The following is a 72,089-nucleotide window of genomic DNA, read 5'->3' as shown; positions in this document are numbered from 1 at the left end:
ATAAATTCTCAGTAACACATCTTTGAGCCATTCCACTTAAGAGCAACATTCAACAAAAAAAAGTCCAGAAACATCCAACTACAGCTACATATTTAATGTTTACTTCCAACAGCAAAATGAGGCTACCTGCCTCCCACATTTCATAATATTTTATAATGAATCTCTGGTACATCCACAGGTACAAAAAGGAAATTATTTTCTGCACTATGGCAGCTCAGAATAGTCTGCCAAGCCCTTCAAATTGTCAGCAACTTCTTATAGAGTGATAAAGACAACGGATAGCCCTACCAAGCTGCTAACATCTGCTCAAAACCTGCAGCTTCTCTTTTCTTCTTCCAGCACTTACCCAAGCTAGCATGCACTTGTATAAGTCTTTAAAGCACTGAACATTTAAGCATGTCACAATCCTATGATGTCTCATTTATATAATTAGTACTAACATATGGCCCACAATCAGTGTGGGAAATCTAAAATATTCTTTGGGAAGCTGTCAAATCTAAAGGGATATATTTTTCACTAAGTGAAAAGAATTAAATATGCAAATCCTGCTTACAATAGGGATAGAAAGGAAATAGAAATCTCGCCCAAAAGGCATGCTTGTTCATTGCATCAAACGTGGGTTATTATGCTCTGTACCTGACAGTGCCAGTTCAAATCAGAATATACAGTGACATGCAGAGAGAAGATCTGCAGCCACTGGGATTTTAGCAGTGCTGTGGAAAACCATACAGAAGATAAAAGCAAAACCCACTGTGAAATGCCAGTTATAGCTAACACACTGTGCTGAATATGGATTCATGGCAGATTGTATTAATCCATATGCTTTTCAGAACTTCAGCTGTCCCCTGGACAGAGACACCTCTGTAATATCTGCAGCAAGTAAAACACCATGGACCACTTTCTAGCATGCTAACCCCAATTGTCCCTTCAGAGACAAAAGCCCAACAACCCTAAAAATGACTGGGTTGAGATTTAATTCTCCTTCCCTTGTTTCCAACTAGGAAGGCTGCATCTGTTTCAAACAAGGCACCACTATGAGCAGTGACTGTAGGCATCCCCCCTCCCACCACAGGGTATGACCAATTCAGATAGGATCAGAGCCAGCATCCATGTATTGGCAGTAGGTTCTCTCACTCCCCTGAGATAAGCCTTCAGGATCAACAGTTGTGTCTGTTACTTATTAATGAATTGTTAATTAATTAGTTGTACAGATCTAGATGAAACACTATTGGAAATGCACAGAAGAGCTCCCAGTGTCAACAGCGAACTGAGCACCAGGAGAGTTTCCACAGCATCCAAGAATTCAATTTCCCTCGGAAGTTTCACTGGCTTTCCCACAGATCAAAGGAAGTGGAATAGACTGGCATGTGTGTAACAGCAAAAATTCTTTCTGAAGTATATTGCCTATATGTGCAACTAATAACTTTGCTCTTCAGTGCAGCATTATTTAGATTGAAAAAGGAAAAATTTGGAATCAATGATACCACATTAAGGAAGGAATACACTTTGAAATAATTTCACTGTCATTTACTTTCAGAATAAACAGTGAATTATGGAGCCAGTTATACATTTCTCAGAACAGTTGTTAGTACAGTCAAATCTCTTCAGGAAAACCCGTTCCTAAAGGCAACTTCAGCAATGTAAAAGCTCAGTAATTTGTCTGAATAAAATCCCGCACCCTGTGGTTAAGAACCTGCCAAGCAAGCCAAATACACTAAACAAGCAGAGCTGGCATTTGACATGTCTCCTAAGAGTGAGCCGTGACAAGTTACTAATGATCTCAGTTAGAAAACAACTATTAGTGTGCTGTAAAAGGTATAAAGACATGCAGAAATCTGGTAATAAGGACCAAATGCTGAGCTGGGTTAAATAGGCAAAACCATTTTCAGTGAATGACACTGCTCAGTTCAGCTCTAAACCTGTCCCTCTAAATGTTCTGCACCTTTTGTTGTTAGGTGGATTCATCCCTAACAGCACTGTAGCCCAAAACATGCTCTAAATGTGTGAACAGCAGCTTGTTGACATAAAATTTGTTTTAAGTCTTAGATTGAGCCCCGAACATGCCACATTTGCCTCCAGTAAGAGCTTAACAAAGCTGGAAACCTGGCAGTTGTGAAAAGGAATTAGAAGTGTTAACAGGAATAGAAGAAAAAACTTAACCATTGCACTTCATGTAATGCCAAAAAAAAAAAAAAAAAAAAGATAGTGGGAAGGGAGATCATGGAGGGAGGAACGACTTAAGACTGAAGTGGTAGCTGCTGAGAGACAAGTTTGAAGTGACATCATCAGTGAGTTTCATAGCAGGCCCTTCCACTATCTGAAGAAAAAGAACCAATCCAAATGAAAAGGAATAAGCCAGCTATAGATGAGAAAAAAGATCCATGCAAATTTATTATTTTAACTATATTCAGGTTACTAATTTTATTCAAATTCTCCTTGCAGCTTGTTGAAAATGCTGTCTGATCATCTCTCACAATTTTCAAAAGTAGAAGGAGTAAAGTACTAAGCTGATATCTTAACTTGGCCAGATAACTCAAATTTTTCTAAAATTACTACCACTGGTAGTTATCTAAGTGTTAAAACAACCAAAGACGGGAACTAGTTTGCCGTGACAAGAAATGAAACAGACCCAAGGTGCTGTGCTCATGTTTGCATTCAGTTACTGAATGAGAGCAATTGCATGGTAAGGTGGTAGAATCTGTAACAGTACTTTCACCGTTGTATTTTCCTGCTATGTGCCTGCCAGAAAGGCTTGGTCTTCCTTCCTCTTCAGTCCCTTCCTTCCCCCAGTCTCAGTTCTTGATTTTTACCTACTAGGTTGTATGGCATTATTTAACATTATTAAAAGGAACTGTATATAAGGAGCCAAACATACAATGTATGATATTTTGGAAACCTGTTTCAACTCTATTGGGCATTCTTCCTACTATCCATGCAGCAGAGATTGCCTCTGCTTGAAGATGAGAGTTAATGGACAATTGGATAGGCATGGTGAACTGAGGTCACAGAATTAAATAATAGTTAAGAGCACAATATGCAGTGACACAAATGACATTTTTGCAGGGAAACAGCACTATTAGCCTCAGAGCACATGAATGACGTGCATCTTTCCCATGGCTAACTATCCTTTAATAGAGACAAAGCACAAAAAAGGATGTAAAGACACAAAATGAGACACAAAAACTCAAAGGAGATCACAACTTAAAACCTTAAGCCAAATCTTTACTTGTATTAATAAGGGTGCTTTCCATCATTGCAGTAAAAGAAAGGGATCCTTAAGATCTTTACACCGTCAAGGTATCAAGGGTAGAACAAAATACCTTTAACATAAAGGAGACAATCAGACCTACAAATATTCAAATCTGGGGGAAATAACATCCATTGTTTACATAATTCTATAGTATGTATTATTATATTACACAATGTTATAGATATTTTATTTACAAGTAGGGCATGCAGGATGTGTATAGTTAATTACTCTCTTGGTTCCTCCTCTAAAATATGAAGAGGAAATACCTTTTTCAGATTTCACTCTGAAATCTGAAGACTAGAACTACCAGTAGCCATGGATTCTGATGCCTTCAGTAACTTAAGATAAACACACAAAAAAAATAAATTCTTATACTATCAAATATAGCTCTAAAAGCTAAGGGAGCTGTTCAGTTGACTTTGCTTCTCCTTCCAATCTTAGCAGCTTTTCAATTCTTTGTATTCATAATTATTTTACAGGTAAAGAGCATTTATATATTTGACAAGTAAATTTCAAGTTGTTTTGGCATGGCCCAGCCTACATGACTAATATTTAATTAGCAGTGTTACTGCTTATTTCAAAATGCACAAGGTAACTCCACCATTCCCATAAATCATTACAAAAATTGCTTCAATTTAGAGAAGCACAAATAATCTCAAAAATCTTTAAAAAATTAACTTAAAAAAATCCCACTAAATATCACAAAAATATGTTTCCATTAATAGTTATACAAACACACTATAGATAACTGTAGTGACATTAAAATAAAGATACCAGTCAGTGTAATAGAAGTGTAGTTTTAATATTAACAACAGCAACAAAAGCAAAAAAGCATTTTTCAATGACAAACATTAATGTTGACATTCTCTGGAAATTGGGAGCATTCTTTGTTACTGAAAATAATTTTTGGATTCTCATTTCCAGAGGTACAATTCACTCCGACCACATTAAAAAGCCCTACAAATTGATCTTATACTGATGACTTCAGGTATCTGGACAAGAACCTAAAGCCAAACAAAAACGTGCCGGAAAATATAGCCAAATAGTTCTGCATCCAAAAATCAAACATCTTCTTTTAAGGTCTCCCATTTTCAGTAATGCAAGTTATTAATAACAAGAAAGAAAGAAAATTCTACGTACATTTTATGCACCACAAAGTTTCCAATGAGTGGAAGCACATCTGCAAAAGTAATGGCAATAAAATAACACATGACAAAAATATTCATGGGCTCCTCAAATGTCAGACATTGCCTGAATGCCTCAAATCACTGTCCACTTTCTCATCACCCACCCTGACAGCACACACAAAAAGCCAGGAGCAGCCCTTCACATTAGCAACACAACACAGGAGGTGCAGTGAGGCAGTGCAGGGAGTTCGGGAATGATCTTTCAGACCACCCTCACATTGTGGTTCATTTCTCAATTAACTTGGTTCTTTCCAGAGCTCACGAACACCACCCAAGAGCACACAGACTAAACTGCACTCTCATCACATGTTTTACCATCGCAAGTGACACCACCCTTCCCAGAGGAATTCAGGCAACACTGAGCCAATAGAACCATAAAGGGAACAAGAACTGCTTGGGGAGCACAAACTGCTTTATTGCCTTCCTGTTTTCCCTCTCTTGGCGTCTGATAACTAACCTACCTAATCTGGGAGCTTGTAAAGCAAACCCAAGCAAGCGTCCACCCTCAGAAGTTCCTCCTACATCTCAACCTGCTAAAAAACTACACTGCATTTTGTCTTAGCTCTCCCAGTTGGAAGCCATGGGCTGGAGAGCATTGCCCTGTGACTGCATGGGGGTGGGTACCACAGTGCAAGGATGGACCGTGACCTTCACCCATCACCAAGTGCTCACCTGGCACAAACAGCATTTTGTGATCACATGGGCACTTTCCTCCTCTTCTTCACATCCACTGCACTCCAGTCAAAGGAGCTGTATTAAGGAGACTGACTTTTTAGGTTTGAAGTACTTTATCACAAAAAATCACTTTAATATGGCCAGAACCAGTAGAGCATTTAAAGTTTTAGCTAAGTCCTCGATTAGTTCTAATCTGGAATGCATGAGCTTAAAATTAATTTCATGTGTAAATGCTCTAGAACTGATTCTACATGGCCATTGCAATATCACTGCCACAATTTCATTTTTTTCCAGTTTATCAGGCAATTCTTGTTTCTGGCATAGTATACCTAATTCCTTCACCAAACACCAGCAGTAGTAACAGCATCTTTTACTATAATTTCCTCAAGAAAACAGGAAAAAGTATCCTCCCATATACCTCCAGTAATTTTGTCTTTGAGAAAAATTTAGGTTGTTGAAGGGGAAGTTGTCAAAACCATATGCCAATAGAACATATTTATTTAAAAATAATTTCTGTCTATTCACAAAGAGCAATATTTTCAGAGAGTATTAAATGCCTGGACTGCTTTTTAACAGTTTTGTTACTGTTACCTTACTCCAATTCAAAGACAAAACAGAATCTTACAGACCTGCTACAGGACTCTCAGTAAATGTGTTTACTTTCAGTAAGCAAAAGAAATTATAATCCTTACATACAATCTACAAGATGAAGTAGGAATTATCACTCTTACCAGGAAGATCTGTCAAATACCCCCCCACACCCCATTATGTTTACACTCCCTCTGAAGCCCAACCCTTGCTACCCTTCCAGTTTGGCAGCTGGAGGGGCATGTCAAAGAAACATACGCTGGAGAACTACCCAGCTAAAGCATCCAAGGCTCCAGCTTGTAAAGAACCAGCCCAGCACATTGCTTTCCCCAGTGTTATTGGCCCATCTAATCAAATACTGCTCAATTTCACAAGTCTCACTGAATGCAACAGTACAAAATATCTCTTTGTAATATAACAACCCAAGAAGTAAGATTACTTATCACTGTGCTTTGCAAAAGGCACAGTTTTTGGAAGCAGCAGGAGGCTTTATAAAAATATGATATTAAAAAAAAATCTTTCTTGATTGGTCTTTGATATTAGCAAAAGCCTCTATTTCATCCTCAGTGTGAGCACATAGCTTCCCTTAATGCTAAAAGAAGTTATAGAAGCACATTGGAGAATTTTCACCATAATATCTTGTGATAGCATCCCTCAGTTTTCACAGGGCTCCACCTATGGTCACATTCTAAAGGGTAAAATTCCTGACCAATTCAAAAGTTAAAAGCACAGACAGAATCTGGAGGATGGAAGTTCACAAAAAGCAAATCAGCACCAGAGTCTGGGTCAGCCAAACCTTCTCTCTAGTAAGGCACATTCTCTATTTACTGATGAACACATGGACAGGAAACAGAAGTTCGCAACTGGAGTCAGACTAGGATTTCATATATGAGTTGAAAACCCAGTCCTTTCACTAAATAGGCAGAAGAATTCAGAATCAGGTAAGTTCTACTGATTTTCAATATGAAAATAGTACATGTGTTTAAGTGAGGCTGCCCACACAGCAATAGTTTCACCTTGTATAAACATTCAGATCCTCCAACATAGAAAAAGCCACAACTGATAAAAAGCTGTGAAGGAATAATGGGGAACATTATGTTCAGGGAGGCCATACACCTCCACTTCTATCCTGCACAAATTTCCAAATCAGTATTAGTGTAATCATGTGTTTGTGACTCCACTGCTTTTCCCTCATGGGGGGGAAAAGAAAACAAATCACATATTTCTGTATGAGGATTGCATTTTTCAGATAAACTGAGTTGTGGCTGAAATGCTGAATACCCAGAAGAAATCCTAACAAAAGCAAGTGTCATAAACTATAACTATACACTACACAATATATGCAGTTTCACTGCAAATGCAGCCCTGGCCACAAGGACAGGAATGTCTTTAGAGTCTCATTACATATAGGAAGAATAAGATATTTATGAATGGGCAGTAGCTGCTTGTGCTCATTGCCCTGGGAGAAGCATATATAACAGCTAGTGGACTTGAATAAGTTCCACGCATTTATTTTGTTTCATAAGAATACACAAGCTACACGACAATCTAGGATTTAAGGCTCATCCAAATCAGTGTCAGTTTTCATGGGAAGGAAAAAAAAAAATCCACAGTCAGTTAATACATAAATACATTCAAGCGCATACTTCATCCTGGAACACACTTTCAACAACTGTTTAATGAATCCTTGATTGAACATACTATTTGGTATGACTCAAAATCTTCTTTTCTTGAGGGTGTTTCCATGAATACACTCTCAATTACATAAATGTTTCACTAGGTATTTATGACAGACTTCCCTCATTCAGAAGTAATTCCTCTTCCGTGAATAAGAACTTCAAAAAAAAAAAATCTTTTTTTTATTGCCATTTCTTCCCTTTTGAATTAATAGAAGCTTGAGACTTCTGTATTCACAAAAGAATTACGTACTTTCTGCTACACTGCAGTTGCATAAAAACACATGAATCCTAAAAAAAAAAAAAAAAAAAAAAAAAAAAAACAAAAAAAAAAAAAAAAAAAAAAAAAAACCAGCCCCAAACCAAACAACAATCAAAATAGAGAGTCAGACTCAGGACTGTGGTCTGTCTAATGTAACCTCTGGCCCTAACAGTGACTAGTACCACAGAGAAGAAAAGTATACTGTAAGGCACAAGTACAGCATAACCTGGCCATAGGACATTTGGATTTTTCCTATAACTATGCCTTAAAACACTGTGGCAGAAGAGGGCATTTATCCTAACTTCTGTTAATGGGTATGTTCTAATTAGCCATGTAAATGTTGGGTTTTCTTTGCGAATGTATGCATTTAGAACAACATATCTAATTTGCCACAAGTTCCCAAAGTTAATTATGTATTATTTAAAAAAAAAAGCAAAAAACAAACACACACAAAAAACCCAACAACCACCCTTTTAAAATCAGTTATCTCCATTTATTGCCTTTCAATGCAGTTTTTTGTTCTTGCTGTAAGTTAAAGTGCATGATTTACTTATATACACACCCCCACTGACTGCTCACCCTCTAACCTAACTAGCCTGGTTTCACTTTTTTCAGTCACTTGACACAAGGAATTCCCTCCAATGCTACAAAGCACTTCTGCCCATCCTGCAGTCCTTCTCTGTTTTTACTGTATTTTCTTAAGAGTGATGCAGAACAAAATGAAGAATTCCTGTTATAAAGCAATATAATACAAACAAGCAGTAAGTACTAACCAGAAAATAATGCTACTGTTTTATAAAATTATTTTTGTTAATTTTGTCCTTTTTTCGTGTGTTTTTTTTTTTTCTAAAGAGACAGACAAAAGCCTAACTTGCCTGCTTTTCTAATGCAGCAAATGTAGTTAATTTAATATTCAGCAACATGCAATTAGGTCAAATTATGTATTCAGAAGATTTTACTTGGATTTGTTGGCTGCAGAATTTCATCTGCCGTCACCGTGTCTATTCCCAAAGGTTTGCTAGATAACCCCTGAAGTTCCTCAGCCTTCCTCCAATTCATTTTCTATCACCCTAAAATTCTACCATCCTTTTATTCATCTTTTGAGTCACTACACAACAACAGCATTAATAACATTCAGCCTACTACTCATTTTACTACACCTTCTTGTTAATCTATTATGATGCACAAGTTGCCAAGTATCCAAGCAGTTCTGAGCACTGCACACACCCTAGGAGACAGTACAACCCTAAGTTATAGTACACTGCATCTCCTGCAGAAGGAACAGTTCCAGTAAATCTCCCTCATGCTTCTCCATTAGATATTCTGAAATGTTTCTTACAGGACAGCACTTTTTGAAAGTCTAGGAAAAAAAATTACACCCAATCCACCCCAAATAATAGTCTGGGTTACCTTTAGTTATATCTGAACCTTCTTCACCAGACCTAGTTGTAGAAACGCTCATAATAAGACACAGTCTATTATAGTCTCTCATCTTGCATACCTTTCTTTACCCTTCTTTCCAGGAGAAATCTACTCTGAACAAGAAGAGGGTCCCAGACATCCTGTGATCCAACAAACCCTTCCAATAGGCAGCAATATAACCAAGAAAAGGAGAGGTTATGCTTTGATGTGAAACATCAAGTTCTTACAATATTTCACTAAGCCTGTCTGGGATGTTGTTACCACCACCAACTGATACAGTTTCTTTCTTCTCAGTCCTTAGCTGGGCAATCCAAAATCAGGCCAACAAGGCAGCTTGAAATACTATACATAGAGTGAAGTTCACTCCCATTGTTGAAAAAGCATGTGTCTCAAGTGACATTCTTCTAACCCCAAAAACCTGCAAACAGCAATTCCTCATATAGCTCACATGCATTCCACACAAAGCCTGTGTCCATTTAAATGTCAGTTCAGAAATGCACCTGAGATATTTTAAGAAGCACTTCCATTTCCGGGATTGCAGAAAGTTCTTTGCTACACTAGGTTGTAGTCAGCCTACAGTCAGAAATTGCTCCAGTGGGTCAGACAAAATTTTAGAGAAACAAGTGCTACATTTAGACTCCATTCTCACCGCTTTTGCCTCTTTTTGAGAGAGGAATTTCTTCCATGTTTTTACAAACAGTTTGTCCTTGCTTATTTCAGCTACTGTATCTCCATCTAATATCATCAGACTCAATGATTCTGAAACACTCCTACAGGAATCTTTTTTCCTTAAAGAATAGTATCAAACTGTCATTTTTATCTTAAGAAGCAGTCTGCTAAGCCAAAAATAGCATTGATCGCCATAGCTATAAGCACAGCATCTGAATACATCCAAGGAGGCAATACATTTCACCTTTCTAGTACTTATTATCAGCAAAAGCTTTAAAGAATCACAACAAGCGTAGGTAACAAACCAGAAACATTACTGCAATCGGGAAACAAAGCCATACAGTAACTTAAGATGCAGACCATGCAATCATAAAATGCTTAAGAGAAACAATTCTGAATTGAATACTATAAGAAGAAGGATGCTACTTTATTTTGTTTGTAGAGTGGATCAATATAATAAACACTGGATGTAAGAGTCAGATTGGCTGCAGGTATGTAGCTTCCTTTCTTCCTTGAGCTACCACCTTGCAGTGATAGATTGGTCCTTCAGATTTCATTTAATGAATTGCCAACTCTGCTAATTTCAGTCCATGGTTTTTGTTGTGCTGCTACACCTTAACACTCACATACTTAAAGATTAAGTTTCTCAGCCCTGTGACTGCAAAGTAAAAATCTTAAAATGCATGATCCTTGTGAACTAATAAAAATCAGAAAACAAATAAGCAAATAAATCCAGCCTTTGAAGTTTAACTTAAAAGTGCTGGAGACTAAAAAAACCTGTAATTTTAATTCTCTGGGGAGTAAAAAAAAGATGAATAACAGATAATTGAGAATTAGGAAATCTTTGCGCATTTAACTCTTGAACATCATTGTTGGAATTTCTGCAGAATAATAATGGTTCCTTTTTCCTGTTATCTGTTAAATATGTGAATTATCTACATACACATGAATCTTCTAAAAGATGGACCTTAACCAAGAGTCTCCCTAAGTCTTCTTAATAACACTAAGTAACAAATCGCTCACCAGGATGTGGATCAGGCTTTCCGGCTGCCCTCCCAGGAGGCCGTCCTATCACAGGTTTGAAGTTGTTCAGGACAGAGATATTGATTCTTTACAGTTTGTTTTCTGAGGACCTACTGTAATACAGGTTTAATCAGATGGAGACAAGCAAACAGTTCACTTTTCTTCATCACTAATACAGGTAAAAAACCTTATCCACAAGTCCTCTGAAGAGTGTATGATGTAGTATTGAACACACCATTTCATTCTTCATTACTCAAAGGCATTTCAGCATGAAACTGTTCCTCAACTAAACCTGGAAAAGCCTCAGCTAAATGTGCATTCAATCCTACTGACATCAGGTGAGGTTTTGGTCTAATCACCAAACACACATTAAATTTTCCCACTGAATATATGCTTTCTGAATGGGGCCTCCGTCAGTTTGTACATCGAGGTGCTGAAAAGAGAAGGGCATCTATGCTACACGAATGATGAGATAATGAAGATGCTGAAACGTTACAAAAATAACATAAGTAAAGTTTATGTCCTGAAGCAGGCAATGGTCAGTGTACTAGAACAGGTTCTCCTACACAATTCTTGGGACTCCTCCACATAAAACCTTATTCTGTAAGATCAAGGTCTCCACTTGGTAGAAGTCTCATTCCTGTGCAAGTGACATCAATGACAGAATAAAGAACTGGCAATAAATCTAATAGATTAAATTGATCAAATTTTCAACCAGGCCACAGTTTCCCAGAGAACAAAAATGGCAACTTATTAGCATGGATTTTCTATCTTACAGTTTAAAAAACCACAAACACTCCCACCACTCCCAATTGTCAGTTTTTAGCTAAACCCTAATGTTATAGGTGAACTCCCTATCACAATGAAATATCCTGGCAACATCATGCAAGCTTCTTGAATGGAAAAAAACAAACAAACAAACAAACAAACAAACAAAAACCAACCAAAAAACCAACAACAGAAAAAGAGGATGTAGTGTTTCCAAGCAAGTTTTCCATCAAACAAAGGAAAAAGCTGATTCCACCTGCGTGGAGTCAGCTACATTAATTCAATCTAAGAAAATTGCTAAAAACTAACAGCCCATAGCCCTACATATGGACTGGTCAAGGCAATACGCTGGTCAAGGCAATTTTCACACCGTAGGACACTGACTTTGGCCTGATCAAAAGGAAATGCTGTTTTCTGGACACAACATTCAGGACTGTTGCTTCTCTCTGAGCTCAACCTTTATTTCATCAACATTTTATCAAATCAGTGCTGGTTGCAATACATCAAATGCTTAGAATTTCAATTAAATTGTCATTACAAAGGCTTTCAGGGTTCTGCAAATTTTCTCTGGTTTATTCTACTTGTGGTTTAGTCTCCATGTCTTTCCATAAGGTTTTGCCAACTCTCCTGGGTAGCTCCCAGAAAGTCTCAGCTCTCTTGGCACCTCTTTGCCTAGAGCAAGACTGGGTTAGCAGGAGTCTGTTACACATTCCCTGCTCTCCTCATTTCCCAGTGGTGAATGCAGCAAGCTCTATGCTTGCAATTTGATCCTGGGTACCATCCAGGTTATCTGGTATTTGTGAGTATCATCCAGGGGGTGGCTTCATATTTTGTAGCAAGTTGAAATGATCAACAGCCAGTTAGCAGCTATGGGTTGATAATAAAAGTATATACATACACACATATATATTTAAACCACCTCTAAAGAGATTCTGTGTTAGCCATGGATTAGTTAACAGTTATACAAACAACCTATGTTTGCATAGGTTGTTTATATAACATCCAAATACATCCAAAATACACTTAAAGACACACAAACACAACATACAATATAATTAACAGTATTCTCTTACTACATGTAATCACACATATGGCCTAAAGAAGCCAACAGATACAAAAGTCACATGCTAGGTATTTGATCCTTTAAAAATTGCATCTTGATGGTGTCTTCAGTGTCTATGCAACCTTATGATATTCTTCTTCTCAAAAAAGCCCTTCTCTTCCTTTAACACAGTATTACAATTTATCCGATTTCAGTACCTGGTAAGAGAACTGACTTTGCAGGAGTACCTTTTCGATAGCTCATCTCTGTACAGAACTCACGTACTGTTCTGCAAAGAAATAGACTCAGACGATGCTGTACAGTTTTTCTGAAGCTACCATTTTAGAAAAACTATGAACAACTAAGAAAAACATGCCTGCATAATTTTTAACAAAACAATATGGAACCTGATCCGATGCATTAACGGTCCATGATGTTATTGAACAAGACTACAAGAGAGACACTTTACTTGCACTTGCTTGTCAGACAATTACTTTCTGCTACTGTAATACTTCACTTGCATACTTCCAAGGAAGACTCATGAACGCACAGGTTCATTAAGGGAATGAGAGAATCGATTGTAAAATGGAAAAGGCCGAGTGAGGTCATATTTCAAAGAGATGAATATGGTACACTCCATTATGTTGTAATCAGCCTCTCTCTTTCATCCTAAGAACTGTAATAGTCTATCCTAATTTTCTAGAAAAAAAATTTTCACTGCCTGTGTTGTACCTTCATCCCAAATACAGTGAGGAATTCAAATGTGCTGCAGGCAGTTTCCATTTACCATGGTCTTTGGAGCAGACGGTATTGATGTTACTGACCATTTTTCTCCTTAATAAGAAAAACATTCAAATGCTACTAATATTGCTGCCTTGGCAAACGACATTTTATAGATGGGACTTGCCCTGTACATGACACATAGAACATCAATCAAGGCTGAATTTTATTTCAATTTATTATGGTTGCTGTCTAAATGAAAAAATGCTTATATCGTTAAAATGTCTTACAATATAAATGTGCAAATGATGTAATCACCCATTTTGTGAGAAAATTCTGATTTTGATTAAAAATATCTACAGCTGAAGCTCTAAACATTTAATAAATGCGATAACAAAAAAACACAAGCACATTAAGAAACCACAGTAATTGCTATCTGGTGTAATATCATGGGTTTGTGCTTGATAGCTTTTATCTTTAGAAGATGAGTTTATAAGGTATTCTTTTAAAATGCTAAGAACTGCCTTTTTGTTCAAATCATCCAGAATAAATTACTTCAATCTTGACTTCATTCAAGACCTCACATGGGTGGTTTTTTCAAGTTATCATTTATCACAGTTCTTTGCTATAGCCAGCTGTCTCCAGAATCAAGCTGGTGGCCTGCAAAAGCTGTACAAGCTTTCCCAGCTAAGCAACTCTGGAACACTGCACAGTTACCAAGGTGTAGAAAGCAGCACCGTATCAGAAAGTAGACAATACTCAATTTTGTAACTGGTAAGAGTGCACAAACCTGTCCCAAGTGTAGAGACAGAATTTCACGCCTGGCAGAGTCCCACTGGCACGTGCTGCATCCTGCGTCCCCAGGAGCCGGCTGTGATGATGGCTCTCCTAACTGCTGCCTCCAGCATGGCACTAAGCAATGCACAGAAGGTAATGGCCGTGCTGTGGTGAGCACTATAGATGATCAGGTCAACCCAATGGTATTGAAAATTCATTAAACTTTTATATTCTCTCTATATCACTAGCTTATGGTTATTATATAAATATAATATTCCCCCCTTATAAACAGCCAGCTTTTTCCTGCTGCATTTATTTGGCAAAGCTCAAAAGTCCAGAGCTTAAAGATACTGCAATGCATCAGTGGATGATAAATGGTTACAGGAGTTCATAAGCATACAGTATACCCAAAACAAAATCCAAACAGTTTCTACTAGAAAATGAGAGTTTATCGTGGATCTGCAGGTAACTGGTTCTCCCCCTTTCCTCCACTTTTGTAAGAACCCACTGTGAATACTGCATCCAGCTCCAGGGCTCCAAAGAGAAGAAGGATGATCAGAGGACTGGAGTACCTCTCCTGTAATGACAGGTTGAGAGAGTTGAGGTTGTTCAGCCAGGAGAAGAGCAGGCTCCAGGGACACCTTAAAGCAGCCTTCCAGTATCTAAAGGGGGCTACAACAGAGTGGTAGAGGGATTTTTTACAAGAACATGCAGTGACAGGACAAGGGGTGACAACTTTAAACTGAAAGAGGGAAGGTTTAGATCAGATATTAGGAAGAAATTCTTTACTGTGACAGTAACAAGGCACTGGACCAGGTTGCCCAGAGAGGTTGTGGATCTCTGGATGTGCTCAAGGTCAGATGTGATAGGGCTTTGATAAACCTGGTGTAGTGGAAGGTGTCCCTGCCCATGAGAGGGGGTTGGGACTAGGTGATCTTTAAGGTCCCTTCCCATCCAAACAGTTGTGGGATTCCGTGTTTTCCTCACTTGAACAAAAGTATTTGAAACAGAGTTTGGATCCAACAAGCAAAAGAATGAACTGCAAAAATGGTCTCAGCATGACAAGATATGATGAAAATATGAGCAGTAGGGTAGTATAGCTACACACTGCACAGCTTAGTGCTGCAGTTTGTCAGGTAAACACTGCTTATGCAAAGTCCCAGCATCTTTCATGAGAGTGAAACCTCTTGAAGGCTTTTGCCTTGCATGGCATTTTATCATATGATAATGATATTATCATATCATTACTGAGGAGTAATTTCAATTTGGCTTTAAAAGAGAAAAAAGATAAATAACTGCAAATGAAGGAAGTGTATGAAAGCTACATGACAGGTAAATGGGACTTTTATAAGGTTGCACATCGTAAAGTTTGCCTGAATGTGTTGAAAGAAGAGTCAGTGTCCTGGTTAAATCACATCCTGCTGTATCTGTCCAACTGTACAGCTAAAATACTCATATTAATTCCATTAAACAATTAGAGAATTAAATTCAAAATATTATTACAAGTATGTTGGCTTAGGATGGTCTTTTTTTCAGATTTAACAACGATACAATACTCTCAGCTTCAAAGGCTGAAGAATTTTTTTTGTGGCTATTCACACCCTGGAGGCTACAGAGCTGTTGTCCTATGGAAATCCTACAAAATCTAAACGGTACATTTCTGACAGACATTTTAGAAGAGAAGGAAGGATATTTTGGTAGTTATGGAGCTGGCCTGACATTTAGAGGATCCTAATTTAATTTCCCTGTCTGCCAGACTTCCCTTCATAATTCCAGGCAAAGTAAATCACTTTCCTTTCCCTAGTTTCTCATCCTTAAAGTAGGGGAGACCATTTAAATACCTGAGTTGTACAAGTTTTAAAAGAGAAGAAAATAACCTTTTCTTCTGTCTTTTTATTTTTTCCTCAGGTGGAAATTCACCTAAAACTACATCTTCCACAGGTCTTGATTGTATTCTGCTTCATTCTTGAAATCAACAAAACATACTATTTATAGGTAACATATCTTATATGTTGAAGGTCTTTATGTCATTGGAGAGCCTTCTATTTTAAAAATCCTTCTCTGTGATAAGACAAGATATAGAAGACTGAACATAGGGGGAGCTAATAAACAAAATTCATTCATGGGTCATTACTTCAAATAACTTTGTTATATAAATAGTCTACTCATCTAATAATGGCCTCAATTAACATTTAATTATCACACAACACATTTATAATGTACTGAAGGCATTAAAAGTTCTGCATGAACATCACTATTGTTGCCTTGCTAGAAGTGCCACAATTTACAAGAGAAGTACAGACATTTTCCACTTGATTAAAAAATTTCTGGTCTTTTCCCACCCTCCTTTTCTATTAGGTTTCCTTGTCCTAGAAGGATTGAAAAAAAAGATACTCTATTATATGTGGAAGCTCCCAACCTGCTGGCTGATGATGACCATCAGCCTTGCTTTTGAAATCCATAAGCACACTAGTGCAACACTAATACAGAGGGGAAAGAGGTCTCTGTGATTTTGCTGAGAAAGCAAGTGATGAGAATTCACTGTTTAAGTGCATATATGTCAATCCTTTTTACAAGGTAGAACAAAAGTTTTCCCAAGATAACCCTGCTCTCATTGGCTGTGATAGTTGGAACTTGGTAGATCAAAATGCCGTGTGAAAGCCCTACCCTCACTCCTCTATCTTACTGTTTTCCAAGCTAATACATTCTTTTCTGGCACAGAAAATTCAGAAGTTAGCTGTGAAAGAGTATCTTTCTGATGTGGTTGCTTTTATCCTACAAGACAGTAACTGAGTATTGATGACACAATAACTCCCTCAACTACTGGAACACCAACAAAACACATTCTAACAAGGACTTCCACATTCATGGTGTCATTGTAGCAACTGACTTGAGTACACACAGGTAATTTTTTGTCCCATGGCTTTGACCTGAATCCTAATGAAATTAACTGCTAGAAGAAAACAAGCCAACACAAACCACCAGTGTTCAGGGCATGCTGCAAAACCTGCTGAAAAAGTCAACAGATGCTTCGTCTAGAAGACAGAAAGGAGGAAGGCCAGAAAGCTCCTGGAAATCTAAACTGGACCTCACTGTGCTTTAATAATGAAGTGATGGAATAAATTAATTAAAAAAAAAAAAAAAAAAAAAAAAAAAAAAAAAAAAAAAAAAAAAAAAAAAAAAAAAAAAAAAAAAAAAAAAAAAAAAAAAAAAAAAAAAAAAAAAAAAAAAAAAAAAAAAAAAAAAAAAAAAAGGAGTTAACATAAGACAGAGATCTAAATATAAAATCCTGCCAACACCCATTATCCTCAAAACATATTTTAGGTCATGATAGGACTTCTGCCTGTGGGTTCATCTAAGGCACGAAAAGAAAATAATTCAAGAAAAATGAAATATACAAAAAATAAAGCTGCTGCTCAGCTATTATTTTCCTCACAAGTATTGCCTTATTTTAAATTTACTGTTAATACACTATGCTAGCAGTTGTCCTTAATAAGCACTGCATACCTCCAAGAAAACTGCATACACTGACAAAGATGCTTCTAGTTTTGCACAACACATGGCTTTTTTACACGGTATGTTCTCACTTGAAAACTACTCCCTCACAAAATGAAAATTCAGCAGAATCTCTAATAGCTTTCATATTTCAGTCTAATAGGTAGCATGGCATTGCACTGCCACCCACCTTTGCTACAATATTGCACAGCACATTTAACAGACATTTGCTTCCTTCACTCAGTCCTTTTGCGCAGCTTCTGCAGGACCTTAGTATTAGCATTTAACAGAGTCTATGAGCATAAAGCACATTTATGAACACCTGCTAGAACATTTTATTTGCCTTAAGAGTTTTATTATAACTGTTAAATTTTCTTGCTATGCTTTATGGGCCAAATCATGGTCCAGTTTTAGCCTCAACTGCCATTGACTTCAACAGGAAGCAGATTTGATTGTATGTGGGTTTCCATATGAAATCAATACAGCTTTAAACAAAATGGGATCACTGGTAAGCACAACACCGGATAGCAAAAGCTGGCACTGAGCAGCTCTAAACATCCACTGAACCCAGTCTTCAAATGCTATTAAAAACAATTAAACAAATAAATCCCACACTCACAAGTCTGTAACTTTCACACTGCAACACAAAACCTGACTGACAGAAGTACAAGGCATGCAAGTACAATACATCTCACCCACAAATGGCTTGGTGGAATGTATTACCATCAACTACTCCCTCTCAGATCACTCACCAATGCTGCCATCACGAAAATTTGGTCCTCTGAATTAAAGCCATCAATGGCCATAATGCAGCCATGTCAGCACTGGTCTCCCATGTCTGCAGCCACAGCCCTCTTCAACAGTACAAGACAGGCTGAAACAAACTGTTCAGAGCCAGAAGTTGTAGCTGGGAAACAACAGTCCAAGCAAAATGTTGCAGAGGAAGCTATGCCCTGAGTCTGACTGTTCTGAACGTATTCTCTACAACTGTTCCTTTTCAAAAGAGTTTCACCATCGTTATTGGAGATGTTAGTAACACCCCTGTGAGACCAAATGAGACTGCATAAAAGCAAAAAACACAGCTCCTCATAGCTTAGGAAAAGAGAATAACAGAGGATGCCAGGATGTCCACATGGAACTCCTTTAAGAAAATTTGATCTCATTTGAAAATACATAGAGTTTACTTTGACCATCGCTATCAATAGACCAAAAATAGTAAGACAGCTAGAAAACAATGAACATTATGGCAATGCCACATCTGTTTCACAAAAGCTTGACAGTAGATGCTCGATTCAATGCATACTATTAAGCGCCCCAAAATTCAAGCAATTATCAAAATGAAATTATAGACATGATGATGAATGGCGACAAATGAAATGTTAACAGATCTAGCACCATACAAAAAAAAAATATTGATTTTCTCTGATTACTACTTAGGTGATAAGAGTGTATGAGGTCCTAGTTGCCTGCTTGCTCTAGATTTTATTAATGCTCCAATATCAGACACCCAATTTGGAAATCAATGCTTACTTCATCATTTTTCTCTGAAGGATCCTATTATTCACAATTGATTTAACAGAAATGAAAGGCTTACCATTAACAAGACCCAGCTGCTGACACTTCTCAGATGAATTATTGAACTTCTGAAAGTGAATTAACTTAACCATCACCAAGACTTACTGTCTGATGTTTCTTATACCAAAGTCACTGTATTCATAATTATAGAACCAAGTAGTAGAAAGTAGCTTCTTTGCCACCTCCTTCAACACCCATCACATACACCAAGCAAAAATTAAGCTCTGTAAAAATACAAGTTATGCACCAAATCCAGTCAGTCTCCAGTTATATCTTTGTCTCTGCCTTTTTACACCCTGAATCTTCATCTTCTTTCTAAAACTCATAGATACTGGTCATTTCAGGCTTCAGAAAAAGGAAATTCAATTTATGGCAAGTTACATCTTCTGTCAATGAGATTACTACCGTCAAGGATCCCTAGGGCTGACCATGCCCTAGCAGAAAGCCTGCAGAAGACTATTATTAATTCCCATTAGGTACAAAATGAAGATCCATCTTATGAAATGAGATAAAAGTAGCAAATATTAGACAATTTTAAGTAGAAGCAGTGCCACAATTCCATCCCAAAAGCAGTGTAAATGTACAAAACAGAAAGCTTATGTTTCAAACTTGCCACCTGAGCGAAGGGGCTATCTGCTCAGAACATATACCCATTATGCCCATTTTCCAGTTTAAGAAGGAATTCACCCAAGGTGAATTCAGTTCCTCAAATAAGAGCTTTTGCTCTGCAGATTACAAACTGATCAGAGGTTCGGTACCAGGAAACAACAAGTTTGGAAGGGCAGTCCATCAGACTGGCCTGTGCTTTGTAATCCTACGAATTATCAACTTCACCCTCAAACACTATGCATTCCCTAGCAGGTACACTGCTAATAATGCTCTTCACAAATCGTCATTGAGAAGTAGCGATAAAAACCTTGAAAGTCAGTATAACACTGCTCGGCTGCACTGATTACAAACAACTTACTGTCAAGTGCACAGAGAGTTGTGCTAAGCAATATACTACCCTTCAGTCAGGGACAGCAGGACCATAGCTGCCTGGTGATGCATTAAGAACAACTGTTCAGTAGTCAAAACAAGTGAACATTTCAGGTTTTACTGGATTTTTTGCTAATCTCTACTATCTGGCCAAATATGCTTTCAAAATGGTAGAATGGCAACTGCTTTCTCATACTTGCAGAGCTCAGCAATTATACTTACCTCTGGCAACTGCTCTGAACACTTAATCTCAAGACCAAGTTCACACTCCAGATCCAATATACTCAGGAACTTTTCTGGATTAATAACACAAATTATTGCCTCATTTTTATTGTGGAATGGTGAGATAACATACCTGTTCTATCTTTTTCACACAAGCTGAAAGTCAACAACTGTCCAAAATCACTAGAGCCTCTTCTCAAAGCCCTCAATGGATTTGAGTGCTTTCACACTGCTAGAGGCAAAACACCTGGGCCTTTTTTTACCAGCGTTAGTATCTGAGGAAGACACTCCTAGAGCAAACCAATCACTTCTTGAATACTGTATTTCTCCTTCCCAACCCCCTCCATCTGTTTTAATCCCTATTTTACTGGAACTAGCTTTAAAATTCTGCTTTGGTCATTGGAGAAACAGCTTAAAAATTAAAGAAAATGGGAAGGAAAGAAGACTGACAGACAGAGCTTCCAAGTCTTACTGGTGAAAAAACAGGCCAAAATAATATAATTATGATTATTTTGAAAATATTTAGGTACCCACATTTTTCGATCTGCCTCTGTTCTACAGAATAGCACTTTTGAAATGGAAGTTGGCTGGCCATAACTTAAGTCTGCTTAAATTTGGTATCTGAATAAAACATATCTCAGCAAGTAGGTTATAACTACTTTTTTTAAAAACGACATGGACATTGGCAGATTTCCTGCCTTTTTTACACTCATTTCTTCCAGTATTTCCCACATTGCGAAATAACTCTTAATGCTATAAAGGCAGGGCAGATTGCAAAATTGGTCTTAGTGGTTCCAATGGGAGTAACGTGGTCAGAATTTGGCATTCAATGAAGTTTCCATTTCTACATAGGTTTCATTTATTTTTCAGTTTAAAAATAAGACCATATTTTGGCATGTAACTAGAGCTGCTCCTACAACTCAAAGGAAATAACACTGCTGGCAAGCCTCAAAGCTGTTCCGAGACAAACTGTGTTGGCAGAACTTTTTCTAAAAGTTCTTCTTGACTAGAGGCAGGATTCAACACCAGCATAAATGGGAGAAACTTCACTGAAAACAGTTATGTTAAACAAAGTTTATATAATGCAAATATATTTAGCTGACATGGAATTTAAATTCTGATGAACGGATTCTGTTTATCTTCGACATGTACATAATAACTTAGCACCAAACTCTATAATCATTCTTCTGTGAATACTGTTCTTCCTCCTACACAAATGGTACTGTGCTATTTACAAAGTACACGGCCATGCTGCACGTTTTTTTAACATAAGTAATCCAATTAGGATGTGATCAAATTGAAGTTGCAAGATCTATATTTCAGCATCAATTATGGGCACAGAAGAAAATAACAAATCTGACATTTCACAACTTTTGAGGGTTTGATTTTGCAACCTACTTTCTAAAATACCTTTTTTGCATGACATACCCAAGGCTTTTTTAGAGCATGAATACGTTAACCAATGTGCAGCAGTGCTTTGTCAACACAGATCACAGCAAGATTTGATTCTCAACTCCACCACAGCATAGACAATGATGAAACCATTCAGGTACCTTAATAAAGGTGCTCATGCCCTTGGATATCCAAGATATAGCTGGATGATGCATGTGACAAAGTACTTACCAAGAAAACTGCACTATTTTAGATCAGCTGTTAAAAGCAACTGAATTGAGTTCCTCTTACCAGAGGGAGAGAGACAGACAAAGCTATGTGACAGTGATATCAGGCTGCTGAGATAAGCTTAGGGGTTTGAGGAAAGGGTCACAGTAACGCCCTCTTTTTTACCTCCTTCCTGGGAAATGCAGATTGTTCTTACTGTGAAAGCAGAGTGGGCAACAGGAACATTAAATCAGCTACTGCAGGCAGGCTTCGGCAGATAAGTGAAAGCATGGTAACTGAAAATCTAGCACTTTGCACAAGATACTGTTCCTTCCCTTCTTCAGTGGTTGTGTGATTCTAGATTTGGGAAGCTCAGAATTTTGTCAAGGTGACCCCTTTTTCCTAATGAACCCGGTTTGGAAAAGATAACCTGATTTTTAGATTTCCATTTCCTTAACATATCCGTATCTTAAGATTAAGAACTTAAATCTTAATTTCATTGATTTAGAAAAGAAAAAGGTATTTTCACTGTTTGAGAATTATCATCTTCTCTAATATTGAGACCTGCTACAAACAAAGGAGGTGAGAGACCAACTCAAAGAAATTCTAAATCCAAGTTCTAAGCACAGCTTGCTTACCCTACATTTGACTTGACCTTAAATGCAGTTGTTTGAGTATTGCATTGAAAATCTTCAGTGTTTTGTTTGCCTTTATTGTCAAACTGTGTTTCTTTTAACCTGTTATACTGTTACTAAAGAAACAAATGACAAAGAAATGTAGACTGGATTTATTTACCTTAAGATCCTTAAGAACTTGTATCCAGTGTACCACAACTCATGAAGTCCTTCAAATAATTCAACAAAGCACACGAACTAGATGACCTTTAAAGGTCCCTTGCTACCAAACTATTCTATTATTCGCAACACTTGACTGTAAAAGTCACTCTGTCTACATATAAAGTATCTTTTCAATAAAATGTAACACTTAATATGTTTATTGACTTAAAACTATTCAACAAAAAGAAAGCAGTGGTGATTTGTATGTTCAGACCACAAATTAATACAATTAATTTGACCATCAGTGTAATTAATACATTTACAGATAAGTAGAGTTAGAGCTTCAAATCAACAAGCTCTCTCACTGAGAATAACTTATACAAAATTTGAAGTGCAGTTTGCCTATAAATTGGTGTCACAAAAATCATCAGATCTTCAGAAATGTATGGTCAATTTGCCACCAAGTATAGGAAGACATTATTTATCTTTTTATTTCCACTGTAGAAATAATGCACTACAGGTATTTCAGAAAGACTTTGATTTTTGGAAACAAGCACTCTCTTTCTTCCATACGTTACCAAGTCTAACAGAAACACATTTTTAATTAGGCTAAATCACGCCTTACAGGACACAGTTAGGAGGAGGAAAGGAGGACATACTACTGGCACTTGAGACATATTGCCAGTGTAAAGCTGCCAAAAGCACACAGCGGGGAGCATGTTTTGGCTATCATGAGCAGAATAAGCATGCACTCCTTAACCACTGCCAGCTGGCATTTATTTCCAAATACAGAATGCTCACTAGGCAGTTTGGAGACTGGACATACTCCTAACTTTAACTATGCTCCCATAAAAACACGTTGCTGAGATACCTCATTAATCATGCCCTGTCTCCTAGCTGACTGCCAAATGAGAAAGACTGAATGACACAGAAAAATCATACATTTCTCCCTATACAAAAAAAAAGTACTTAAAGTATATCCAAATATACTCTAGCGCTTACGGTAAGAGAGATTTTAAGAGTGTTGGAAGATGTTCTGCCAACATCTCAAAACGAAGAAGATACTGTCACTCTCTATTATACATAGACAGAAAAAGTGAAATCCAGAGACACAGATTGCCAAGAAGACACAGTAATGAACAGAAAGAGTGGCTAGCATTGTGATTATAAACTATCATGTTTAATACAACCTCTAGCAATCCTCACAACAGACGCTCCCTGCTTTATGTGCCGGGGCAGATTTGTGGGTAGAAGATTAATGTCTCCCTCCATCTGCTAATGACTGTATAGGTCCCCTGGGCTTTGCACCAAGGGTACTTTGCCCTTAGGATGAAACAAAAAATGGTAATTTGTGTTCGTTGCTACATGAGCTTCCTATTTCCAGCAACACTCACAATTGCTAAATGTGTATTATTTCAACTTTATCTAATGAAAACATATTTTATCACGGTAGTTCAAGTTTGATTCCAAGCAGACTTTCAAAGAGATCAGTTAAAAGGAGAACAAACCAACAGGGGGACACTTTTCACTTTCAAAGTGCTTTCCTGACACACACAGCCTGCATCGGTATTTGTCCTGTAAGTGCTCTATTCATTAACTTTTCACTGTAGTTTCAAAGTGACTTCACTCTTCTGGATTTCCCTTTCTCTATTGCTGATAGCCTGCTGTCATGGACCAAGCAACTTGGAGAGGAAAAATGTGCCAGAGACTGCCACTTAAAGGAGAGGGCACTAATTAAAGTCTTCATTTCCTTCAGAGGATTCCGTAAGTGGATTTTAACTTACCCCTGTTAACTGTACCTTTGCTCCCAAGAACTGGAGGCAAGTCAGAGGGAGCTTGATACCAGCATAGTCTTCACAGACCTAAGCCAGTTTGATATCCTGGAAGAATATAGGGAAAGAACAGTTACAAAGTAAAGTTCTGAAGGAATAAGGCCAACATACTCATCACCAGAACAATGATTCTCAGGGCAAAATCAGAGGATCTTAATGCTATCTCAAATATCCATAAATGAGAAATCAAAACCAGAACATTGCTTCACTTAAGTCTCTAAATGTGGTTTCTCAGGTTCATGATGTGTTTCCTTTCTTCCTTTTCCCACCCCTATCAATTGCAACACTGACCTCCTCCTCACTTCCATCTGGAGGAAGAAATAGTTGTCCGTGCCAGAATTCCCTATGAGCGTCCAAGGGAATTCCAGGGACGGTGCCTACATTATCACCAAGTGCATGCAATTAACTTCCCCCAGTTTACCCAGCTTAACTTTGGAAGAGGCTGCAACACCTTTGCAGCTGAGCCATCAACACAAGAAAATTCTACCCCCTTTTTAAAAAAAGGAAACGTGATTTCAGTAACATGGCTTCTACTAATCATTTTGATTCAACTGGGTACTGTTTCTGTCAACCCATTCCTGCCTAACAAGAAAAGCGGGACAAGACAGAAAGTAGTCAAGAGGGAAAAAGAAAAAAAAAAAATGAAAGGAATTGCTCTTTACTGTCTTTCCTCATCTTCAGCAGAAAACTACCTGGTCTCAGACTCTACCAGAGCGCAGAAACCTTAGCCAAAAAGGACAATTTTTTCTCTCTCCCATCAGCAGCACTACACGAGTGTTAAACTAAAAAAGTGCTCTGTCTGTCCAGCCCTTAGTACTCTTGATATTACTTCAAAAACACTTCTCTACTGGCTTCCCAAATAAGGAAGTATTCTAAATCAAAGATAAACACTTAACATTGTTAAAATTCATTGTACAATGCAACCAAAAACCCAGCCTGATTTTGTATATATTTTATTTCCATATGGCACTTATTGGAATCAACAGAGCTGCTCCCAGATTTCTCATCTGAATCTAGTGATATTTGGCCTTTTTCTTATGCTTCCTCAGCAACTCATTTCAGCTTTCATTTGAGACTTAACGGAATCATCTTTTCCTTTAATCTGTATACAATGTGGGAAAACATATCCTTAGTACAATTTAAATACACAGAGCAATTAAAAGGGATTCCAAGTTGCTAATATCTCCTCGTTACTAATCACTCTCAGGTCCTTTTGGAAGTCTGACTTAGAGCTGAAAAGCTTGAACCGCAATGTTAAAATTTTTAAAAAAGAAAAGAAAAAAAACATACAGTTAAGAATACTAAAGACAAAAGCAGGACTCAAAGAATGTAAGGGGTACAGCAAAAAACTGTAGCTTCCCTCCCCTGCAGGGAGTACAAGATAGCATATCTCCTGCCTGATACTCTTTTGAGCAACAGCTTGCTTTCCTTAATGTGGCTCCTCAATGTCCATCCTGAGGTCTGAAAATGTAGGCAGCCCCTGGAGAGAAAAGCCAGTGAAGTCTGTGCATCCTACAGAGCACTGACAGCAATCATTCAGTCTTTTATACAAGCCCCTTGTACCTCTGCAGAAAGGTCACACTCAGTCTGGTCCCCAGAGAAAATACAGCACCCTAAATTGATAACATCTACTTACACTGCTGATTAGATAGATACTGTCTCTGACAGTCTTTCTGAAAAGCTGAACTAGAGTCTTAACTTTTAGGCCTGAATCACAACTAGTATATCTAACTCAAGTACTGGTAAAAGGCATTTAATATCATTTGTGAAAAAAACCCAGAACCTATCTGTTTGGGGGAGGAGCAGGGGCATTACTCTTGGTACATTCCCTCCTCCTCCCACAAGTAAGTACATCTGCACACATATATATGTCTCACATGTGGATACAGGATAAGAAATACAACCTGTTCCCCACTACTGATTTTTCCAATTTGAACACAGAGGCATCAACATATAAAGTTCACGCTATTTCAGTGAGATACTGTTTGAATGAATAATGCTGGAAGGATAACAATTCATGTAACACACATTATTTGGTCATTGCCAACTCAAGGGAAAAACGAAGTCTTAAGGTCAAATCCGTCAGGATTTCTGTTGGCATCACTAAGACCTCACACAGATGCACAAGACAAGTGGGACTGGTTATTTTGTCGAACTTAGCACAAAGTTAGTTCTGAGAAATATAAAAGGACTCTGATAAAAGTATCTTAAATTCAAGCTGTATGTTACAAAAAACAAGTGGTCAAACATGATGACAGGGTGAGTGAATCCATAAACGAAGAGTACTCTCATCACATCAGGTACAAAGGATGTGTCAACAATTAATCTAGGCTTCAGTAGCCACTCTGTGAAAAAAACAAACAAACAAAAAAAAACCCCACAAACCACTATTATTTTTTTATCATAAGAGTCATTTCAAATTTAGTATGTTACATACCTTCCCAGACTTGCAAAGAGCTCACCTACAACAACCGCAGCCAAGCCCAGCAAAGACTACCACTTAACGTGCATCACACTGACATGTCAGAGCTATTCTCAGCACACAGCAGCAAGACTGTGCCTAGTCAAGGCATCAGCACAGTGCTGAAGCACTTTGCTCAACAGCTTAAACTTGTTCCTTTACACGTGCTCTTTAGAAAATCATATTAGTTCTAAATTATCTTGGCCATGATTACTACACAAAGGGTTCCTCTGATCCCACAAATAAACAGCTCTTTGCCTCTAAGAATATAGTTTGAAAGACTATTTAGCATAACTCTTAAAGTACTTAGTTTCTCTGTGAGAAATCTTCTCCTAGAATCAGAATAATTTAGGCTGAAAAGGACCTCTGGAGGCCACGTCCTCCAATTCCTAGACAAAGCAGTGCTGATTTCAAAGTTAGAACAAGTTCTTCAGAGTCTTATCAAGTTTCTAAATCTCCAAGGGCAAATTGCAACCTCCAAATACCTCAGGTTGCAGTTTAAGTATTTTGACTGTCGGTTTTTTTTTTCCTTATGCCCAGTCAGAATTTCTCCCTGTCTATATGTGACAACTGCACTTCACCCTTTCTCAGTACACCTCAGGGAAGAGCATTGCCCTCTGTTCCAAAACAGCCCATTAGGAAATGCAAGGCATCAATTCACCTTCAGCTTTTAATCTACAGGCTGGGTAAACTCAAATCCCTCAGTATATACTCCAGGCACCTGCTGAAACAAGTTAAAACTCTTTATTTATGAAAATGTAACAAAGCCTTTCACATATTTCACCTTGAGCAAACAGCATTCTTTGCAGGTCCTCTGACATAGAGAAGACCATTGACTGCTTTACTTTCTGATCCCAAAACAAGTTCTCCTGAGGATGACCTCAGAGAAGCAGCATGAAGTATTCAAGAGGATAATGCACTGTTTCATGAGTGGCATCTCAAACCACCTAAACACTCTGAAATAGTGCTTTTAGCAGTGTCCAAATGAAAAAAAAATCAACATTTAAAGAAAATTTAATGTAGTTTAGAATGTAGCTAAACAGCTTCATGCAGTTGACATCAGAAAAATAAAAGATGTGATGTGTAGCTTCCTTTGACTTTCCTTTGAATTATAGATTGAAAGCTTTAAAGAGTAGGATTAGTTTTATTGGTTATGTGTAAGATTTTTGTTAAATTAAATTTCCAAATAGTATCTAATTTTAACATATTTGCACATACCAATTCAATGGGTTAGAAAAACAGTGTCTAAACATTATTTTGAGATAGGGTGCACTGAATTACTTTGATGAAATGAGTGATACATGCCACTCTCTCAACAGTGTTAATTCCAAAGCACTTTCAGAGAATCAAAACAGATACAAGATGAAGGACATGTGAGAAAAGGAAGATCTGTTACTTGCACTGAGCTACTGAGAGCACTGGCAGAACAAAGCATGCCCTCACAGGGAGCGAATCAGGTTTCATTCAGAGACCCAAGGAAGACAGCTTTCTACAGAGCTTCATTCCCCGTATGCAAGAATGGGTTTAATAAAGATTCTATTTATCATTTATTTAAAGTTTGTCTTCTATTAATTTGCTACACATTGCTGCCGCAGGGAGCAGCTTTTTCATATCTGCCTAGATAAGAGCTAGAACCTCCAGAACCATGACTGCCAAATACTCCAATAACAATCAGCAGCCCAGACCTTTAACATTATGCCATGCAAGTTCAAAACCTGTCCCCTTAGCAGATGCAGAAGTTCCACCCAAGAATGAAATATGTATTAATATTGAGAAATAGGCATGGAAATATTTATACACATAAACACACATGTACGTTCATTTGTGTATACTGTAAGCAGACTTGTGCATATTACACACATACCTAAAGTAAATATGCCTTCATCAATTTAAGTACAGTAGCAAACACCAGTGTCTGCAAATATTCTGCGTTCACGAGCGGAAAGTCATGGTAAACGCACCAGAGTTGTCGCATGTTAGTGGCACCTCTTCAGTGATCCTTCTGCAACTCTGGAAACACGTGTGCACCCAGCCCATGCCATCCAACAACTCCCCACTCCAGCCTACTAACCAGGAGACATTGTAGCTCTGCATGAGAAGCAGAAGAGAAACCAGTGCCCTTCCAGAGAGAGGCCCTTTCCTGTACCCAGCCCGAACACACACATTGGCACAGGATTCAGCTCAGGTCCGAAGTTTCACACGTAACCTTGCCATCACCAGTCTAACAAAAAGAACAAAACCCACTCTATGTGCCAAGCTTTTAAACACCTCTAAGACTGGCACTTTTACGTCTCCAGGTTTGCTTCCTGCCTGCCCCCCATCCTATCCTCTCCATTTAGCTTACATAGAGACCACCTCCAGAGTGCCATGCTAATTAGCAACAGCTTGCACTCTATATTAAAACCAAAAATAATAATATAAAAAAAACCCTAGTGAAAAGAAAAACTGAATGAGCTCATATGCATTTCATCATGTCAGTAATACTGGCATATTTTACTTATACTTACATAATTTTAATTCTGATCTGAGCAGCAGACTTGCTATAATTGCTGAAAAATAAAGTTATAAATTAGACGTGTGATATGATAGGGTCTATTGCCCTACAGACTTGCTATAAAGTTCTACAAAAATATATATGTCTGTAACCAAGACTAACAATAATAAGCTCATTGTGTGAGGATAAAAATAGGAGGTGAACAGTAAAGAAAAGCTTGGCTAGTGTAGAAAATAAATCCAAAACCTACAAAGTATTAACTCAACAAACTAAATAAGTATTTAATAAAATGAAGTTCTTTTCTTCTTTCAATATCAGTAGCTCCTAAAAAAGAAAAAAACACATTCCTCATAGGTAAATGTCCATTCTATAAATTCTTTACACTTTCTTGTATTTTGTTTGGCTTTTTCACAATGGGCCTAATTATATTTTCTTATGTCTGTACTTCCTACATGTTCAGCATTTACCAATTTATCTACCTTGAATACAAACTGAACTACAGACTACAGAGAATGAAAAGTTTAGTAACTCTTCAAGTCTTAAAGATTTCTCAGCACAGCAAATGGAATACTGCACACTGCATTGAGGGTGGGAAATACAATTTAACTGACATTTCAACAGTGTCTTGAAACTAAAAGATTGTTTCCTAGAATATTGAGTATTTAATTAGAACACAACCTACAAATAAGAAAAAATTGGAAATAATTTCTCCCCGATATCTTGCCTAAGTTTTAACAATATTTAGCACTTGCAATAGTCATTGTAATGGACTCCATTATTATAATTAAGATCAGTTAAGCTGCATTAAGGAATTTCAATAATTATTGTCTCCCCCTAATAGATAAACAAGGAGAGAGTCAATGACATTGAAAAACAACAGATTTAATGCAGATAACCGAGTTCAGTGCTACAAGATATTACTGAAACAACAGGTTATAAAAAGAGGCAAGAAGATATTAAAATCTTGTGCATAAAGTAAATCCTAGCTAAGAAGGGTTAGAAGAAACTTCCACCCTAACAAAAAGCACACTGCAATTGCTCACAGCAGCTGGAAGACACCGGTTGGACATCATATTGTATCCTACTGAGGAGTGGCAGTTCTTTAAATCGTTGCTTGTATCACCTACTAGGAGAATGCCACCCTGGTTTAAACTCCTTGGAACACTGATCTTACAGGTGTATTATCTACAGAAGTCAATGGGGACTTTGTTTGTGCTACATACCCACCATATCCATATTGACAGAAGTGTGAAAATGGATGATCCCTTTCAGACACACCTGACTCAAACTCCTACTGTACACACCTGTGGGCACTTCATGGTTAGGAATTTGCGAGAATAATTCATTCTATGTGAAATATGTGAAAACTCTGAGCCTTCTACACCTTGCCCACACTAGAGACCCATTACCCCCAAAACGAGCTTTATCAGTTTTACTACAGACCCAGACAAAATTACCTCAGCAGAGAACCAAAAAGCAGTCCCTGGTGGTGCCACTCTTTCTACCTGGAGAGAACCTAGATTTCATATGTAACAGAGACACTTTACCATACTTAGGTATTTTAGCATGAATTAGCCTGAAAATTCAAGAACATTTCAAGACCCCTCAGCTCTGCAAGAAGGTGCAGAAGAGATACGAGGTACCCCAAAGTGCGACCATCTGCTGTGGAGCCACTTTGCATTCTTCACCAGCACGCTTAGCCACAAAATAATGACAACCCAGGTTGAGGCACCCTCATTTACTAACACTGTGACACTACAAATACAAGGACAAATCCTGCAACCCTTCATCTAGCAAAGCACATTTTTCTGGAAGCTGACCCACATAAAAAACCGAGGATCAACCTTCTCTGATCATTAAAACGGACACAGACAGATGCTGACACATCAAGCTCTTACCCAGAGCTTGGTTCATAAAGGAATGATTTAATTAATATTTTAAATCAAAACCAACTTTCTTGATTGAAAAACAAAGCACACACCAACTCCCGACGCTCTTATTATAAGAGCAACGGTTTTTATTCAGTTTTGCTTCCAACTCTTCCCAAATGACATAACCAGAACTGCAAACAAGTGATGTCCACATAGCAACTTCTACCACAATGACACAACCAGTCTAAATTTACATTGACACCACTTTACCTTAAATCAGCTTCTCCCACATGCACAGGCTTTTGCACTAGGTATCCAATTCCTTCAGTCAGCCATAACATCATATATAATTAACCTATGCTTGCTAAACTTCCTCATGAGAAGTCATCCAAGAGAAAGAGGCAAAGAGCATTGTCAGTGAATTTCCTCTCCTTGGGCTGTTGCTGGACTGTCCTGGTGGTCACCTTTGGATCCAGCACACTCTTCGGACAGTAATATTTTGTGTTGCTCCATTAACTACTTTGTTTTCAGAATCCACACTACAGATCGCTTCAAAGCCTGTCTCTCTTCAAAACATAGTTAAACATTTATTGCCAATAATTTAGCCCTTTCTATTTTGTTACACGTGGCTTGCTGAAATGCTGTTAGTCTCGGCAGAAGGCAAAATATCAACACTATCCAAACCAACAAAATTCTGCCACAGATTCAGCTGACCAAACTGTCACTCTGCATACAGCAATAACATGCCACTAGAAAACAACAGAAATGCACGAACAGCCGCTCCTACTACCTCCTTGTATCAGCGCCTGCGACACGCACACACACTGCCGAATCTTCACACTGTATTTACTAACCATGGATCCCTCCCTGGCAGGCAGCAGAAGGGATCCCGCAGACCTCCACACCGCCAGCCTCATTGGCCCAGAAGTAATCCCTGCTCCAGCCGCACAGCTCCCTTGCTACCACATCCCAACAATATCCTTCGGCGAGGAGAGGAGCCGCAAAACTGAACTTCACTTCCAAAAGGCGCAGGAGAGCCGCCCTGCACGCCTTCCCGGCCCTTCCCCGAGTTCCTGGGGCACAGAACTACCGGGAGCTGAAGCGAGCAGTCGGCTGAAGGACGGGCACCGCGGCTCTCCCTGCGCAGGAATCTCACTCACAGGGAGCACATCGCTGAGGTTTTGCTCTCGCACACCGAGCCACTCTGCCCAGCAAGCGCTGCCGAGCCCCACGGGCTTGTTTTAGCCACATCTGTAAACATCAAGTTGTTCGTTTGTTTGTTATTTCATTTTATTTTCCGCCAAGACGGCCGCTCGTTCCGGCCAACACCGCCCGGCAGGAAAGCAGCCGCGGCGGCAAAGGGGGTGCCGGGCTGGCAGGGTCCCGAGCACAGTTCAGCGCCCCATGTTACCAAATCAGTCCCCGGCGCGCCTGGGACGCGCTTTTGTCTGCGGAGAGGAAGGTACGGAGCGCCCGAGCGCTACCGCCACATCACCGCGCTCACTCGCGGGCTGCAGCCCAAAATCGCGACCGCGCCGCCGAGCGCAGCCCGCTCCGTGTCCCGCCGAGCCGCGGGGGGGACGCGACCCGAGCGCCCCGCGCTGACCCGCTCGGAGCTGGCCCGGGGGCAGCGCGGTCCCCGCGCGGGGGGCACGGACACGCGCGGGAGGAGCGTGTTTGTGTGTGTCCCCCCCCCACCACCACCCGAGAGGGCACAGCAGGCAACGCGCCCCGCTCCTCTTCCCGCCTCCCTCGCGCCGGACGCGGCACGACAGGTAAGAAGGCGACCCCGCCGGACCGCCGCCGTCCCCGCCTTACCTCGGCAGGCTCCCGCTCCCGCCGCCGCCCCGCCAGTGCCGCCGACAGCGGCGGCGGCAGCCCCGGACCCCCAGCCCCGCCCCGCCCCGCCCCCTGGCGGGGCCGCCGGGGGCTCGCGCGCCCCCTTGCCGCGCGCGGGGCGTGAGGGAGCGCGGGGTCCTTCCTGCCCGCGCGGGGCTGGGAATTGGCGAGCTGGGCTGGGAATTGGGGAGCGGGGCTGAGAATTGGGGAGCGGGGCTGAGAATTGGGGAGCGGGGCTGGGAATTGGGGAGCGGGGCTGGGAATTGGGGAGCGGGGCTGGGAATTGGCGAGCTGTGCTGGGAATTGGGGAGCGGGGATCTCCCCGCCGCGCTCCTCATTCGGAAACCCCGCGGGGGCTCTGCGGCGGGGGCAGGTGAGGGGCCGGGACAGCGCACGGCGGCCCTACGGGCTCGCCCCCCGATCCCGGTCCGTTGTCAGATCGAGCAGGATCGCGATCCCGCCCGGCCGAGGAGCTGTTCCTCTGGCCCCCATTCCGTCCAGCGCGAGGGGCAGGGGCACGGGACGGACCCTCACCCTGCAAGTGTTCTGTGTTTTAGCCGCTCTGCCCGCTGCCTCTGAACAAAGTTTTTGTCCGGCAAACTCTCAGCCCAACCTGGCACCCGCTTGTCGCACCCTCGGTGCCGGTGTGTCTCCTCTTGTCCTGACGGCTGGAGTGATTCTCCATGCCCTCCGCAGGCTTGTGGGCCGGTACGGGCAGCCCCGGGAGCCTGCAGTGAGAAACGTTAAGAATTCCTCCTAGGAAAGAAATACCAGAAAAGGGAGGAAAGGTGTGATGATGCTCAGGTTCAGGTGGGCAGCTGGCTCTAAGCCTTCCACGCTGGCAGCACAGCAACCAGTTGGGGCCTTCAGCATCCTCTACTGCTGTTTATCTCAGCTTAGGGACTGCAAAGTCTTCAGGAGTTAAACACAGGCAAAACCACCCTCTATTCAGATTTTTGACAGCTGTAATGAGCTCAAGGAAGAATTATGTAAACATTATTAAGTGTTAATAAACACATGTCAGCGTTAGGCAGTCTTGTGTAGAAATGTTGGTAAAAGCCATGGTGAACGCTTTATTCATAATGTCTTTTTAACTTTATGTAGCTGGTGTAATAGGCCCTGTGCATTGCTGTTGCCTCGACAGAAAATCATTACCCAGTAACAGATGAGCCAGTTCGGAAGGAGTGCCACTGGGATACTGCACACTTTCATTCATAGATGCTACGTATTAGAGGAAGTAGCAGGAGGCCTGCCAACTTTCCCAATTTAATTATTAAACTGTCAGTTCCTGACTCCTTGTTTCAACTTCCTGAGGCAACATCTGGCTGTAATAACAAAAATAAATAAATAAAATAAAATTTGATCATTCACTCAGCAGCATTCTATTTGCAATGTCCTTTTTACTGCAACTTTTATGAAAAGCTCAGTATGGGGGATCTGGACCCAGCATCTCTCTGAACTACCCAAAAATAAAGACAAGAACAGTTTCAGCTGTGATCCTCAAGGCAAAGCTGTGCAGAAAGCTATATCATACTTGAGCCTTTTTTCAATGAGTCCAATGGTGTGCATTTTAATCTTCCTAATCCTTCTTTTATTCATAAGAACATCAGCGTTTTTTCCACTGCATGAATCTGCATGATATGACTTTGGAAGATAAAAAAAAAAAATTTGCTAGCCAAGAATTTTTGCATTTTCATCAAACATTGCTTCATGTTGGTTTCAGAAAAAAAAAAAAAAGCCATAAAGGATATCAGATTTAAATGCTACCACATGTAAGTGAAACGCTGAAGAGAAGTTTTAAAATATCTGTGAGTGCGTCTTCAAGCGTTCTCTGGATCTGTTTCATATGATGTGACAGCTTCAGCTCACAATTCAGTATTGCAGTGGATTTTGGAACTGTATGCCTCTTTTTTTCATATCCTCACTCAAACACACACACACGCTTACAAAAATATGTATCTATATATGTACACATGCACACAGAGAGACAAATACAGAGTGACTCAGCTCTACATTCTACTTGCTTATCAGTTTTCAAAGCTCCAGCACTGTTCTCTTGCCTTGTTTAAAATGCCTAAAGCCACCTTTCCCACATTGCTTATTTCAGTGCCAGGCTGCAGAGCCTTTGACAAAGCTGGGCCATCTACATTGCCTTCTGTGGGTTACCCTGTCCTAAATGCCTTTCTTCAGGTCAGGAGGTCAGCCCTTCCATTAATCACATGGCAGCTTAGGGTTCAGTGCTCACTCTGCACACTGTAGTTCTAGGGAATCCTAGGAGACCCTTTTTCCTGGTGGTCACTTGAAGCTAAGGAAGGAAATCTAGATCTGGAGTCAGAGGTCCTGTAAGCCCAAACCACAGTGGGATGGCATCCAGTGGGATGACTACCACCACCCATGAGTGATATTAGGCACTGCACAGTACTTTGGTCTGCCCAAAGTGCGATAGACAAACAGGAGTTGTAGCAACTGTGGTGGTAAGTACGAGTCAGGAAAGTGTGGGAGCAGTTCCTAATCCAGTACCTCCAGTACCACTTTCCCTTAGTGCTCCCAGAGAAAACACTCCTGTTTTTTATATTCCATTAATCCTCCCATTCAGAAGTTAGGTGTAGAGATCAGAAGAGTCTGAAGTCAATGTTGCTGTCTTTTGGGTTTCTGTAGGAGGTTTGACATTAGGTCCTTACTTTTTTTTCCTCAGATGTTTCCTCGTTCTAATTGCTTGGAGGAATTTCTGGAACATTTTATTGATTTCTTAGCTGCTCTCCCCTGGAACTCCTCATAATTCCTTGCTTCCTAAGACTTCCCTGGATACTTTTTCTTTTGTATCCCCCAGTTCAAGTAGCAGAAAGGCTAACCATCCTGCTAAGTAGGGCAGCCTTTCTTAAATCACCGAAAGAACTCTGGATAATCCTTTCATACCTGTCTCCCATCTTCAAGTGAAATGACTATGCCTCTTAAGTTGTCATAGGAGGGGATTGAATACTTTATATAAATTCTATTCAAGATTCTCCTGTTTTCCCTACAGTTCATGACAGATCAGTCAGAGTCTTCCTTTATACTGTAAAGAAGAAAGAAAACAAAGAGAGGGGAGAATATTGAAAGTGGATTTTCTGGTCAAATTCCACTTAATATTTTTTCTATTATTAGCCAATTACCAGGCCCATGGCTCAGAATTATTTTTAGAAAAGTCACCTGGGATTTAAGAAAAAAAAATAAACAAAAAAATCCTCAAAGCAAAACATTTCAAAATACTCTGGACCAAAGCAACGCTTCTGAGACGTCAACAAAGCTAATGACTTAATAAGGTGATGCATGCTGAGTCCTGTGACCAGATGCAGCTTTGAAAACTTCTGTAGGAAGTGGAGTTTGTACTATAGTAAGGAAAATTTGTACTTGTGTACATTAAGGAGTCTATCATCAATTTCTCTACTTTTTGTTCTGGAGATCCTTTGACAATCTCTATACCATAAATGAATTCATCAGTAAAGAGGAAACTGCAAAAAATGAGCAAATCCTTTAGGAAAAGAAGGTTGAAGAACAGTTTAACACAGAGAATTTCACAGTCTGTTAGAGAAGGTCAGTAACATGATGGATAAGACTACAACAGATGTATTTATGTATTTACAAATGTGAAACCAGAAATTAGAGTCTTATTAAACGTAGCAGCTGTTAATTGCCAACCTCATATATAGACACATGCTTGGAGAGACTGCTAATTAACCAAGTGAAAAACTAGAGGAGTTTCAGCTCTGAGTTACTTGCCATGGATCTAAGAGGTTAGGTGAGAGAATCTGATTCCCAGGTGGATCCCAAGCTCGATGATATTTGTTGGCTATATGGAGGCAGTGATGTCTTATCTGAAGCAGAATTGGCTATGCATAATTGTGCGCTGATCCTCTAGGGCCAGCATCAGCAGCTATTAAAACAAGCTGACATAAAGAACCTCCTAGATATTTGACGGGCTGGAGACATCAGCTCATGTAAAACTGCATGTATTTAGACCAAGAAACTAAAATTACTTTCCTTAATGAAAAGCTTCCTTTACTGTAAGGAAAAAAAAAAACATAAGCTGCAGGATTTGAAACATCAGCTAGCAGATGAGAAATCCAGAATCCCACTAAGCTTGGGGCACACTTATATGAACATTTGTTGCAGCAGTCAGCACTTACCTAAGGACATGATAAAAATCCCAAGGTATTAATAATAATAACAACTCAGTCCCTAGCAATATTGATAGGTTGTTTTTTGGTTGTTTTGTTCTGCAAGATACTGGTAAGAAGGAACACAGAGTCTAGGAACAGAGTTTATTTATTTCGTGTCTGCCATGCTTACTAGGTAACAGAGATGATATTTCACCATTAGAGATGAAAAATAAAGCTGTGGTGCACTCAAATCATCATATAATAATAACTGACGGTGGCAGCTGAGATTGTAGGAGCATCTGTAGCTACAAATACTCAGCTGGGACTCCTTTAGGCTTCTGTGCATCATCTGGTCTTCTGTTATCTCCTTGGGAAGTGAAGCAAGCAACACATGGGTGCCATGACTTCTGAATGCTTGATAAAAGAAGTAAAAAATAAAGCTAATGGAAAATCCAACCACTATAACTGATAGTGTAGAAACTCTTTTACTGAGCCTGCTAATGACTTAAGAAGGTGATGCATAAAATACAAAGAAGGTGTTAGAACAGCTAACCCATTTGTTACCTGAGAGTTGTGTTCAATGGTAATGAGAAGATTGGAAGAGATAATTTGGTGCATTGTGTTTAAAGAACTGCTCCTCGAGGTTGTCCTCAGGATGGATTGGCAGGGAGTGTCAGGTTTCAAGTGTACTGATAAGAAAACACGAAGAACATGGGAGGAGCATTTGGTAAGAGTGAAAAAGATTGTAAACGTCTCTAAGGAGTTAGGGTGTAAAATTTCTGAAAGCAATGCCTATTCGTAAGAAATCGTACTACCTTGGCATACAATCCCTGAAAATGAACTGGAATATTAATTACCAGAAAAAAAGTATAGGGCAGAAAAATTGTTACAAATACGGAGGTAAATAAAAAAGGAAAGCTTGCTAAAGTACTGCCCACTTAGCTAATAAGGGGAAACTCAGTTTGAATGGTGAAAGAACAAAAATGTAAGTTATGGAAAGACAGATGTCTAAATCAAGCTGCTTTTTTATTTCTGGATTTGTCCCATATACTTACAATATCATGGAATTCCTCCAAGATTTCTGCTAGATCTTCTCTTGAAGGAAATTATGCATCTAATAAGCACAGATTGGTGTTATTTGAGGGTCACATATTAACAGTGAAGCCAAGTATTTGAAGTAAAATTGGAGTATTTAAGTCTTGTAGAGGTCCTTAAGGCTGATCACAGTACATAAGTTCACAGAGTGTATGGATTACAGTGCCTGCTACTTTACAAAGCATCCCCAAAAGAATATTACTAGAAATAAGTTTTGCTGATAGTATGCAACTGTAAAGTATGTTTCATGAGAGGATTTGGTAGCTCAGCCACTAAGGGGTGAAAGACTGGGGACAGTTGCACATACGCACAAACTACATGCTCTGGCAGAGGAATCCAAATGGCTGCTATAAGTCAAAGCTTTAGACATCTCCAGACAAGTATGAGCTAGTGTCTGTCCTGCAAGTAATGGAAGGGATGTACTGTGTAAATCATATCGGTGATCCAAGCTTAGAGTTCTGATCAGAGAAGAACAACAAATCTGTGTTACAAAGGTCCCTGTGTCATCTTTTTAAGTAATACCACTCAGCCCTCAACAATCCAATACTCTTCTGATAAAATTATTTTTGGATTCATGCTTCCTGAGAAACTTTCCTATTTATCAAAAACTGGCAAAGACCTGTGCACCTGCACAGGTGCCAGATGCAAAAGACTTTTGTGTCAGGAACATGAGACAATATTTCAAAAATGGACCAATAGACAAATCAGATGCAAGCATGCCAAACAAAGGATTGGGGAAAAAAAAAAAAAAAAAAGAAGAAGAGTAGTTGCAATGCTGCAAATAAATAGTGGCAGACTGAACCTACAGAAGGACTTAAAAAAAAGTTAGGTTTTCAGCATAGTACGTGCCCAACTAACAGGCCTGGGCCATATGTCACATACTTTGTATTGCTCCGTAATTTCAGTCCATTTACACTGGGAATACTTACAACATTCAAAATCTTTGTAGATGTTGTGTTTCCCGGTTTTCGAGGAGTTTTTATGATATTTAAATTTGTGTTGCTGGTTAGAATTCTTGTAAACTAAACAGACAAAAAGCTATAATAGTGCAAGCAGTCATAGGGTTTTTAAAATATACCTACACACACACACACACACATATATATATATTTATAAAATACAGAGAAGTTATTCCTACCAGCACATGTAGAAGTTCTTGACTGCAGTATCTTAACATACTTCTGCCTGGCACTATTTCCTGAATTCAGCCTCCAGGGAAGATGTTCAGTCCTGCAATTACATGTGAAATGACATTCCTATAATCTAACTCCTAAGTCAATGGTATGGAGTACAGTGTGAAAGGGTAGCTTTAGGTGACTTATTCTAACAGTTACTTCTTACAGTCTTTTACAAGTTGACTGCTGCATGGATGCCTATATTGCACCTACCTTCCCTAGAACTTTATGTGTCAGCAACAAATATTTCATGTAATAGAGAATCAAGAGTGGCAATTGCACACGCATTCTATTGTTCTTGGATATGCTGCAAGTGGGTAGCACTGGCTGAAGAAAAGATTGAGCCGGTGCTCAACTGGTTAAGATGCTGTAAGTTCTTGGTTCATCATAGGATCTGCTCCAGATTTGTAAACAGTCCTACAAACACTGAGGAATCATGGGTCACGATTCATGGGCTGAAATATTTCTGAAAATATTCTGAAGTATTCTGTCTCCTTCTGGAGAGTTATCTGAGGATTAGGAAAGATGCCCTAGATCATCTCATAATGTCACAACACCTACATCACAGAAAACCTTTAGTGTCTCTAACTTAATTTTTACACCAAATATCTAGATGCATTCTGGCCTGTTTTTTTTCAGAGGGTCACATTGAATCTTAAGTATTTCATTCTTTTTTGCTTATTTGGAAATAATTATCTTCAAAACAATACAAATGAGTAAGAAAACAAACAAGAATACCACTAGTGCATCTGCAATTGAGACCTTAGGCATAATTGTTTATCTATGGAGGATAACACACAGCTATTTATCTATGTTAACCTTTGACTACTTTCTTAGTCACATGGAACAACTTATTAAAAAAGGAAGGGTAATGTACAGAGGTAACAGCTACTCTGAGAAGGTTTGCAAAATCACTCTGTCACTGTTTCATTCAACACAATGAGGTCAGATCTTCTAATTAAATTCAGTGAGTTCAGCCTTCAGTCTACATTCTCTATTGTCATAAACAAAGTTGATATTTGTTATTATTTATGCTGTAATACTTTTCTCAGTGTTTTTGGGTTTTGTGCAAATACAGCAAGAAACAGACTTTTTGTTATCGGGATATGTGCCTTACTAACTCAGGAAAATATCCCTCTGATCACTAGACTTGGGAAGCGTTACTCAGTTTCATCCGTTGCTCATATCTGACTTTAATTTTCTGTGGAGAATTCTGCTATAGCTTTCTATAAGCACTAATATGAAAACTGCATTGAATCATATTCCAAAGAGAAAATAAAGGAGGAGGGAATGGCACCACCACCTTCACAGCTCCAGCTGGAAGACGTGCCCCACCTCTCCCGGCTGGCGGGGCCGGTGCAGTGAGAGCTCCCTCTTCCGTCGCAGATAACTTTCGTCACCGGGCATATTGTCGTTTTAACCCAAACATCTGGTTACCTGCTAGATTTTGTCATTGCTCTACTTAGCTCGCATGTCCATTTTAAATGAACATTATTCTGTTCTGTTCTTTTGCTGCCTGCTATTGTTTTATACTGTGGCACTGCTTGGGCTCTCTGTTGACTAATACAAAAATCTGTATCTCTTCTACAGAAAAAAATCTGAAAGGCTGAATGCAATAATACAATCATCAAGGCACCATTTAAATTGAAGTGGAAAACAAACAAGTAAACAAAACCAAAACCAACCAGGAACTCACAACATACTACAAGCAGCCTTCTCTATGGCCAGCTGTATGGCATTTATGATCTGTCTCAGTGAAGGTTAGTTTAAAATGTCGTCAGTTTTTGTAAACATGGAAAATACTTCTTGGAATAATTAACAATACATACAAAACTGATTTTTAGTTAAAGAATTTATTTACTTCTTTCATTTCAATATGCTCACAAGGTGAGTCTGAAACTTGTTTATCCAATGAGGTCCAAGCACAAGCATGAATTTTTAACGCTTGGCTTTCAAATACAAGAAAGAATAATTTCAGTAAGGAATAATATAGTATATTATAGTAATAAATAGTAAGGACTATTTATGTTGGAAGTTGTGTTACTATCTCCCATTAATCTGCCTCCTTCAGTGGCATTATGTCCTTCTTTTCCCCAAACTGCCTGGTTCATCAGCTTAAGTCTTTGGGGAAAGAAATGTCATTTGCTAAATGCTTTTACAGCCCATAGCACAGAAGGGTCTTGACCTGACTCGTCTTTGGCCTTAGAATATTTTACAGGAATTTGTTACATATTATTCTTGTGTATAATATATCATAGAAGATTTCCATTGTTCTCCTGTTTTATTGAAGGTTATTTTTTTATTCCAGTTAAATATGTCTTGGTTGCTCTCAGAGTGTCAGATTTATGGTACGGCAGATTCTGCAGTACAATCATGACAAAAATTGGCAGCACAAATGATACACTGTGATGACATTTCGCTTTTTTGGGACTCTGCTGAGTAGCAAATGGCTGAAGCAAAAATTCTGGTTTTGTCTACAGGCAGTTACAGTATATGCTCCTCTGTGTTTGCCTTCCTTCAACTCTGACCAAGGATGAGTGAGCATCATTTTGAATACAAAGGCACTTCAATTTTCATGCTTATTCAATCCTGAGCCTCTGCTGAGACTACAGTAGTAAAAGTGCCCCATATAAAAATGGTTTTATGATACACATTTGTCCTCAAAAATCCAGCTGCAATAGGAACTGATGTGTCTGATGATAAAGCATATTTGTGTGTGAGTGAGAGAGGGAATATGCATTTTCAGGGAGATTCAAACTAATGGGGACAGACGTTATTTGAATATTTGTCCCTTTACATTTGAAAATTCTGGACTGTGCAACCAGCAATTTCTCTGCCTTCCCGCAGTGTGTTTTAAGTCTAAGCAGCCACAAAATTCTCTGAACACTCAGCTGACCAAATTCCTTCCCAAGTATAGGAGTTCAAGGCAACTCCACTCTCTTGTATTTTTACATCCACAAATTAATGAAAAATGCTGTATTTTTCATTTTGTCTTCTCCATTTGGTTTTATTCTACACCAGAGAAAATGTCTTTGGAATTTCTTAGCAGCAATGTGCTAAGAAAAACACTGGTAAGATTTCAGAAGTTTATATCCTAAATTTCCAGGCAGAGAGGCAGGCAATATAATAGTCATGAGTCTTTCGGGAAACGGATCTTGACCACACTGGATATTAAGGGTTTCATTGCATCTAAAAATAATATATAAAGAACTAAAAAGAACTCCTCCTCCTCTTCAAGTTTCACATTTCAATTTACAACTAGGAAAGTCACATTTAGTTCGGTTTTCTCCACATATGAAGCTGGCATGGCTCCACTATCCATTTTGCCAATTCTCCTTTCACAGTAACTTTTTAATCCAGTGACCATTTTCTTAAAATAAATTTGTTAGAAGTCTCAAAGATGTAAATTGTTACATATTTTATGAACTTCCTCCTAGGTGGAGGACAGAGACTTTGCTGTTGTTCCTGCTGTGAGCAAGAAAGTCAGTTTATGTGGGATTTGGTGTTTGGTAGCATACATGCCCACTGTCTGGCTAACCACTTAGCAACTGCCAGCCAGTCTTTGCAGACTTTTCTTCACCTGGCAGCCTAAATAAAATTTAGAAGGGGAACACAGGAGGGAGATGATGGTCTGGTGGATATATCAGGGAACTTCTGCAGTAGGTGAGCTAATGATCTGAAAAGAATAAGAGGATATTATGGTAGAAGGTATTAAGATAAGAAAGGGGCAACTGTGGGTAAAATAGCAGAGGGATTTATGTAAGAAAACCAGATTGCAGAGGTGATTTTGGAGAAGATGTAGGACACTAGTTTATAGGAATCAAGGCTGTCTTTGTACTGTTGCTACAACCTGCTTACTGTAAATGTAATTGCTTGTAGACAATAATTGTAAATTACTAAATGTAATGCATAAACTGTAATTTATATATAATATGAGACAATATCCTCCCTGTTAACAGGCTTGAAGTTTAATGTCTTACTTGATTATCATGCCAATAATGAAGTTTCGTTATTTAAGAGAGATACATTATGGGGAAAACAATCATAGCAGCAGTATTCAAGTACTTACCCACTCTGCAGTTTTCCCATGCTTTCAAGCTGTTAGTTGTTTTAAGAGGAACTATAATTACATTAAATACTTCACAGTGTTCAAAAACTGAAATTGCTTGGCTTTCCATGAGGTTATTAACCTGCAGTAAACATAGGTGAGGTGTTCAGTGTAATCACAAATAAAAATCAGCCTAGTCAACACTATCTCATTCAAATAATGACTGCACAGCACAAAACACTGAAAGATGTTTCACTTTTATCCTAACTGTTGGAGAATATTCATTTTCCCACAGCTCTACACCAATGATATAAATTTAGTCAGAGCACCTAGATTTTCCTTTCTTTAGCTCAAGATAAATACTTTGTCTCATCAAAATTAATTTTACCAGTGTTATTAGATCCCATTACCAGTAACATACTGACAGCTCTAAGGAAGAATACCCTGTATTCAGACCTAAGGGACCCTATGTAGATACAATGTTATCACAGAGGAATGTCTGAGAAACGTCATATTTAGGTTGGATATTAGAAAACGTTTCTTTACACAGAGGGTGTTTGGGCACTGAAATGGGCTCCCTAGAGAAGTGGTAACAGCACCAAGCCTGACAGAGTTCAAGAAGCATTTGGACAACACTCTCAGGCACATGAGACTGTTCCTTCCAGGGCCAGGAGCTGGACTTTGATGATCCCTCTGGGTCCTTCCGAATCAGAGCAATCTGCGATTCTGTGATATTTGCCAAAGGAACCCAAAAGAAAAAAGTAAACTCAAATATAGGAAAGATATGGTCAACAGCAACTAAATTTTACAACCACTGAAAATCCAAGATGCACAGGTTCAGAATATAATCAAGTCATTTCCATGGGAATATGCTCCAGGCAATGCTGGCCATTTACCAGAGTGTTAGGGAGAAAAGTTAAATGAGTTGGTGAGCACCTGACAAGGGGTCTAAATATAGAACAGTTTTCCCCATCAAGAGAGATCCAAGAAGTTACAACAAAGTAGGGGTTTTTTTCTTATTTAGAAGACAATGGTGAATATTTAGGGATATTCTTGCTGGATGCTAGCCCACAGACCTCTGGAAACCAGAGGCTGTAAGAAAATGAGAGTATTCATAAAAATAGCTGAGGACAGAGCAGGAAGATCAGGGCAGTCAATCTCAACAACAGACAGAAACAGAAATAAATGTCATGAAGGAATGGAAAATTCTTTCCCCCCCTGTGCAATGGTGCTAGCAAGAGAAAAGTTTTGTGAACAAGTAATATATGCAAGATAGTGGCAAACCCAAACATATTTGGGAGAAAGAAACACTTCCTTTAAACGTTGTGCTCATTTTTTTCTTACATAGTCTTTATATGAGAACAACAAAAATTGCTTTGCCCAGACAATGAAGGTAACATTTTCCTAGAATATATTAGTGTAGAATTTGTGTTCATAGCTGCATAACTGATAACAAGCCTTTGTTTTCTCTGTCTTAAGAAAAGGCTGTTTTAGGCGAGGGAACTTGCTGTATTGTGAAGAAATATATTTCATGGTTAGACAGAAAACATCATCCTGTACAGGGACACCTCATACTATATAAAACACTTTGGTTCTCAGAATAAAGCCCTACACTGGACCTCGTGCAAAGGAATAAATTCAAAACATTTCCCAGTCACCACGATAAGGATGTATTTAAGTGTAGGTACAAATTCATGCATTTTGGTTTATGAATGTCTGTGGAGCCAAAGTGAGGTAGGCTTACAGCAATATTCAGCAAAGCTCACTTAAAATGTTCCTTTTTATCAGTGACCTTTCCTTTAGAATTTCTGTGATAACACTTGGGATAGCACATTAAGTTCCTTAGTATAAAACTGAGCACTGAACAGACTTTTAGAAAGATTATGGTGCTAGAGAGATATTTAATGGTGAAATCACTTACTGTAGTACTCATTTCTGAGAGCAAAGGTCTGAAGTGAAATGAATTTGGTGATCTTAGATTAGTCCTCGTTGGGCAGAGGTCCATGTCTGAAGTCAGCTACGAGCATAATTAGGTATAATTTCTACATCTGTTCAATAGAGGTTAATTGAACTATCATAATAATTGAATTCTAGTACTTTTAATTTTTTCTACTCAAAGTGTTCCTGTGAGATCAGAGCCAAGTATTCATCATCCAACACATTTGTAGGAAATTCCTGTTGCATTTGGTATTTGGTTTGTGGGTTAATGCAGGGCATTGGCATTTTTCAAATGTCTGAGGACAAATACACATCCAGTCTTCCAAAATAAACAGGCAACAGAAAGAGCAAAATACATGCTACAGATCCGTGGACTCTATACTGGTAATTCCTCATCACTTAAAGAAACAGTCAAAAGCAGATAGGTTACCAGCTGACAAAGCAGCAAAGATCTCATTATCCTACCCATGTATTTTGCAAGAATTTCACTCTTCTTTTGGTGATATTTTAAATTCAGATTGTTTTATACATATTTAGTAAATAAACACTGAGCATTAACATTGAGCCTGGAATAATACAGCTTTATTTTCTTCCTACAGGCACAGGTGTGCAAACACACGACAAAAGCATATGCATGAATGCTGTGTATATTTACTTTTCTGTGTATGCAAGCAGTTACACACATTTTACAAGGTTACTGTTCACTCATTCAGAAAACTAACAGGGTTTTCTTTTACCACTTCCTTATGAGAAAAAAAAATAGACAAGCATCATGATGAACTGCATCCAATTATACATTCACCTGGGATCCAACATTATTGGATTATTTTTGACTCACTACACTTGTCAGACCCACTCTTTAATGTTTTAAGAAAAAAACGTGGTTTTTTCACTTACTGAGTTTAGTGTTTATAAAGAATACAGACTTTTGGTATTGAAGTTTTGATATTGTCCATTCAAATAAGCAAGGTACTGAATAAGTTTTTTTCACATAATATGTAGGAAAGCATTCTCCATACCATAGGCTTCTCAGCTAGGACTGCCCACAGAGGTGTCAGAGATGATCAGGGAGCGAAATATCCTCAGAACTACCTGAGAAATTTAGACAGCTTATGAAAAATAGTAAAAATTAAAAATACTCCATCTGAAAATAAAAATTTAAAATATTCGAAATACTGTCCCAAGGGCTTTATGAACATTAAGCTTGAGAGACCCTGTTCTGTCAGCTCACTGGATTACTTTTCTCATGGTACACAGGTTCCATATTAGCAGCATCTTGCTTTGATGTAGCATAGCAGTTATGGGAGTTATCAGCTCTCTAGGGAGTCCAGTTCATAGTGGAAAATAGAGGCAAGGAACAAATATATCACAATTACCATTTCAATTTTTATTTCATTAATCTCCTCCAACTACTGACCTTCTTGCTTAGAAATTATTATTTTTTTAACTAAAAGTGTAAGTTTCTGGAGAAGGTTTCGTTATCAATCCATTTTACTTTTAACTTCAAAATAATTTTCTAAAGGAAGTTTCATTACTGACCTATTAGAAAAGGGACTGGTGTTACTAACCAAATGAATCCAAGTCTGTAACTGGTCATCTCAGTTTTTAGACTCAGTCAGGCTGGTGGGACTGAATGTAGTGGTGTTTCTTTTCGAACAAGTGGAGCCAAAAGCAGTGCAGTGTTTCAACAGTGAAGAGAATGCAAGACAGATCTCTTCGAACACATTTAACCTTTTTTGCAACTAAATCCCATAAACCAAGTTTAGTGGTGCAATGAAGTTCACTGTCTGCTAAGTCATTGTGAATCATAAAGTCCCCATTTGTGTGGTATAAATCAACATAACTATCCAACAATTAAATCTACAATGAATATATTTTTTAAATTACCAAGCATTATGTTTCATTTTACAAGCTTGCACATGCATTCTTTATAGCTTACTGTCATGTAATGCTTTATAAATGATACTTGATAAACAACAGCTGTATAATCTTAGAAATATTCATCAAGAGGCACATGTATCCATGGTAAATCACTTTTGACTTGTACAATGCTGATGGCTGGCATATAATCTTCTAACTGCTTGCATGTGGAACATAATAGGACATGGCACTATGATTTTGTGAGGCCAAAATACGTTCAGGAAACATAGTTGGGTATCTATTGCAAGCAAGAATGAAAAACGTTTGTCGAGTTGCACAGTTCCGAAGTGTAAATCTCATAGTAGGTGCTATGTTTATGTAACACCACTATGCATATTGTACACATTTTTAAATTGGACTTTATTGCACTAATTTTTGCAGTTTATTGGCACAGCAAACTAAAACTTAGGGAAGATGTGGTATCAGGGATTGGCTTTGCTCTCTCACAAATTAAACCAAGCTGCAACTCCTGTACTTCTCTCAGCTGTTAGAGTTCAAGTAATTCCCTAGATTATGTCATAGTTTATTTCCTATTTGTTATACACATTTCAGCTTCCAGAAAAGTCCTTTTGAGGCAGAATATAGAATAAGAGGGTTTGGGTATTCTTTCAGATTCTTCTTTACAACTTCTGCAGAGCCAGATACCATAGTTCATATGTCACAGTGAGTTTTGAAGAGGAAGAGATAAGGAGAGAAGAATATCACTCACATGCTGATAGCAACACCATACTGTTGCTGTTACATAGCAGTGGGACTAAAGAATTGAAGTGCACTCTGATTGCTGCCTCTGGGCTCTGTGCTGAATTGAATTGCTCGTTATAGCAGCCTCACCTCTGTTTTATTGAGACTGGGCTGTTTATATTCAACACTTACACTATACAGTGACAAGTATTGTTCAAGAAGCACCATTTATCTTTCATTTAGAATCTTCTGAGAAAGCCAAATTCTGAGGTACAAACTGTACCTACTCCACTTACACAGTAATTTCCATGACATAGGTTATGCTGATTTTTTAAAAATCATGGACAGGATTGCCTTCATATAATCAAGCAAAACACACTCAATGTAAACCCTTCAGCCAGGCTTCCTCTAATAGCCAGGGGAGAAAAGCAGACCAATTAATCTCATCCTAGACAGTACCCAAGAAAAGGGGATGAATCTCCCTGTGGAGGGTGTGTACACTCTAGAGACAGCCTAAAAGGCTTCCTTAGAGTAGAAATATATATTTTTTTATAGGGTAGTGCGAAGTGAGATGAGTGCAGCCAGCTGTGCCCCTTTAGCCTCTGTGCAGTAGCCATGCCCCCACCACAGCTGCCCTTAACTACGTGTTTGTGAGCACATCGGGTTTGTGAGCAGGTGGCACAATTTACTCCAGCTGTGCAAATGAGATGTCATTCAGGGAAGTAGCCTAGTTTACCTGGTCTGTTGTGTCCCAAAATTAAGAACTTGATCTGTGAGTGTGGTAAATAGCTTCATATGAGTTACATAAAGTGGTAGAAAACTTTTGTTTCCAGGATAAGCCTACAAGGTCTGGAGCTGTTTGAGGAAGATGTTGCTTAAACAGGCTTTCTACTAGTTGTTGGTATCCACACTGTGCACTTAGAGGAATTTGCTGTCTCTGCAGTTCTGTGTTTGTGTCTCTGTTACACCAAAGCATCTCAGGTTTTTGACAGAAGTTAAAGGATTCTCCTTATATCCTCTTATCTCCACTGTGGATAGAGAAAAAGCTGGAAAGTAGCTTTTATTCTTTTATAGAGGCAGAACTTAAGCAGGAGCTCTCAAGGAAGGAGGTGCTGCAGAGGAAGTCTCTTGGCAGTCAAATTAGGAGAGGAACTTTGCACTGTGGGGATTGCATTACGCTGAGAAAAATGGTGGAATATTAAGGAGTTTTTCTCATTTATCAAGTCTGAATTTGTGAATATGACTCACATAAGACAACAAATTTAGCAGCTTTGTTTCTTGCTCATTAGAATATATTATTAGGAAGAGTATAAGATGCATGTTCTTAGCCCTTTTTTTCAGACTTGGGGAATTCCAATAAGCTAATTGGCACCCTATTTGTAGTGTTGGCATCTCTGGTTTCACCTGTGCATTTTAGGTCTGTGAACAGATGCAGCTCCTGCCACGTGTTTAACCCTGTAACCTGTTTTAGGCCTTTTTAAACCTATACAACGTGCCCTTCAGTAGTCTCTCTTCTTTTAAACATTTCTTTAGACCAGATCTACTAAACCCAGTCTAATACCAGAGGAGTTATCAGTCTACACTTTTGCAGAAATGAGAGGGAGTAGTAAAAGTAAAAAAGCAAAGTAAAATGTTCCTTCACTTTAAGTTTACATTAAACTGAAGTTTAATGACACAGACTAGGTTTACATTTTGAAAGCAGCAGAGCAAGTATTCGTGACTTAAAGTTGTATATCAGCTCACTGTTAATATCACCTTGCTAAAAACACAGGACAAAAAAACTTTACAGTGTATATTAATGCCAATTAATTCTTAATTAGACAAGACCTTCCCTTTCTGGTGACGTGAAGGTTTCCAACAGAAGGCAATGACAGGTACTGAAAGAACAAAGCACGTAGAGGCACCTTTTTCTCTCTTAGACTATTCCAGATTTTGTTCATTATTTGGATTCCATGAAACAGAGGCAGCATCTGTAGAATTGTGTTTAAAATTCATTAACAAACCTCTCCTCCAGGGACTCATTTAATCCTTTTCTTGATTCGTTTTAATTTCAGTCTCCACCCTGAAGCAAAGAGTTTCACAATTATATGGTGTATAAAAGCATTTTCTTTGGTTTGCATTAAAACTGCTGTGATCTGAATGTGCTCTGTTTCTTAACATTGTGAAAACCAGTGAATGACAATTCACTACCTACACTCTTGAAATAATTTTTTGCTTCATAAATCTCTGTCGTGTTTTTAACCTAAGCTGCTCCGTAGCTATTTTTTTGTCAAGATTATTGCCATCTTTACCTCTGTTTAGTTCTACGGAAAGGTTTGGAAACAGGGTGACTAGATTTGCATGCAGCATTAAATCTGTTACACGTGTGACTTTTATTAAGTTCTTAGTTCCTTTCCTAAGAAACTCTAACACTTTAGTTACCATTAGTGATGTCATCGAATTGCAGATGATCTTGTAGAATGAAACGCAGTAATCCTCAGTTCTCTGTCCAGGATGGAAACAGTTCATTCAGAGTCCATTCTTCTAGTAATCAGGACTCATTTACTCCAAACGCATTACCCTGCACTTACCGATGGTGAACTTCATTTGCCATTTTATTCCACTGTCCTTTCTGGTGAGCTCTGCAAGTCCCTGCTGTTTTACATCTCAGAAAATCCCTCTGCCAGGTAGCACAGGAGAATGATGAACTGTACAGATCCAACTACTGGTATTTAAGGAACTTTTTGGTTGAGAAAGTTGACCACTTATAGCAATTCTTTGTCATCCGCCTTTAAGTCATTACTAATCCATGGCAACAGCTTCCCATTAGTCCTGTGGTAATTTATTTTGCAGAAACCTTTAATGAGGAAATATATCAAAGCATTTTAAATAACCAAGTATGTCATAACATTAGGATCACTGTAATCCACATGTTTGTTGACAGTTTTAAAAAGCTCAGATACATTTTTAAGTAATGTCTTCCCTGTGTATTATGCAATATACCATGTTTATTCAGGTGTCTGTTAATCTCATCCTATCTTACAGTTTTACCATTTTGCCTGTTCAGAAAGCAGACTTGCAGTAGTATAGATTCAAGATCTCTCTGGAGTCTTTCATAAAGATTGGTGTCACATTTCCTACCTTCTGTTCCTCTGGCAATGGGTTAGACACCACTGTTAGTAGTTTAGCAATTTTATATTTGGGCTATGTTATAAATCTTCAGTGAATACCATCTGTTCCTGGAGATTTCTTACTGCTCAGTGTGTCAATTTGCTCTAAAGCCTTTTCTATTGACACTTGAATTTAAGCCAGTTCCTCAGCCTTATCTCCCATAAGGAATGACAGATATCAGGACCTCATTCTCTTCTGTAATGAACACTGATGCAATAAATTAATATAGCTTTCCAGCAATAGCCTCATCTTCCTTGAACATTCCTTTCATACCTTGATTGCCTATTGGTCCCATCTGACTCTCTGTCAGGCTTTCTGGTAATGGTATGTTTGAAAAAAGTTTTATTAATAGGTTACCTGTCCTTACTGTTACTCCTTCAAATCCCTTCTGGCCTGTCATATGGCAACTCTGTATTTAGCTTTCTGTCATTTATACTCCTTTCTGTTCTGTTTGTTTGGATGCAGCTCCCAGTCTTCACTCATGATAGCTTTCTCTGATGTACTATTTAACATAGGCCAGATGATTTTTTTGTTTCCAATTTATATTTCTAATCACAGCATATATTTTCTCTGTATCTCTAATATGGAATCTGTCTAAATGATCTTCCTGCTGATTGCTGCTTTTCATTTTTGTTTCACTATTTCACCATTTTATATTGTTTCTATTTTTAAAAATTTTGGAATTGTGGCAAATCTGTGACCCTTCTCCTTCCTGTCAGGATAATGAATGTGTTCAATATCAGGGTACTCTATATGGATATATATCTGTTCACCAGGTAGCTACTCCATAAACTAGTCACTTCTGATACCTAAAAATGTTCTCACAGAAATAAACATGCACAGAAATAACATTTTTTTAGGTTAATTATTATATTTTCAAAAAGTGTACTTGCTTTTATTTGCAATAGAAAAACAGTTACTGGAAAAGAAAAAAGAAACTACCTAGATTAAGACCCTTTCTACCTAAAATTGCAATAAATTTATTTGATGTTGATTTTACTATCTATTATGTAGGTGCCAACACTCCAATTCTTAGCTTGATATTTCTCTGCAAATTTAATTTTTTTTCTTAACCCAGTGTAACTTTGATAAGTTCAGTGGATCTACTTTTCTGATTTATGTTGAAGCAAAAGTAAGATCAGAATCAGGTCCTAAATCTGCAGATATACCTAAAAGAGATACTATAATTTGTTATAGCTGCAGACATACGCACTGTGTGGTCATTCTCAATCAGGCTTTTATTCCACCTGCTTTCCTTCCTCATAGTTGCTTTAAATTTCCACGACAGTCTTACATGATTTATTTTCCAATGAAATTACCACTGAGACTCAAGAACTCTACAAATCTTCTGACTAGCTAAATTTCACTTTCCTACTAATCTGTGTGCTTATGAAGGAATTTAGTCATAAATCACCAATAACAAAACTATCTTAGCAAAACCAAATGTCATCCGTTCATTTGACTTCCGGTCTCAACACAGTCAAAATGCCACAGGGCGGGCAGGAGATGAGTGAAAGTGCTACACAGCAGAGCATTTAGTTTTTCCATTTGTCATATCATGTCAGCTCATACTCTTCAACTTCTTGACACTTAAGATGTGAGCAGGAATAGCTGTCAATATAATCTTCAGGACATCTACAAACAAATTTAATCAGCTGAACACAAGGGTGACTAACAAATTCCAAAGAGAATTAAGAGTCTTCTCTGGCAGCAGCAAACATCTCAGTGCTTTGGATGGGAGTGTCATTGCATAGCTGTGTCATTGCCCTGCAGTCTTGTACTAAGTGCTTTCTTCTGGTATCTTGCATCAGTGGACATGAATCTCCACCTGCATCTTTTACCAGGTATCCCATTCAGTCATCACAACCATCACAGTTACCGCAGATTTCTGCATAAGAAAGGTGATGAACCTTGCAGAGTTGCCAGAAAAATTTCGAATGAAAACACTTTTAAGGACTGGTTATAATACTAAAGAATTCTATGGAGTGGAGAGGTGACAGTTATAGTAACAGATCATGGAACTTGTCTCCAAATTAAATACATACTTAATTCTGGTATAGTGCCTGTCGTTTGGTTTCTTGTGCAATGTGGAAGTGATTTTCCTATACAGCTAAGAATGTTTAGTTAGCTGATATCTAAAAATCTGAAAAGAGGTTGCTGTGGAACCTTCTTCTTGTATACCAGAACTGGTATTGTTCAGAGTCGGGGAGATAACTCTTTTGTTTCTCTGGGAAGTCATCTTCTCGATTTACATCAGTCTTAACTGTTTGGGAGTTGAAAGGTAAGAAGGTGCTTTTCTTACTGAATATTTTGTTGCAATAGAGGGAAATCTAAACTTTTCTTTCTGATCTGTGACAGCTACTGGCACAAAGTTCTGGCAAGCCAAAGTTGATAAAAGCCAGCTCTGATTATGCCTGTTTCTTGCCATCAGATGTTGCGTGCTTCTGTCATTCTAAGTAAATCCATCCAACTCATGAATCATAATCTATCAGAGGTTGCTTTTATCTTTCAGATTTCGGTGATATCTATTCTGTACCTCTGGTTCCTGCTTTTATACCCAGTATAAATCTTATGTGCAGTTATTACTTAACTATTCCACTGCTCTCTTGGTTTTCACAGGTGTAATTCAATTTAAATGGCTAACAAATAAAAATGTTCCTGAAATTTCATTTTATGTCTGTAAAGAAGATTTAATTACTTTGTTATCTCTAACAAAAATTTCTTTCACCATCAGGAAAAGCTATAACTATTTTTACTTCTTTGTTTAATGATGGTGCGTTTCTTGAACTGTATTGTGTCCCATTTCTTTTTTTTTTTTTCCTTTTTGTAATGAAAGGGGTTTTTGTACAATTTAGATTATTACATTAGTGTAATGTAGCACTGGTAGCTGGTAAAATTGGACAAAAAAAGATAAAAATATTGCATTGGCTCTTTTTAATCTTACATATCCCCTATTATTGCTGTTTCTGTTTTCAAGAGAGGGGACTTCAAGACTTTGACTCCATTTAGTCCTTATTCCTTTGTTTATGCTCCTTATCGAGAAGACCTATTTCCTAAATGAAACATTCTTGCTTTATGGATGTTACGGAGAAGAAATTCTTGAGTTTTGCACCTTCATTACAGTCCTCCTTTCCTTGGCCCACTATGAGTAACACAATTTTTCTCTAGTGATGCACTCTCCTCTAGTTCTAAAATTTTAGGTTTGTGCATAGCAGTTTTAACAATATGTACAAGTATTATGACTACTGTATTTTATCAGAGGTAGGATATTATGTGAGGAAGGGGCTGCTTGTAAAAGAAATTATAGTGCATAGTGCTTTGGTTCTATATCCTGCAGGTAAACTGACTGATATTTTAATTTCCTTGGACTCTTTTGAAAGCTCTCTAAATGAAGGTTCTGAAGAAAATACATAACTTTGGTTATCATACTTTATGGTTATTACTGTGTACACATTAAATGTGAATTAATGCAATAAAACAGTACATTTCACATAAAAAATACTATGAATTTCACTGCTGTTGCTGACATGGCACATGTATCAATGTAATTATGAGTTACAAATCCTTGGTAAGAGATGCAGTGTTACAGTTTTTGAAATTCCCCCATTATGTGAACTCAGAAAGAATGCTGCAGCTTGCATTTAATTTATCTTGTCTGGTAGGCCTTTCAAAAAAAGCAATATTGATGCTGGATTTATCTTTAGTTTGATGACAGTCAGAGTAAATAAGCATGTGGAATGTGCTGGTGCCAATGAAAACGTTGGGGCTTGCTCCTCCCTGGATTAGCCTGACGGTGTGAAACTGTCACAGACAACTGAACAGAAGAGCTCTGAGGCATTTTACCTCTCCAGGGCAGCTACAGGCCTGACACACGAGGGAGCTCTCTGTTTAGTACTAGCTACATTTGCTTCTGCCCCACATATTTGTCTCAGGATGCCTGAACTATAGTGGTATTTTAATAAAACACTGATCAAAATGTTTCTTTTTAAGCACTTATGCAGAAGAATGGTGAATGTGCAAACTCCCGCATTCTGAAGATAGCAAATAGCAGAATTAGGTGTGCCCATACCTGTGTATCTAAGGACTTGGACAAACAACTGTGTTATTATGACATAAATGACTGCTGAAGATGTGACCATATGCATCTCCTGAACCTGCTGAAAATCCCTGGCAGAGGTTGAAGCTAACACATTTTACTTTATGCTTCCTGTGAGTGAAAAGTTTGTAGATAGTCTGTTACCATGACTCAACTGAGATATAATATCCCAAACAGCTGGGATAATTCAGCTGTGCATCTGAGCTTGTAAACAAGATATTTATTTTATTACCATATTATTTGTCCTACCCAGTCATTCATTCATAGCCAGTAAGGAATCAATACTGTCTTCCTACCTTTGTGCTTCACAGATATCCTGTCTAAATACCACTTTTACACTGTTTTACATCATCCATAATCATACTGTATTTCTCTTGCTGACACATTTAAGTGTGAAATTTCCTTCCAATTCTGATCCTCTGGTCATTCAAATACCTCCTTTGGTATCAAGTCTTCCAAAAAGCTTACCTATGTTAATCCATTAAGATAAGAAATGCTGTCATGACTCTAATGTTTAGAAAAATACATGTACCCTAGTACCTGAGAAGTATCCTAAACGGGGGAATTCAGTAAATGTATTGGGTGTACCACTAGTTTGCAATAAATTAAGAGCAGTTCCTTACATATCAGTGCTAGAGGTAAGTTACAGCATAGCAACAATAAAAATCCTGGGCAAGCAGATGGGCAGCTCATTGAAAGGGACTGCAGAAAAGGGGCAAGACTGGAAAGGGGAGGGAACAAGAATGAGTAGACCTCAGCTAAAAGGAGCAAACTGAACTGAACACATTAAAACTGTGGGGAGTTGGGTTTAAACCTCAGAGATCTCACTCCTTGGAATCATAGAATCATTTAGCTTGGAAACTACCTTTAAAACTGCCAACTCCAACCATTAACCTAACACTGCCAAGTCCACCACTAAACCATGTCCCTAAACACCATGACACATATCTTTTAAATATCTCAAAGCAGGCATGGGAACTCAACCACTTCCGTGGGCAGCCTATTCCAATGCTTAACAACCCTTTGAGTCAAGAAATTTTTCCTAATATCGAAACTAAATTTCCCCTGGTGCAACTTGAGGCCATTCTCTTTTGTCCTATTGACTGTTACTTGGAAGAAGAGGCTGATCCTCACCCTACTACAACCTCCTTTCAGGTAGTTCTAGAGAGCGATAAACACCAGCTCCCTCAGCTGCTTCTCATCAGACTTGTGCTTCAGATCCTTCAGCAGCTTTGTTGCCATCCTCTGGACACATTCCAGCACCTCAATGTCTTTCCTGAAGTGAAGGGCCCAGTACTGAGCAGAGTTGGAGGTGTAGCCTCACCAGTGCTGAGGGGCATGATCACTGCCCTAGTCCTGCAAATCTTGGTGTCCCATTTATTAATACAGGTATTATTTGCTACTTCTTTGTAAGATTAAATGATTGGAAAGCATTCAAACATTGTAACAATTAGATATTACAATATAAGTATTTCAAGAGATTAAACATCTTCTATGAGTATATGAATAGTTTCCTTTTCCGCTTAGAGTCCCTTGTCAACACTTCCAATATCCACCAAAGACACGAGATACAGATGGTCAGCACCTGCTTGCTTCGGGCATTGGTTCAGCTGTATACAGTCCTAAGTGCACTGTCACTGCTTAACAAATACATCATACATAATTACTGTAATTAATAATGAAGCTCCTTCCTTTGGCTTCTGTGCTTTCTTTGTCAGTTCTGTTGCATGTAATAGCGCTAATCTTTTAGACTAAGTAGGTATTAAATTCTTTGAGTTTGGTGAGTTGTTTTCAGCAGCAGAAGAAATGAAATATAATTAGAAATTTGCCTCATATTTCTATTTATCCTCAGAAAAGAGGCATCAATTCTTGCTTGCCTGAACACATTAGGAATCAGTCAACAGGAGACTGCTCATAATCCCTAATCACAATTTCAAGTTTTTCTGCCCACCACCTAGTCCTGAAACACAGTCTCTTATCCATACTACCATGATTCCTTTGCTATCTTCTGAGCTTTCCTGCTGCCTTCAAGGTGGCATCTGTCATATTTACAAATAGATCAGAACAACACTCAGTCTCTGTTTTTCCACTCCAGGGAAAACTCAAAACTGTGTGGTTCTATGGACATTCTCTCCAGCAACAAAGAGTTTAAAAGAATCCTTCCACTGTCAGCACCTTTGTATTTGTGTCTGTTCCCTTTAGGGGGGGCTTTAGGCCCTCTACACTGCATTTAGTACCAACTCAAATGCTTATGGGATCACAGGGTATCCTTGATCACTGACATGCTAGGAGGTAATCATTCCTTCTCCTATTTTGGAAGCCTTTAAAAAAATTTTAAAACACCACAAGTGAATTGTTTCATGGATTTACCTTAAAACACAACTTTACTGCCTAGCTTGGGGTGGTAAAACATGAGGAAGAGCAGAAACAAACAGGAGCAAAGAGGAGTGGGGTTATTTTGTCTGCTGAAAAAAAAAAAAAAGGAATACCAAAACACACCCTCAGCACACAACATAACTCAGTGCTTATCCTAGCCTTGTGTACTGGTTTGTGATTGAAACACAGTCTGATACTGTTCCAAAATAAAGATGAATGTGACTGTTACCTGATTTAACCTGACTTGAAAGAAGCAATTATACTTACAGGTTCCATAATGTTTGTGATGGTCAAAAGATCAAAAACGTTCTCTAGGAACCAGCCAACCTCCAACAGAGCTGTATCTTGCAGCATTGGACTGTGTCTAAGATTTTGCTTGTACCTAAAACTAGCTTCTATCAATTGGCTATCCTGTCTTTCCTCTAGTTTCTGTGGGCAGTCTGAAAATATGATGACAGAGGGTTAAGAAATGGAAGGGGACAATTGTCTTTGATGATACGCTACATATTTTGTTACTTTAAAAACTCTTCTTTGCTTCCACACAGCCTTAGGGATGTTTTGTTATTATTACTGTTGTCAGTTCTGAACACTCAAATTTACTGTATTTGATGTTAAAATCTCAACTCAAGGTTGTAATATCTATAAAGAAAATATTGCTATAAAGATTAAACTCTGAAGGGGTTGTTCAAATCCATGAACAGACAGTAGAATAAATACTGAAAATCTTATCTTTTTCTATTTATCCGAGAAGCAGAAAACAATATGAAAAACATTTATTTCTATTTGACAGAAAATACTTTTAACAATACATAATCATTATCAGTCAATACTCAGAGGGGTTGTTGTTGATAGTAGTTGTTTGGAAGATGCTTTTCATGATGACCTTTAAATGCCACAGTCCTAAGTGATGATGTAGAAAAAATATTCCTTCATTTCAATATCTACTAGGAAAAAAAAAAATCAAATGTCTTTTGGGTATAAGCAGTCTGTCTGACAGTGGAACATATCTCATACATTGGCTCGCCCTGAGAAATGAACAGGATAACATCCAGATTTTGAAATCACTACCTTTGGGCACGGCATTTCCTATTGGACACAACCCTCAATTTATTACTCTTTAAATATTATGTCAATGCTTTTTCTTTATCATCCATCTCATTTTTCTCTCACTAGTATGTCAAACATGCTACACAAAAATATGCTCCCAAATGCAGTTCTAGCATATTAGTGTTTGCCTAATTGTCAGCAAGATCTTGCACGCATATTACTCTTTTATCCACCTATGCAACTAAGAGGATTATTCAGAATCACATTAATAATATATTTTCTCAAATTTGGAAATGCAAAACTCTTACATTGTCAGATTATTCAATAGAAGGAACTAAGATGAAACTCTTTGTATGGGGAAGGTACTCAGTAATTGCCTTTTTAGAAGTTTTTGTGTCTTCTTTTGAATTATTTCAAATAACATGACCAATATTTGATACTGATTCAAGACATTGAGCTGAAGAGGTCAATGTGGGGTCAGTAAGTCTTACTACTGTTGAGACTATTACATATTTATTGGCCAAATCTTGCATGGAAATGTTGGGTTTTTTCCTTCAAAAATTTAGCAAGTAATTATAGTGATGGATTAATTTTAAAATAAAGAGCAAATGTGCACTTAAACAAATACAAGGTGCATATTTAGTCTTGTTGAGATATTTATAATTTGTTGAAATATAATATTCCAGCAGCAGAAAAACTGCTTAGGTGGCAGATAATTACTCTTATAAATCAGACTATCTTCAGGATACAATGACATTCACAAACAGAGAAGAGTTTCCCCAAACTCTGGCTGCTTGCCAAAAGAAAAGAAAACATCTATAATATTTTGTATTGAAGAATGTAGCACATGAGGAGTGGGAAAAACTAATTTGTGAAAGTGTTTGGAACTGACACAGTTTTATTTTCTTTTTTCTTCTGTTTTTTTAAATATCTCTCTTGAATTTAACTTCCCTTCTATGCCCCTTTACACGCAGTAATCTCCAAGCTCTTTAAATCATTAATGAATGAACCAGGCTGAATCAGGCTGAACCAGGCCTCCCACTGATTTTATAAAGCAGGAACATATAATTAGGCTAATTTACAGAAGAAAGAGCTGATGTAAGGGGTGAGTGACAAATCCAAGATCCCAAAGGACACCCAAACCAGAATCAGTTATAAAACCTGCACCTTTTAACAGCAAATCTATTTTTTTACCCAATCCGCTTTTGCAGTAATTGTACAGGAACATGTCCTACTGTAAAATAGTAAGAGAGAGTTGTGCTAAAGCATTAGTCAACTAAGTACTCATCAGATTAATAGGTTGATCAAGTTTATGCCTTCATCTCTCTTGAAAGTTCAGATCTGCAGGATCCAGGCCTTGGGTCTGGATCCACAGTCAGCAGAAGGAGATGCCCCAATATCTCTGCAAATCTAGGCCTGTCTAATAAGACCAAAAAACATCTTCTGCTGTAATATCTGTAACAAGGAGCCAGGACTTTTAAAAGAAATTCTACTTGATAGGCACAGAGGAAAATGAGCTAAACAAAGTAAAACTTTACATTTTCTTTAAGTTCACTGTGAAACTCGCATTGAAGCAATAAAGTGTTCTCTGTGACTCAGTTAAAGGCCTCGGTTTTTTGTCAGTCCTTCATTTAAAGCTTCGCTGACCTAACCACATAAAGAAAAATAATCTTCAACCTATTTTTGTGCGATGATTAAGTCTGCATGTGCTCCAAAAGCAGCCACGACTGACAGTAGAGAAGAGGGTCCTGGGATATTCAGCTGTGATATGCTGCTTCTGTGAAGGTCATCACTTCTTTCAATCAGAGTGAATGACTGACTCAACACGAAGTTCATATTGCACGACGTACTTTGAGAAGTGATTCATGTTAATGGTGTGTCTCAGGGGATTGATGTTGAACAGAAGCTACATCTCAAGCTTAAAAAATGATTTAGCAATATGAAAGCCTACAAACCGAAGCTCACATAGAGACATTTGATAGTAAACATCAGAGAATAAATACAACTAAGGGTCATAAAATTGGATAGACAATAAATAGGACAGTTTCAGACCTTTTGGGGCTCAGATCATAGAAACCAACCTCACTTATGCAGCCATTCCTTGATTCAGCTGTACATCTCTTCCTGAGATGCAAACAGAAGACATTTTCATGATTCTGACAGGTTGGAGCAGCTCAAGGAAGTAGTTATGTCAAAAAACACAACAAGTACAATTCTGAGGAAATACTGCTCCCCTCAACACTACCATCTCTCCCCACCTCAGCATTCGTGAGACATACATTCAGCACTGGTAACCTTTATCCTGGTTTAGAACTGTGGCAATGCAGGCTGTGGCTGAGAGGAGAGGTGACACACCTTGCCTTTCTCCCCAAGAGCCAACAAGCTTCTACCTCCCCCAGCCCAACCCTCCCCTGCTTTCACACACACATGAAAGTGTTTACTGGTTAATATTGAGAAGCCTGAGACCACACTATAGGAGAGATCACATTATGCCAGGGAATTAAAAGTTTCTCCATTGGTGTTTCTTTCCAACCCACCTGTAAGTTTCATGTGGAGAGCTGGTGTCTGGCAGCCTGCTGGAAACATTGCTGAGCACTTAAGGAGAAAGTGAGGAAGTCATGTAAAGATCTGCTCAAATCAGTAAAAGCACTTTTTAAATTTTTTTTTTTCAAATGTTGGCATTGAACTGGAGAAAGGGATTTTCCTTGGCCAAAAAAAAACCGTATAGAAATTATGAAGTCAAAAAAGAAAACATTAGGTGTCTTGGCTTCCGACTGAACTGTCAGGTGAAGGGGATTTCTGCTGAGAAGAGGTGGTGTTCTGCTTGTGATTGTCTGTGTTTAGATAGGCATAAGCAAATAAGTGGATTTTTAAAGATTAGGTCAATAGTTTTAAAGATTATCTTGGTGTATACTTGTTGTCTTTATTGATATGGTATGGTAGGACTAAAATATTTTTTTCTGTATTAGGCTCAGAAATGTAAGTTATCCCCAGCTTCTGCTGTCCAAATAGTATGTCTACCACTGTAAGCTTCAGAGGAAGTTAAAAGCCCTCACAGCCAGTGAGTGTTACATGATAGCTCTTTATAATTTTTAAAAATCATTAGTTATGATAAGTCTATATAGTTTTGATATCTGCATGATTATTCAGTCCCTTCTTATCTTAGTGAACTCCTAGTCTCAATGATTTCTAATGGCAGTGAATTTCACACCTGAAATGGATTTAAAAAGTACTGAGCTTTCTACTGCCAAGTTGCACTGAACGGCTCCTTTATTTTACAAACAAGGTTAAGCTGTGCGTCCCTGATTACCTGCTCTAGAACATGCATTATCATACAGATTCATAAGTGCTTTCTATTGTCTCCAGGAAAATTCTTTTCTTTCCCCCTCAGCATCCGTTTGCAGAGTGGGTGACACATAGCCCACCACGCTATGTCTCTGTTTCTGTAGTACCATTCCATTGCTCTCCATATTCATGATTGCTGCAACCCATCGCACAGTCTCATAGATGATTTGCTTTTTCAACTCCAGTTGCACATTGATCTGTGTACAGTGAAGTCCCAGGTCTCCTGTAGATGATATAGTCAGCTTAGAGCTTTCCAGGTTGAACAGATTACTTTTCTTTGCACTCTGATTTTGACAGTCTTTGTTATCCACTGACTTTTTGTCTATCTTATTTAAGCTTCTTTAATATTCTCTACAGTCATCTTAGTACATACTTAGTACAGTACATCTTATACAACTTAGCGTTATATATTTATAAAACTTTGTCTTCTCAACAGACTTTGTTGCAGTGCTATCCTTTCACTTTTCCAAATCATTAATGAACTCATTAAGCATCATGGCACAGCATAAGGAGCACCTGGGGCAGTTAATCTACCATCATGACGGGATTTTGTCATTTAATCTTACTTGGTTTTCATCTCTAATCAGGCCTAGACGGCAGCAATCTTAATCTTGTAGCTAAAAGGTTCAAACTGTGTCCTAACCTATCTGTTAATGTACAATTATTTCATATTTATAATTAATTCCCCTAGGACTACGTGTAATTGAAAGCCAAAATTCAAAAATATCTCTAAGATTTGAAAGCCCCCTTAAAAAAAACCAATTCCAAACTGCCAACCTGCTGTGTTATTACCCGATTAAGCCTTTTACACTGATGTGGTAGGAATTGTACAAAAAATACCTTCTGATGCTTAAGAAATTCTCTTACCAGATGCATGCTCTTACGTTGCCTTCTCCATTTGCTATTCTAATATCTGCATATGTTTTAATCTCTTAGCATTTCATTTATTCTAACTAACTATATGGAATTCCTCAAATCTACAGCAGAGCAGGAGAGCAGATAACGTGAGAACATAAATAATTCATGGAGCAGAGACAGAAACACAGGATTCCCCTATCTCAGGAGATCAACAACACCTATATCTCTTGATTAATGATCAGAGGAACAAGAAATTTATCATAATTCCCCAGTGATCTCTGCCCTGATGTTTATCTGTCATTTTCTAATGACTTTCTTCATGTGAATATACCCAGTTCTAAGAGGGCAATCTCATATTTCTAAAACTCTTATCTATAGTCAGACTGTCTTGTATTGTAATTTTTCATACAATATTCCCATCTAATTTTTTTTTTTTTGTACATTATAGGATACAAATGAAACTGAAGGCTCTGCCCACTTTGTAGACAATGGCATTTCTGATTATCTATTTTTTTAAGTGTAGACTAATACAAATTTTTCAAATGTGATTGGACAAAAGGCAAAACAACACCATAGCATGGATGCATATTCTAGTTATTCTACTTCATGTGCTGGTGGAGTTTGCAGTCCTGAGGGACATCAGGACACTAAATTTCAGGAAGGCAAACTTCCAGCTCTTCAAGGAGCCAGTCAATAAGACCCCTTAGGGACCCTCTGAGGTCCCCCTGGGGAACTACCCTCAGGGACAAGGGAAAAACTCTCCTATGAAGACAGGCTGAGAGAGTTCAGGTTGTTCAGCCTGGGCAAAAGAAGACTTCAGGGAGACCTTCAAGCAGCCTTCCAGTACTGAAAGGGGGCCTGTTAGAAAGATGGGCACAAACTTCTCATCAGGGCCTGTTGCAGTAGGACAAAGGGTAATGGTTTTAAACTAAAAGAGGGTATATTTAGATGGGATATAAGGAGGACTTTCAATACAATTAGGTAGGTAAAATACTGTTGCCCAAACAGGTGGTGGATTCCCCATCCCTGGAAATCCTCAGGATCAGGTTGGATGGGGGTCTGAGTAGCCTGATTTAGTTGAAGATGTCCCTGCTCATTGCAAGAGTGTTGGGCTAGATGACATTTAAAAGATGCCTTACAACCCAAACTATTCTTTGATACTATGAATATCGTATTCTATTATATGAATCAATACAAAAGGAAAGAAAAAGGGAAGAAAAATAATCTTCCTAGAAATCTTGCAATAACCTTCTTTTAATCAGTTCTTCATCAGAATTCTTTAAATTTTCCAGTTTATTGCTAACATGATGATTCAGTTTTTTCTTAATTTGACCACAAAACACCCAGCTTTGCCTCTCTGAAATCAGAAACTTTACCTGATAGAACCTGCTTTTTAGCAATTAATAATATAATTTTAGTTGTATTAATCACCTCTTCTGAGCTTCAATAGCTCTAGTAAGCTTAGCAAATGTGTAGATGTAATGGGCCTGTAAAAACATTCCCTGTTTCTTTGAGACTTGGTGATTATTTTTCTTTGTCTATTGAATTAATCAAGTAATGATTAATGTTGGCCTGATAAGTCTTACATGAAAGGGAGGCATTAATTTTATCTTTATCATCATAAGGCTGTCTTATGCCATGAATGGCTGCAAGAGGTCTGAAAAGATTAAATAATTTTGAAAGAAGGGTAACCTTTCTGATCTGAAAAAAAAGTCAGGACTATTTTAATTATTTCTTCTAGCATATGTGTGAACTGCAGGTGAGATTTATTTAGTTTACATTTTTTACTGAGTTACAGTGGCCCAAAGGGGGCTGCTTTTCTTCTTGAATAGTTAAAGCATAGCTTGCATCAATCTCCTTCTGCCATTCCAGGGCACCTCTGCATGCTGTCCAATTTACATATTTCAAGGTGGAGGAGGGCAAATATGTAGCAAGAAACCCCTTGCTTTGATGATACTCCTGAAATATTATTTGTGTTGCACTGTTTACCTGGGCAGCCTAAGAACACCCCATGATCATAGCCTTTCTTAGATAAAGTCACGTTTCTTTGGGGGAATATTTTATAAGCACAGTAATACCATATCTTGCTACTGCTAATGGCAGGATGGATAATCCAGTAGAAGAGTGACCCCGTATTTCAAAACTTATTCACAGGCAACCTTTCAAACACACAGTGGGGATCTTCAAAAGCACAAGTGGAGGGTAAGTCTCAAATTCTCTTTAACTTCCAGCAGGACTTGAAAAACCTTCCTACTCCTTGTGCCTCATAACGTCTCCTACAACCAATAAAATGCCAAGCTAGAAACATTACACTGCAGTGAAGCTGACTTATGCTGAAGATAAGACAATGTCTCTGAGTTTATTGAAGCTATTGTTTTGAGTAGTTTTATAGTTTAACCTTCAGTGAGTGTTATGAACACCATATCCTTTAAGATTACAGGGAGAAGAAATTTATCTAAAATATAAAATGCCTGATAAATAATGGAAAGAAAATGCCGGGTTTGTATTGAGATCAAGATTTAATGCATACGAATGTGAACCACCTTGACTGCCTTGATATGCTTATTGTAGTGTCTACGTTAGGAGATGTTTACAGAGGAGAGGGTGCAGAGACAGAGGAAGTTTCCCCATGAGCATTGCCTTGTGAAGTACCTAACCCAGGCACATGGTGGGGGACCAGCTGTGCAGTTGTCCTTGCTTCTAAGTACACTGAAGCTGCATCCAGTCGTAGTATCCCTTCACACATCCTTAATCGAGGCATTTCAGTTTATTGTACACTAATTAGATAGACCTGTTGGTTGAAGGAGAAGAATCAACACCCTGTAATTACTTCATTGTAAAATATAATGAGCTTTGGAACCTGACTTACTATAAAAATTGCAGCATAATAAATAGAACATGGTTTTCCAACTATAAACTAGCAGCAAATTCTGTTAGTGTATTTCTTCATGAAGCATGTTTATGTGATAGTCTTCCACTTTTATGGCTGAAGTTTATCACCATAAGGTGCATTTCATGACAGCCAAATAACTACATTCAGTTAGACTTGTCACCATGTGCCTTCAGTATCAAGACACATGCTGATTGTATCAAATAGTGTTGACTGTCTTTGGCTGCAAATAGAAAAGATGATTACACTGTTCTCTTTAGATGTGATGTAATATTATTCACTTCAGTAAAAATTGAAGGTCAAGGTTGTCTAAGAACATGAAAAAGATCATCTATTGAAAGCTTCATAATGTGATGATAATGCACTAAGAGAGACAGCAGTAGTTTTACATTAATATCTTTGTGATTTTTTTATGCAAGAAGCAGTGTACAGTCTACAAACCAAGCAAGTGACCAGTGGTATATTTATATGGAAAACAAAACAATTCCAAGAATTGCAATGTTACTATGTTTTGCAGCCATTTATTGACCTTACAAAGGTCAATAAAAACAGTTTACACTCTCAAGTGAAATTACAGCAAAGGATTAGTACATTATTAATGTGTTTATGCCAGAATGCCACTGTCATCTCCCTGAACCTGTGAGAAAGCTTGAGTGAAATAAAGGATAGTCATGGAATCTAGTGGAGTAGTTTTAAGTAAAAAAGTTTACTTAGGATCATAGTCACTGGCAACATGATTTGTATCGAAAGGGGGTAATAGAAATCCTTGCCTCTCGTACCAGGAGTAAATATCAAATATTTTACATGTCATGGTACACCGCTTGTGTAATTTGAATGGAAGTGTAAGACCCACAGCAGTTTTAAGGGGAGACTGATTTCTGGCAGTTGAACCTTAAGCAAGCGGTGGATTGCCAGATGAGAGGTAAGTGGAAGGCAGCGAGTGTGGGAGGTGCTGCCAGTTACTGGAGCCTGGTGTAGGGATGGCTCTGGCTGCCTGATTGTCATGGCAACCACCAGAGGAGCTCCCCCTTTTTGCCCTCAGCTGGAGACACTTGGTCCCCTGCTGCCTTGTCGCCTGTGGCCCTGTGAAAGCCAGACCCTCACCCCACCTATCTGAAAAGGACAGAGATCTAGAAGAGAGAAACTCATCTGTGATGGGTTTTTCAGCTCCCCTCACTAGCATGTGAGAATAGGAAAATTCAGGAGATAAACACAGCATTTAATATTGACATCATAATCATAAAGAATTAGAGTGTAATCTGCTTGGAAAAGACAGTTTAGTCTAATTTAGGACCACAGACAGAAGTATTTTGGTAGCAGATATTGAATGACTCTGTGCCAGCAAAGGAGAACAGAAATAAGGCTGTTTAAATGTCCTATTGAAGCATTTTCGTCCTTTAAAATGTGTTGTTGTAATCCTTAACCTTAATTTCTCTCATTTAGAATACTCAATACAAGGATAACGTAATCTACCTAAATTATCTTAATCTAAAATACTCTTATAAATTCTTAACATCAACCACATCTTAGTTTATTTTAGTTTGCGAAAACATGCAGAGCCTTGAATAATTGCAAATGTTGAAATGTTCTTATATTGAAAATATTGTATTCAGGGATTAACTTTAATGATGTTTTAATATTTATTTTATTGTTTTAATTTTAATTTTTGCATTTTGGTTAATGAGAGTTGTCCCCTTAAGAACACATTTACAAATAGAAACAGATCAGCTTGCTAAATAACTTTAATAAAATGTCACCCACAACACTGCTGAAATTTTGGTGGATGTTTTAAGAGATCAAACAGTATTCCAGCATGATCATCCCAGGTTTTCCTTTCAATAAGCAAAGGGAGGTATAAGAAGACATTATAGAAATTTTAAAAGAAGTAGAAGCAAATGATACAGAGAGAAAAATGAAATTGAAGTCATTGACAAAAGGGAAGTAAGAAGGAAAGGGGCTGCCAAGTGAGTAATGAGCTAGAAGCAAAAAGTCGTGGGTGGGTGCTCTCAGCTAGCATTTACTGAAGCTTCTCAGAGCACCTCTTGCCCCATCCCTATGCCAGGGGATCTCCGTTGGGTGCCTGTTGTTTCTCCCCCTAAATTCTTAACAAGGTAATATTCAGAAAGAGATCCCTTTTTCAGATCAGCCGACACTGAGATCTACACCATGGCATCAGCTTTCCTGGCACAGTGGTTTTAGAAATTTGAGCTCATGCAACTGCAGCTGAAGTCAGTGACTGCTGCAGGTGCTCAGCTGTCTCTTCCCCTATCCCTTTCCTTTTCCATGCACCTGTCCCTATGAGGTTCTCTCAGAATTCAGTCAGAGGGAAAGGAAAGAGAACTGGAAAGCTCCAAAGATGTTGTGGCTTCCGTATCTCCTGTCTGCATTCCTGCACCTGGAAAGGGGTTTGTCCTGTGTGTGACGAGGGGTTGTGCTGTACCTGTCTGTGTCTGGGCACCAGGACATTGTCAGGGACTTACTCTGTCCTTGGCATCCCTTCAGAGAGATGTGAGCTGGATTACTCATGTGGATAGAGTGGCAATATCAGTCCTTTAAATAGCTACATGGGGGAGTTTTATTTTCTCATATGTGTAAACCATTATATTTAGTCATAAAACACCTCTTTTTCTAATAGCAAAAGTGTACCATTCAGGCTTTGTTTCTTCCCACTGTGCCAGAGTTCAGTTTTGTGTAGAAATATCTGGTGATCAGAATGGGCTTGTTTTGTCTTTTTTAACTGAAAATAAAAGAAGACCACAAGGAAATTAAAAAAAACAACAAACCTACTATTAAACTTTATCATTAATAACACTATGGCCTAATAATCAGTATTTTGTCTGGCTTGTCTCTTCCTATCATCTAATTTTCAAGGGGCCTGGGTCAGACTATGCAGTCCTCATTACTGAACACGCATAACACTCCCTTCTAAATTTCCTGTAACTATTCAAATAGCAGCTCAAAAAGACAAATTGCCTATCACTCCAAAGTCTTAAAACAAAACAAAAGGCACCATATTGCCACTTTAGGGACACATTTGTTGCCTGCTGTTGCTATTATATATGTCATTTCAGTCCTGCAGTTAGCTATAAACTACATCTTTTCTTTTTCCAGAGAGAAATAAGAGCTGCCTGAAGGGAAGCAAGAATGGAAAGCATCCTTAAAATGACTGATTTACAATTGGTAAGGAGATACAATATGAAAATTATAGCTTTCTTAGTGTGTCACATGCCAAGCTTATGCAATGTTCTTGCTTTAAAAGCTGCCCCACAGGCCAGTGTGATGGCTCAGAGGACAGCATGACATACGTGCAGCTGTGTGACAGGCCGAGAGTCCAGGTCATGGTCCCAGGACAGGCATCCTCAGGGAATGAGCTCATGGGACAACTCTACTGCAGAGACTGCTCCATACAACCCCTTGCACAACAAACAGTACACTGCAACCTACTTTTCTGCAGTTCATCTGAGAATGTAGTGAAAACAATAACGGAGGCTCCAAAAACATCAATTGAGAGAAAGAAAAAGGCCCCTGTGATTCAAACTAGGGCCTGTTTCAGAAAGTAAGTAGCCTCTTAGCATAAAATCCTACCCAACTGCTAGTGAATGAAAGCCAATACGTATTTTATGTGACAGTGAAAACCAAAATACAGAATGTTATTTTTAGGCTCCTAGGATTTAGGAGCCTGATGTGAGTTAATCTGCTTTAGCTCCTGTGTTGCTTGGTCTCTAACACACGATGTTAAATAGGATGTGTTGCTGCAGCCTCCAAATTGTGGCGTTGTATTCGAGAGCATCTACCTTCAGTTCATCTGCAAGGCATAAGTAGAATATGGGCATTTTGGAGTGTAGGAGATGTATGGCTGTTCTTTGCTTTTGCCTTTTTTACTGTTTAAGCTGACTAGGACCACTGCTGATTCACTTTGCATTTTAAGCAAAAGGCATGTTCATCATGTAATTTTGTGGAGAATTTGGCCCAGTTCCATGGTAGGTGTGGTGCTTGGCTCAAACACCTTCATCAAAGTAGAGACAGAGACCTTGAGTCTTTATCTGAGGCTTATTCAGTCTATTTCATAATCTAGTATTTCACCAAAATCCTGCTACTTCCTACTAGCATAAACAATTCAGGATTGTGTTGAAGCATCACATCTATTATCTACCAAAGTTCTTATCCTCCATAATTTAACAAACTCCTTTCAATAACTTTTGTATTTTTGCTGTCTATATATTTTACTGTAGCATGGTATTCTATATTTTTGTTTCATCCTTTGTGAAAATGTACTTCACTTCATTTTCTTTTTGTTACCTGATAATTTCATTCCATGCCTGCTAGTTCTGATCTTGTCAGATATGAAATGATCCTTCGGCACTTTTGCTGTCCAGTCACTCAGGACCACAGAAACCTTTCTGTATCTTTCATGCTCACCTTTAGGTTTAATTACTTGAAATAATGTAGTATCACCTGCAACTTTATTCATTCCAGGTTTACACTGTGTTCTAAACAATTTAGTATAGTACAAATCTTCAGGAAACTCCCACATGTCGGCTTCTTCCACTGGGCATGTGTAATTTATTCCTGGCATTTTTTAGGTATTACTATTTAATTTGACATTAATGCATGAGAGGATCTTCCCTCTTATCACTTAATAAACTGTAATATTCCAAATATATGTAAATTTTCTTTATTTAAAAATCTGTCATTTCTATGGGGAATTCCTGAAATATGGAGCTAGTGGCACCAGTGTCTCCAAGAATCAAATTTGGCTTGTTATAAATATGTGAGCTACTCCAGAGAGATTTACTAAGATGCACAGTGATTATCACTCTGGTTTTCCTATTTTCCCATCACATGCTGGGATTGTTGTTTAGAATTCTTGTGAACTTGTTTTGAAAAATAATCTTTAATGCAGTACCCCATGAACATAAAACAGGGTGACATTACAGTTTATGTGTCTCAAGCCTTAATTTGTATTTAATAAGCTAGTTTTTGTTAAGTTTATTAAGTTTGGTTGACTTTTAAAAGAACACCCACTGAGTTTTATGAATATGCAAATTGTATGTCTGTTTGGTATAGAATGAAACCCTCAATTATAATGACAATAAAGATGTAGTTATAGTTTTAATTATCAGTTATCACATAAGTATCCTGATTAGCACTTGAAATTAAGTTACTGATTAAATATTCCTTTATATGAGGTCTTCAGGAACTGTTTTTCTTAAGGAGATTGAGCTTCAAACCCACAGAAAGAGTATCTGGGTGCAGATCTATACTCAAAAAAAGGTGAAGAAATTTGCTTCAATATTTACACTCGTTGCCACAATAGAAGATTGCAAATCCATGTCAAGATTCTTACCTGTATCCACGATCATCTCGTCTGCACCTGTCAGTGGGCTGTAAATGGGAATTCAGTGTTACTTCTGGAATTGTTCATGAGCAGTTACATTGTTTGAGACAAATATCTTCAATTTCCCAGTGAGCTTAGTGGAAATAACAAACAGGTACTACCTATAGATACTGTGAAAAGACGCTTGAAGGCATGTAAATGGAAGAGATAAACACAAAACACCACTAGGCTGAGATGTAACTGTGATTTAACAGCTTGGGGGACAGGAAATCAAAATAACTATTTTTCTGGCCTTATTGCTGATTGTTCTCGGGTAGCGTCAGATAGGAATTGCACATGAGACCTTCCTAAGAGGGTGTTAAACCACACTGTTTGGTGCTCCATGCTCTTCTCATGCTGTATCTCATAGGATGTTTTACTGAAGTGCTTTAAAGTGAAGTATGATCACCATTTGACATTTTGAGCTAGTTTATTTCCAGTATATTGTCAAAATTAAACCCCCAATGTTTTCTCATTTTTGTGTGCTGTTCAGGGCATCAGTGTTTGCCTTGTTATTTTCCCCCTAGGAAGATTGCCTTGTCTACTAATTTGAATGTTTTAGCCTTTTAATCTACATGGATTTTAATGAAAACTCTTTTGACTGTTAGTTCACAGATTTTCCTTGCATTAAAAAGAGCCTGAGGTTTTTCTATTGAAGTCACTGTCCTAATATGGTGAGAAAATGCCAGCATCTAGAAGTAGTGACTTAAAAGGAATAAATTGCTACTTGAATGGAAATAATACAAGGTACTA

At 38.4% G+C, this 72,089-nt stretch overlaps 2 long non-coding RNA genes across 3 annotated transcripts; one reads left to right on the top strand and one right to left on the bottom strand.

The window, feature by feature from the left end:
• Window positions 1–12,336: 12,336 nt before the first annotated feature.
• Window positions 12,337–33,243, bottom strand: LOC114056099. 2 transcript variants are annotated; one of them, XR_003570909.1, is made up of 5 exons: window positions 33,181–33,231; window positions 29,505–29,546; window positions 24,489–24,584; window positions 12,781–12,851; window positions 12,337–12,387 (listed from the first exon to the last, which is right to left on the bottom strand). It is a non-coding gene; the product is annotated as an uncharacterized LOC114056099 (long non-coding RNA). The 2 variants fall into 2 exon arrangements; XR_003570908.1 differs by lacking the exon at window positions 29,505–29,546 and having other exon boundaries at window positions 33,181–33,243.
• A 276-nt stretch (window positions 33,244–33,519) lies between these two features.
• Window positions 33,520–34,561, top strand: LOC114056085. The gene is made up of 2 exons (XR_003570904.1): window positions 33,520–33,989; window positions 34,306–34,561. It is a non-coding gene; the product is annotated as an uncharacterized LOC114056085 (long non-coding RNA).
• Window positions 34,562–72,089: the final 37,528 nt, after the last annotated feature.

This window comes from Empidonax traillii, unplaced genomic scaffold (assembly GCF_003031625.1).
Source record: "Empidonax traillii isolate 1590-97213 ecotype Southwest subspecies unplaced genomic scaffold, ASM303162v1 scaffold81:size2596050, whole genome shotgun sequence".
Classification (NCBI taxonomy): Eukaryota; Metazoa; Chordata; class Aves; order Passeriformes; family Tyrannidae; genus Empidonax; species Empidonax traillii.
The sequence above is the reverse complement of the archived record's forward strand: the minus strand, read 5'-3'. Positions and strand labels throughout refer to the sequence as shown.